At 45.0% G+C, this 71,631-nt stretch overlaps 4 protein-coding genes, 1 non-coding gene and 1 pseudogene across 5 annotated transcripts; 3 read left to right on the top strand and 3 right to left on the bottom strand.

Moving 5' to 3' along the window:
• The first annotated feature begins 9,511 nt into the window (after positions 1–9,511).
• LOC125533147 (phospholipase A1-II 6-like) lies at positions 9,512–11,212 on the top strand. The gene is made up of 2 exons (XM_048696905.2): positions 9,512–10,399; positions 10,489–11,212. The coding sequence occupies exons 1-2, from the start codon at positions 9,512–9,514 to the stop codon at positions 11,125–11,127; spliced, it is 1,527 nt and encodes a 508-aa protein (XP_048552862.1). The 3' UTR covers positions 11,128–11,212.
• A 5,217-nt stretch (positions 11,213–16,429) lies between these two features.
• On the top strand, positions 16,430–19,877 carry LOC125530074 (ketol-acid reductoisomerase). Its single transcript, XM_048694467.2, has 10 exons — positions 16,430–16,782; positions 16,889–16,981; positions 17,211–17,276; positions 17,571–17,711; positions 17,966–18,193; positions 18,291–18,408; positions 18,484–18,623; positions 18,697–18,864; positions 18,997–19,152; positions 19,332–19,877. The coding sequence occupies exons 1-10, from the start codon at positions 16,507–16,509 to the stop codon at positions 19,695–19,697; spliced, it is 1,752 nt and encodes a 583-aa protein (XP_048550424.2). The 5' UTR covers positions 16,430–16,506; the 3' UTR covers positions 19,698–19,877.
• A 4,661-nt stretch (positions 19,878–24,538) lies between these two features.
• TRNAP-AGG (transfer RNA proline (anticodon AGG)) lies at positions 24,539–24,610 on the top strand. Its single transcript has one exon. It is a non-coding gene; the product is annotated as a tRNA-Pro (tRNA).
• A 5,350-nt stretch (positions 24,611–29,960) lies between these two features.
• Positions 29,961–30,099, bottom strand: LOC125533297 (small nucleolar RNA Z247; annotated as a pseudogene).
• A 1,618-nt stretch (positions 30,100–31,717) lies between these two features.
• On the bottom strand, positions 31,718–32,251 carry LOC125530063 (uncharacterized). The gene has a single exon (XM_048694461.2). It carries the CDS (start codon positions 32,125–32,127, stop codon positions 31,885–31,887), a length of 243 nt encoding a protein of 80 aa, XP_048550418.1. The 5' UTR covers positions 32,128–32,251; the 3' UTR covers positions 31,718–31,884.
• Positions 32,252–33,342: 1,091 nt separating this feature from the next.
• On the bottom strand, positions 33,343–35,582 carry LOC125530085 (nuclear transcription factor Y subunit B-4). Its single transcript, XM_087531989.1, has 5 exons — positions 35,383–35,582; positions 35,085–35,280; positions 34,069–34,990; positions 33,897–33,974; positions 33,343–33,737 (listed from the first exon to the last, which is right to left on the bottom strand). The coding sequence occupies exons 2-3, from the start codon at positions 35,264–35,266 to the stop codon at positions 34,792–34,794; spliced, it is 381 nt and encodes a 126-aa protein (XP_087388115.1). The 5' UTR covers positions 35,267–35,280; positions 35,383–35,582; the 3' UTR covers positions 33,343–33,737; positions 33,897–33,974; positions 34,069–34,791.
• Between the last annotated feature and the right edge of the window lie 36,049 nt (positions 35,583–71,631).

Genomic DNA, 71,631 nt, shown 5'->3' with positions numbered 1-71,631 from the left:
GAACACAGAAGACCGAAAGGTCGAGCATGAGTCGTATGGTAGATACGATCAACATGAAGATGTTCACCGATGATGACTAGTCCGTCTCACGTGATGATCGGACACGGCCTAGTTGACTCGGATCATGTAATCACTTAGATGACTAGAGGGATGTCTATCTGAGTGGGAGTTCATAAGATGAACTTAATTATCCTGAACATAGTCAAAAGGTCTTCGCAAATTATGTCGTAGCTCGCGCTTCAGTTCTACTGTTTAGATATGTTCCTAGAGAAAATTTAGTTGAAAGTTGATAGTAGCAATTATGCGGACTAGGTCCGTAAACTGAGGATTGTCCTCATTGCTTCATAGAAGGCTTATGTCCTTAATGCATCGCTCAGTGTGCTGAACCTCGAACGTCGTCTGTGGATGTTGCGAACATCTAAAATACACATTTTGATAACTACGTGATAGTTCAGTTAAATGGTTTAGAGTTGAGGCACCAAAGACGTTTTGAAATGTCGTGAAACATATGAGATGTTTCGAGGGCTGAAATTGGGATTTCAGGCTCATGCCCACGTCAAGAGGTATAAGACCTCCGACGATTTTCTTAGCCTGCAAACTAAGGGAGAAAAGCTCAATTGTTGAACTTGTGCTCAGATTGTCTGAGTACAACAATCGCTTGAATCGAGTGGGAGTTGATCTTCCAGATGAAATAGTGATGGTTCTCCGAAGTCATTACCACCAAGCTGCTTGAGCTTCGTGATGAACTATCAGGGACATATATGATGATCCTTGAGATATTCGCAATGTTTGACACCACAAAAGTAGAAATCAAGAAGGAGCATCAATTGTTGATGGTTGGTGAAACCACTAGTTTCAAGAAGGGAAAGGGAAAGAAGGGATACTTCATGAAACGGCAATTCAGCTGCTGCTCTAGTGAAGAAACCCAAGGTTGAACCCAAACCCGAGACTAAGTGCTTCTGTAATAAGGGGAACAGCCACTAGAGCAGAATTACCCTAGATACTTGGTAGATGAGAAGGCTGGCAAGGTTGATAGAAGTATATTGGATATACATTGTGTTGATGTGTACTTTACTAGTACTCCTAGTAGCACCAGGGTATTAGATACCGGTTCGGTTGCTAAGTGTTAGTAACTCGAAATAAAAGCTACGGAATAAACGGAGACTAGCTAAAGGTGAGCTGACGATATGTGTTGGAAGTGTTTCCAATGTTGATATGATCAAGCATCGCACGCTCCCTCTACCATCAAGATTGGTGTTTGCGTTGAGCATAGACATGATTGGATTATGTCTATCGCAATACGGTTATTCATTTAAGGAGAATAACGGTTACTATGTTTATTTGAATAATACCTTCAATGGTCTTGCACCTGAAATGAATGGTTCATTGAATCTCGATCGTAGTGATACACATGTTCATGCCAACAGATAGTAATGATAGTACCACCTACTTGTGGCACTGCCACGTAAGTCATATCGGTATAAAACGCATGAAGAAGCTCCATGTTGATGGATCTTTGGACTCACTCATTTTTGAAAAGTTTGAGACATGCGAACCATGTCTATTGGTGTATATGCATGAAGAAACTCCATGCAAATGGATCGTTTGGACTCACTTGGTTTTGAATCACTTGAGACATGCAAATCATACCACATGGGCAAGATGACTGAAAGCCTCGGTTTCAGTAAAATGGAACTAGAAAGCAACTTGTTGGAAGTAATACATTTTGATGTATGCAGTCCAATGAGGGCTGAGGCATGTAGTGGATATCGTTATGTTCTTACTTCACAGATGATTTGAGTAGATGTTGAGTATATTTACTTGATGAATCACGAGTCTGAATTATTGAAAGGTTCAAGTAATTTCAGGGTGAAGTTGAAAGATCGTCGTGACAAGAGGATAAAAGATCTATGATATGATCATAGAGATGAATATCTGAATTACGAGTTTGGCACAGAATTAAGACATTGTGGAAATTGTTTCACAACTAATACAGCCTGGAACACCATAGTGTGATGGTGTGTTCGAACATCATAACTGCACCCTATTGGATATGATGCATACCATGATGTCTCTTATCGAATTACCACGATAGTTTATGGGTTAGGCATTAAAGACAACCACATTCACTTTAAATAGGGCACCACGTAATTCCGATGAGATGACACCGTATGAACTATGGTTTAGAGAAAACTAAGCTGTCATTTCTTAAAAGTTTGGGGCTGCGACGCTTATGTGAAAAAGTTTCAGGCTGATAAGCTCGAACCCAAAGCGGATAAATGCATCTTCATAGGACACCCAAAACAGTTGGGTATACCTCCTGTCTCAGATCCGAAAGCAATAAGGGATTGTTTCTGGAATCGGGTCCTTTCTCGAGGAAAAGTTTCTCTCGAAAGAATTGAGTGGGAGGATGGTGGAGACTTGATTAGGTTATTGAACCGTCTCTTCAACTAGTGTGTGGCAGAGCACAGGGAGTTGTTCCTGTGGCACCTACACCAATTGAAGTGGAAGCTTATGATAGTGATCATGAAACTTCAGATCAAGTCACTACCAAACCTCGTGGGATGACAAGGATGCGTACTACTTCAGAGTGGTACGTAATCCTGTCTTGGAAGTCATGTTGCTAGACAACAATGAACCTACGAGCTATGGAGAAGCGATGGTGGGCCGGATTCCGATAAATGGCTCGAGGCCATAAAATCCGAGAGAGGATCCATGTATGAAAACAAAGTGTGGACTTTGGCAGAACGGCTCGATGGTCGTAATGCTATTGAGTACAGATGGATTTTAAAAGGAAGACGGACAATGATGGTAAATGTCACCATTAAGAAAGCTCGACTTGTCGTTAAGAAGTTTCCGACAAGTTCAAAGGAGTTGACTACGATGAGACTTTCTCACCCGTAGCGATGCTAAGAGCCTGTTGGAATTATATTAGCGATTACTGCATTATTTATGAAATCTTGCAGATAGGATGTCAAAGCATTGTTTCCTCGACGTTTTTCTTGAGGAAAGGTTGTATGTGATACAACCGGAAGGTTTTTTCAATCCTGAAAGATGCTAATAAGTATGCAAAGCACCAGCAATCCTTCTAAGGACTGGAGTAAGCATCTCGGAGTTGGAATGTATGCTTTGATGAGATGATCAAAGTTTTTGGGTGTATACAAAGTTTATGAGAAACTTGTATTTCCAAAGAAGTGAGTGGGAGCACTATAGAATTTCTGATGAGTATATGTTGTTGACATATTGTTGATCAGAAATGACGTAGAATTTCTGGAAAGCATATAGGGTTATTTGGAAAGTGTTTTTTCAATGGAAAGCCTGGATTAAGCTATTTGAACATTGAGCATCAAGATCTATAAGGATAGATCAAAACGCTTAATGGTACTTTCAAATGAGCACATTCCTTGACATGATCTTGAAGGTGTTCAAGATGGATCAGTCAAAGAAGGAGTTCTTGCCTGAGTTGTAAGGTATGAAGTTAAGACTTAAAGCTCGACCACGGCAGAATAGAGAGAAAGGATGAAGGTCGTCCCCTATGCTTAAGACATAGGCTCTACATATGCTATGCTGTGTACCGCACCTGAAGTGTGCCTTGCCATGAGTCAGTCAAGGGGTACAAGAGTGATCCAAGAATGGATCACAGGACAGCGGTCAAAGTTATCCTTAGTAACTAGTGGACTAAGGAATTTTCTCGATTATGGAGGTGGTAAAAGAGTTCGTCGTAAAGGGTTACGTCGATGCAAGCTTAACACCTATCCGGATAGCTCTGAGTAGAGATACCGGATACGTATAATGGAGCAACAATTTAGAATAGCTCCAAGTAGAACAGTTATTTGGAATAGCTCCAAATAGAGCGTGGTAGCTGCATCTAGGAGATGACATAGAGATTTGTAAAGCACACACGGATCTGAAAGGTTCAGACCCGTTGACTATAACCTCTCTCACAAGCATAACATGATCAAACCCAGAACTCATTGAGTGCTAATCACATAGTGATGTGAACTAGATTATTGACTCTAGTAAACTCTTTGGATGTTGGTTACATGGCGATGTGACCTGTGAGTGTTAATCACATATCGATGTGAACTAGATTATTGACTCTAGTGCAAGTGGGAGACTGTTGGAAATATGCCCTAGAGGCAATAATAAATTGATTATTATTATATTTCCTTGTTCATGATAATCGTTTATTATCCATGCTAGAATTTTATTGATAGGAAACTCAGATACATGTGTGGATACATAGACAACACCATGTCCCTAGTAAGCCTCTAGTTGACTAGCTCGTTGATCAATAGATGGTTACGGTTTCCTGACCATGGACATTGGATGTCATTGATAACGGGATCACATCATTAGGAGAATGATGTGATGGACAAGACCCAATCCTAAGCATAGCACTAGATCGTGTAGTTCGTATGCTAAAGCTTTTCTAATGTCAAGTATCATTTCCTTAGACCATGAGATTGTGCAACTCCCGGATACCGTAGGAGTGCTTTGGGTGTGCCAAACGTCACAACGTAACTGGGTGACTATAAAGGTACGCTACGGGTATCTCTGAAAGTGTCTGTTGGGTTGGCACGAATCGAGACTGGGATTTGTCACTCCGTGTGACGGAGAGGTATCTCTGGGGCCCACTCGGTAGGACATCATCATAATGTGCACAATGTGATCAAGGAGTTGATCACGGGATGATGTGTTACGGAACGAGTAAAAAGACTTGCCGGTAACGAGATTGAACAAGGTATCGAGATACCGACGATCGAATCTCGGGCAAGTATCGTACCGATAGACAAAGGGAATTGTATACGGGATTGATTAAGTCCTTGACATCGTGGTTCATCCGATGAGATCATCGTGGAACATGTGGGAGCCAACATGGGTATCCAGATCCCGCTGTTGGTTATTGACCGGAGAACGTCTCGGTCATGTCTGCATGTCTCCCGAACCCGTAGGGTCTACACACTTAAGGTTCGATGACGCTAGGGTTATAAAGGAAGCTTGTATGTGGTTACCGAATGTTGTTCGGAGTCCCGGATGAGATCCCGGACGTCACGAGGAGTTCCGGAATGGTCCGGAGGTAAAGATTTATATATGGGAAGTCCTGTTTTGGTCACCGGACAAGTTTCGGGGTCACCGGTATTGTACCGGGACCACCGGAAGGGTCCCGGGGGTCCACCGGGTGGGTCCACCTGCCCCGGGGGGGCACATGGGCTGTAGGGGTGTGCACCTTGGCCTATATGGGCCAAGGGCACCAGCCCCAAGAGGCCCATGCGCCAAAGGATAAGGAAAGGAAGAGTCCTAAAGGGGGAAGGCACCTCCGAGGTGCCTTGGGGAGGAGGGACTCCTCCTAGCCGCACCCTTCCTTGAGGAAGGGCCAAGGCTGCTCCTCCCCCCCTCTCCCTTGCCCCTATATATATGTGGGGGTGGGAGGGCAGCCATACCAATGTTCTGGCGCAGCCCTCTCCCCTCTCCCAAGTCCTTCTCCTCTCCCGTGGTGCTTGGCGAAGCCCTGCTGGATCACCACGCTCCTCCATCACCACCACGCCGTTGTGCTGCTGCTGGATGGAGTCTTCCTCAACCTCTCCCTCTCTCCTTGCTGGATCAAGGCATGGGAGACGTCACCGGGCTGTACGTGTGTTGAACGCGGAGGTGCCGTCCGTTCGGCACTAGGATCATCGGTGATTTGGATCACGACGAGTACGACTCCATCAACCCCGTTCTCTTGAACGCTTCCGCTTAGCGATCTACAAGGGTATGTAGATGCACTCTCCTTCCCCTCGTTGCTGGTTTCTCCATAGATAGATCTTGGTGATACGAGGAAAATTTTGAATTTCTGCTACGTTCCCCAACACTACTTGGTGTCGCATGACAAGTTTCGTGTGATATTTTAGTAGGAAATTTTGAGAAGTTTTTAATCCTATTTTGTATATATTTATTATCCAAGATTTGCATGGTTGGATGCATGATGTCTTAGCTCATATATGTATTGCTATATAGAGTTTATTCTCATGCATACAACCTAGTTCATTGTATCTTGGTAATTGTCATGTGTGTTTATTTACCTTAGTTTATTACCTCTTGTTAATTATTCTAGGTGTTTTGTTTACCTAGGACAATAGCTATGCATGCTTAGTTGATTGCCATGCCATATTAGTGATTACTCAAAGTAGAATGCATGATTTGGTTGTATGCCTACTGCATGTTATATCATTGCTATTTTGTACTTTGTGTTCCGACATGTGGTTTGCCTTTGCTTAGTAGATACATGTTAGTAGTTTATGATTTCATATATTTTAATTAAGAAGGATCCCTTCTTAGTTTAGTTGATCAATACCATGCTACAATGTTGTGATTGTATAACTAGGTTGTATAGCATGTCTATAGCAATTCATATATTAGATCATGCCTAGTTATGTATATTATGTCTTTGCTACTACAGATTGTAACAAATAGAATTGCATGTCATTTTGTTACTCATGCTAGTATAGTACATTGCTTGATGTCATGATCTGGTTCTCTGACTTGCCTAGATGTCTAGTATGGTATGTCCATATGCTTATATGACATAACAAGTATGTAAGCTTGTGTGCTCTTACCATTCTTCATATTCATGTTAGTTGATATCAACTAAGTTATCTCATTGTTGTGAGTTGTATTCTATTGGTATAATACTTTGGCATATCGTGTGATGATCATTCATACTTAGCATTATACATTTATATCTAGTTGTTACATTGTTGTATATCTAGACATCATTAATGTAAGTTATATTTCATGTCTTATTATGTTTCATGTGCTATAATTTAGTACTTAGACCCTTGTGTTCCTTATATGTGTTTGACTTATCTCATGATAGCATTATGAGTGTTTGGCACATGTTGCATTAGCTCATCACATGATTAGGATAGTTTACCTTTCAATAGTTGAGTTGTGCCTTTCTCATATGCTTAGTGCACATAGTTTGCTTTGTTGTTAATCATGTTGTGGTAATCTTTTTGCTAGAGATCATTTGGATATTAGTTGTTTCCTTTATTATAAAGAGAATGTCCTAGTTTAGTATCTTCTCATGGTCACTCATATGTGTAATGCTTGTGTTATTATATAAGACCTCTTCACTATTCTGTACTCACATGCGCCCTGTATGATGTGTTTGATTATTTAATTGTCCAATTAGTTTTGTGATAGCATTGGTTTATCTTTTGTTATAGAAATGCTTGCTAATAGTTGTTATGATTGGTGTTTAGTCTTTGCTTATTGTTAACCATTATAAATATTTGGATACATCCAAATATTTACTTTTGGTTGATTATTAAACTTAATCATATCATGTCTGGATAGTAGTTCACTCTTTTGTTCCATGTCATGTATAGTTTCTTGTTAATTGTTTGACAAATGAATTGGTTTGATATAATAGACTTGATCCTATTTCTTTTAATAATGTTTTATGGCTAGACCTAGATCAATTAAATCCATGTTGTTAAATGGTATTTGATTGCTTAACTTATGGATTACTTGCTTTTGAATATAATAGATGATGTATAGGTTTGGATGCTATTGATGACCATTATAAATATTTAGATTATGTCTAATTATTTATTTGTGCTTGACTTTACCTTCGTCATGCCATGTTGTGATTATGTAGTTATAATGCATAGGATGGTTCCTTTTCATGTGTGTTGATGCCATTGTGTTTGTTATATAGTAGTTTCCTATATAGTTTGTCAAGATGTGTAGTGGGCACTACTAGTGTTTAATCGCATAATTCATATTAGAACTTTAGTCTTGATCACAAAGCCTTCCTTAGCTGTGTCAACCTAAACCCTGTCAATTCATTGAGTCCTCTACTTACCTTCCAATCGTGCTATCTCCTTTTGGAATCTCCATCTGATCAATATCTTGCTATCCATCCACTCTTAATTTGTTTTGGATGTTATTTGGATTTTCTATTGCTTTGGTATTTATTGTTTGTCTTTTGCTATCGTTACGACGAGTAGGGAGTGACGACGATGTTGGATATGGACAGAAACAGGTTACCGAAGAAGGACTCAACAACGAAGGCATGCCTCCTTCTTTGATCATACTTATCCTATGGTTTACAAAATTGTATTCTGTTTTATGGTTACTATATGCATGCTATTTTAATTCTTGTAGCTAGCATGTCGATTGACACATTACCTTGATCCGCTTGTCGCCTATTCAATTGACACCTGAGTAGAATTATAGTATTCTGGTAGAGTAGAAATGCTTAGCCATGCTTATTACCCTATAGGTGCATTGTTGAATGACCTTTGAGTCATTGACACTTGAAACTTACCGCTGAGCTAGGCTGATTGGCCCTTGTTGATCTCCTCTACTCTCTTCTACTCTGGGTGAAACTTACCATCTGAATACTGGCGCGGGCAACAGCTAAATCAATGATTGAAGGAGCGATTGGCTGCCCTTCACAGGTTGAAGGGGGCAATCAGTCGTCCGTGTCGCATGAGGCCTAATAAGTCTTGGATTTGAAGATTGTGATAACAGTATAGCCACATGCTATATGGGCACTGGCTTGGTCAAGTAAGCTAGTCAGCCTTAGGTGTCGATGTCGCCGTACCGCAGATGGGATAGCTGCCCTGCGGGGAGTATCCTCGGCACAGATGGGGGGACCGGTTTGAGGACGTACTCTCAGTTCTGTGCGCCAGACCCGGTGGGCATGTCACATCTTTGGGGGATCTAGTCCAAAGACCTCGTCACAATCTCCCTGCCGGTATACTAGATGGTGTACTACGCTAGCGACGGCTAGTGGCAACAAGTCGAGATTGTGTCGTGTGGGTAAAGTGTACAACCTCTGCAGAGTGTAAAACTATTCGAATAGCCGTGTCCACGGTCAAGGACAGCACATGAATCTTTCTTGACATACAGGACCTGTTTTGGTTATTCCCTCTTTACCCCTATTCTTGGAACCTATGAAGAGTGTGAGTTGATCGAGGATCTTCACTTTGATGAAAGTTATTCTGGAGATAAAACACATTCTCATCAAAAACTGCTTTTATCCAACTGCTTTATTTGTTAAACAAAATTAGCTTTATGCAAATGAGCCATACAGCCTTCCTTTGAAGCCACATGTAGCTATTAGGTTCTTCCCCGTGGGAGGCATGTTGAGTACATAATGTACTCATGGCAATAATTTTGTTGACAACAGAGTTACCTGGAGACGAAGATGATGACTACAACTACTATGGCGATCTGTAGAAGTGAGATCACGTGGACTACATCGACTGCCTGTGGTTGAGATGGAGTCGCTACGCATTGTACTTTCCGCAGTTTTTCTGAATGTAATAAATGTCATGAGACATTTCGTTAGGTATGTCTTGTGACAATATATATTACTTGTAATACTTTAATGTATTGTGCAATGATATCGTTTCACTGTATTGTCAACAATGATCCTGAGGTTGACAAATATATACAGGAGAATCTGGAAGCTAATTCCGGGTTCTCACACGAAATGTCCGTAACCGAATTCCCTATGGCCTGCGAAAGTGCGAATGCCACTGCCACCCCACTGATCATCGTCTCCGATTGGAGCATGCAATTGCGGACGAATCAATACGCGTTTGTGTCGTCGTGCCCCATATCGCAATGTCACGCCAATTTCACCTCCCCTTCGTCATCGCGCCAAGCGCACAAGCAAGCTCAGGAAAGCAGGAGCCGCCATTGCCGCCGCGTGTATAAAGGTCGAGCATGGGCAAGCCAGCTGCTGCACGTAGTAGTGCAGGTGTGGACGACGGCCGTGTTGGGCGAGCAATGGAGCCTCGTTGGACCGATCACGGCCACGGCGGCGGCGAGGTGGAAGGAGCTCCACGGCGAGCGGTCGTGGGAGGGGCTGCTGCGGCCGCTGGACCTGGAGCTCCGGCGCAAGGTGATCTGGTACGGTGAGATGGCGCAGGCCACGTACGACGCGTTCAACCACGAGAGGCACTCGCCGCACGCCGGGCTCTCGCGGTTCGGCAGGAAGCGCTTCTTCGAGCGCGTGATGCTGCCGGGCCACGCCGCCGCGTACCGGGTCACCAGGTTCCTGTACGCCACGTCCTCCGCCCACGCCGCGAAGGCCGTCGCGTTCGTGAAGGGCGGCCATCCGCGGAGCCGGTGCAGGGAGTCCAACTGGATCGGGTACGTCGCAGTGGCCACCGACGCGGGGAAGTCCGTGCTCGGGCGCCGGGACGTGGTCGTCGCGTGGCGCGGCACCATCCAGGCGCTGGAGTGGACCAACAACCTCGAGTTCGCCATGGTGCATCCCAGTGGCATCCTTGGCGACGCCACCGGCGCCGACGCCATGGTGCACCGCGGCTGGCTCTCCATCTACACCTCCACCGACCCGGCCTCCACCCACAACAAGGACAGCGCCAGAAGCCAGGTAATCTTGTGACTATATAAACGACAGCATTGTCACGTACAGTGTAGAGCTCACATGCAGCTTCATGCTCGTGAAACCATGAATGCCAGGTGCTGGCTGAGGTGCGGAAGCTGGTGGACACGTACAAGGACGAGGAGGTGAGCATCACGGTGACCGGGCACAGCCTCGGGGCTGCCCTGGCCACGCTAAGCGCGTTCGACATCGCCGAGAACGGCTACAACTGCACGGCCTCGGCGACGTTCCCGGTCACGGCGTTCGCGTTCGCCAGCCCGCGCGTGGGCGGCGCAAGCTTCAAGAAGCGGTTGGACACCGCGGCGGCCGCCGGCCTCCGTGTCCTGCGCGTCCGCAACGCCCGGGACATCGTGCCCGGGTACCCGGCGCTGCCGTACCACGACGTGGGCGCCGAGCTGGTCATCGACACCAGCGCGTCGCCGTACCTGAAGGCGCCCGGCGACGAGAACCTGTGGCACAACCTGGAATGCTACCTGCACGGGGTGGCGGGCGCGCCGACGGCCTCCGGACAGGGTTTCGAGCATGTGGTGGAGCGGGACGTGGCGCTGGTGAACAAGTCGTACGACGCACTCAAGGAGGAGCATGGGGTGCCGGCGGCGTGGTGGGTGCCGTGGAACAGGGGCATGGTGAAGGGGGGCGACGGGCGCTGGAGGCTGGTGGACTGCGAGGACGAGGACGACAGGGAGGACGCCGCCGTGCCGCCGGTGAACAAGTGAAGCCGACGTCTCCATCAATCCATCTCACGTTCGTGTCATGCTCATGCATGCATGTGCAAATAATTCGTTCACGTTCAGGGTCTATGATCTAGACTAGTATTTCACGTTGTTGTTTTCAAATATCCCAATGATTTGTAAACTGCAGTACTGCATCTACATTCTACCTTTTAATTGCGGGATTATATCCCAAATGATGTTTCCAGGAGCACATATGATGCTAATTATTCATAAATACAAGCCTATTTGCATGAAAGCCTCTCCATTCTCCAAATACTCCCTCGGTCACATAATACTAGATCGTTGGTGGTGTGCGTTGCCGCACCCGTCAATTTGACAATAGAATGATAGGAAAGTGTAATTATACGTGTCATTTGGCGATAACTTACCCATAAAGGTCACAAGTTAAACCTCAATGTATTCTAGTAGTCACTTTAACCGATCTATAGATCTCGACCAAGCTACGGGATATGCTCAGCTAGAATATTTGATTTACAATCAACAAAAAACGACCAACTGCTTGAAAAACATAAATTCTTCAAGCAGTGATGACAGTGGACGGCCTCTTCTTCAACCATTGCGTGTCGTGCAACAATCTAAAGCAGCAAGATAATTATAATGCAAGTTTCACCAATGCAAACATTCTATTTATCGAAAAGTGAACATGGCAGGGAGCCAGGGACCATTTACATAGATGTTCTAAAATTTACTTGGACTAAAAAAGAGTACACGAGGCCTCCAGAAACATTTGGAAATTAATTGATAAGAATATTTGGCTGCACATGAGGAACACAAATGAGACAATCACAATATATGTATATGATTGCAGTATCAAACATTGGGTTCAAAATAGATCCTAGCCGCTTATATTTTTTTACTTATCTCTGGTTTGGACTATTAACCACAGCCCGCAAAACATACTTTAGTTAATCTTAATCATGACACATAGGCATTAATGTAAATTAAAACTGCAGACTGAGGCTAGTCATAGTGGAAGTAACTTAGCTAGTAACATAGCGCACTCCAAGAAATTTTTGTTTATGTGACAAGTAATTAATGAGAGGTGGTAACATAATATGTTACTGTAACATAGCGCTTTCCAAGATAAGATGAGTCCACAAGCTAATAAATAAAGGCATCTAAGATACTAGTATTATGTTACTTTGCATTATGAAGGTAGTAACTTAGACTAGTGCACTTAGACTAGTGCACTTTCCCACTATGATCAGTCTGATGCACTTGATTTTCACCGAGCATAGAAAATACAGACATGATGGGATAAATGTAAATTGAAAGGACACCGGGCGGTGCTGCCAGAGGCTAGATCTAGCCCCATACGACATGATGCATTAGAAGATAATTTAAGAACATACCTAATACTTCAATTCAGCTTTATATATGCCTATCTTAGGTCACACCTATGAGGCATAAACATTCATAGGATCTAATACTATGCCTAGTTTTGTTGGACACCAATCCATTAGAGAAAAATACGAAGATCTTGCATGGCAATTTTATTTGGCTTCCAATACTATCTGGCAGTTAGCCATTGGAGATCGGTAACTCTAGGATTCCTGGAGCCAATCGAGCAAAACCAGTTATCAATCCGTGCACCAAGTTGACAAGGAAGAAAAAATAGTAGCAAGAACCTAGAATTAATAATTAGTTGAAAGAAGAAAGGTAGGAAGGTGAATCTACTGCAAGGGAGAACCAACCCTACGGAATGGAGTTCAGGCCTTCTGATTTAGCATTTTGTTTTTAAGAAATTCCATGGACAAACAGAGTAGAAAGCCCTCTTCTTCTACATTGATGATACTACTCTCTCGGCGGAGGTCGCTGGTCACCCACGGGAATACCACCACCGGCTGGCGGCGCTGGCTATCACAGCCATCGCAGCAAGCGTTGACCAGGATCGATGTCGTGCCAGTGCAGGGGATTGGGCCGCGAAGCAAAGGGCTGTGGCGGGAGGCGAGTTTGTGGAAGGAGGCAGGATTCCATTGGTGAAAGGGATGGGGATGAACAACGGGATCTGGCCACACAAAGTATCTCCATCATTAATCAGTTTAGGACACGAGTATCTCCATTGCCTTGGTAGGGCACTGGTCCTTACAGCCACATCCCAAGGCAACTTTAAATATATTGTCCACAACAAGCCCTGCGGCAAAAAGATGCTCTCTCCGTAAACTAATATAAGAGCATTTAGAAATTAGTAATCTGCAACCAAGAGATGATCTAGAGCACAAGATTTTAACATAAGCACCTCTGGAAGGTCTCGAAGTGTATCAAACGGTGGTCCCTCTGAGTCATCACAGATGTAGTCGGACATAACTCCACAGAACATAATGCGACGCATTTTAAACCGATCAGTCGCTGTGATTCCGTTGGCATGGTTTGCTCAACGGTTCAAACTAACGATCTGCTATTCTGCTGCTGCTGCTGCAGCGGAGTTTCCATGAATCCGGATGGCAATGATCCACCACTGTAGTTGCGAAGTCGATGATGTCCCCATCATCCTGAACTGCAATGGACATGCATAAACCCAATTAAACTTAATTACTCTAATAAATAGTACTCCTATCAAGATAGCAGAGCAACCGGAGTGGATCTTAACGTCCATGTATTTTAAGCGGAGTAACATGGAGAGGAATATACTCATACCTGGCCGGAATTGCGGACGGGGTTGGGCCAAGAGCAAAGTGACGAGGAACCACTATGGTGGGTGGCTGCCGCCAGACATGGAAGTCGTCGCCGGATTGGGAGCGACGGTGACCGGACCGTGCTGTGGCGGGAGGGGGTGAACGACGGGATCTGGCGGTGGTGGTCTGGTGGGGCGGCGCCGCAGCATGGTCTCTCGATTGTGTGAGAGAAGGGAGGGCCAGATGGATTGGGCTTACCCGACGCTAGACGGGTGCATATGGTCCAATCAACCAGAAAACTCAGATTTTTCTACTGGAGTAGCTGCCCTCTAGGACAGCCAGCCCGTTCGCAAGAAAACACGTGATTAGGCAGCAATTAATGGCCAAAAACCAATCTGGAGACTCAATCTCACGGCTATAAAGTGTGGATGCGTGAGAGGGCCCTAAATAAGATGTTAGTGTTTCAACCTGTCATGGGATGAAGGGAGTACTTTTAACATGATCTCAACATCATGACAATTAAAGCTTCACCTTATACCACAAGTTCATTTCTACCTTCATCAGGGGGTAGGAACATTATCGACGGAGTGTCTATACATGAGATTGTGCATGCAAAAAAATAAATAAATCAAGTTTGAAATACTTCTTTTTTGTGAGAAATCAAGTTTGGAATACTTCTTTTTTGCGAGAAATCGAGGTTTGAATACATTCAAAAAAAGTTTGGAATTATAGTATTTCTCACTGTTCTCTGAATTATTTGGGATAGTTCCATACCATGGTCGTTATCCACATCTATATAACTTAAGTTTTGTGCCTACGTATATTGTCGATCAAATTTTTTGTAACTCTTGCTTGCCTAAAATTGCCTGATATACTAAACTTAAAATCGCTATCAGACGAATATGTAATTCAAGAACAAAATCTTTCGGCGAATGAATACATGTATACATTTTGCAATAATAAATTGTTAAAAATAGAATTTTTCTTCTAATTCGAACACCGCATTGGGTACATGAATAGCTAAAGTTAAAATTTAGGTTTGTAAATGAACTCCGTTTGAAAGCCTTGATAACTAAGTCCAGAATAAACTATATCTTTTTATATTCTTATTAGTTGTACAAAGAATATGACTCTTTATACTTATGAAATATTATATAAAACTAAACTCAGTATTCTATTTCATATCTTAAGTGAAATAATTAAGTAGCTGATATCAATATATATATATATATATGGTGATGAAATAATTCATATTATATACACAAAATTCGAAATGAGAAATACATGAAAATTATCAATATTTGTTTTCGTATATAAATATGAAATCCATCTATAACCATAATCTTGAAAACTATTATGCAATTTTTTGGATTACCTTTCTTTGACAAAGAATATTCGCGAGAGAAGCAAAACCGCGGCGTCCTCAAAGGTATCGTCATGCATTTGGCTGGATCTACTCATGATAAATCGTATACCCCAAGCTTGATGTGTGTCAACGTAAAAACATTTTGATAGGACAACAAAGAGTGCACATGATTAGAATAGAGGCGAGCATAAGTATTCATGAAATGTTGTCATAGCTGATGTTCAAACTACTAAGTGAGGCCGAGAAGAAGCAAGCAATATATGCATGTACAAATAACGCATAGAGCATGAGTAAGAAAAAAAAAATGTCATGTGTGCAAGTGAGTATCATATGACAAATGAATACCACGTTGTTACAATAGCAAAAAAACATAGAAGATAAAGATAATGCTGACTATGTAATTGATCATTTATGTCGTTCTAAGTATTATAGTTTTATGTGAATAACATTCACATGGATGGAGAAAATAGAAAGGATGATGAATAGAGTGGGGGAGAGTGCTTAGAAATGTTAGTTTTGTTATCAAGGATTTTGCAATATATGTAAAAGAAAAGTATATACAAATTCTAGCCGCGCAAATGCACAGGCCACGCTGCTAGTTCCTGTAAATTAAAGGAGGCCTAGAGGGAAAACCGATGCGGCCGTGTTCATGTGTCCCGCGCGCAAGTGAGGCATAGTAAACTATGCTCTTTTTTATGTGCGAGATAGTAAAGCATGATTTTGATTTGCTCAACTGAAAGAAATGCTACTCCCTCTCATCCGTATCAATGATTTACTCGATTTTTAGACCACAGAAGCACTTCGTCGGGGAAAGTGTAATCCATGAGCCTTTCCCCGGGCGTGGTTTTCAGAGCGGATCCTCCGTGTGTCCCACAGGATACGTCCCGAGATGCCGCCGGACGGCGACCTGTGACGCCGACGCCCGCCGTGCGCCCACAGACCCACCGCCGGCGCTGTGGCATCCAGTTGTCCACCGTTGGCAGCGACACGGCCAGCCACCGCGGGATCTGCCGTGCGCTGCGTTCACGGCGGGCGCACCACGCCGATGCCGCCCTCGCTCTGCCCTCCGACGAGGCCGAGAGCGCCGCGCGTGCGGCCAAAGGTGCCGTTGAGCCGTGCGTGCGTAGGCCAAAGACAAAGAGAGCGCGCGCATCTCCATGCGCGCAACGTGCGAGCCACCCCCAGAATGATATTGTACCGGCGCGGCCGTTCACGTGAGTGCGTCCCCGTGGGCGGGTCGCATCGCGGCCGTCGATGGGATCGGACGGCCGGGCGAGGCGTATAAATCTATCCAGGTCACCCCGACCCCAAACCCCTCACCAACCACCGGCAGAAGAGAGAGCCGCCCTTCGCTCCCCCCAGAGGCCAGAGACGGACACGATGGCGGCGCCCACCTCCTCCGCGGCATCCACCCTCGCCCCCTTCTCCCACCCCAAAACCCTAGCCGCCGCCACCGCCGCCGGAGGCTCATCCTCTGTCGCCTTCTCTCCGGCCGCCTCCCACCCCGCATGCGCCCTATCAGTCTCGGGCGCCCGCCGCCGCGCGGTCGCCGCCATGGTCGCGGCCCCGGCCAAGGTCGGCGCCGCCATGCCGTCGCTCGACTTCGACACCGCCGTCTTCAACAAGGAGAAGGTCTCCCTCGCCGGCCACGAGGAGGTACGTACGCGCCCCCGCCCCCACTCCATCTCTCGCTCCTCACTCCCACCTCCGGGCTTGCTTTTTTGCTCTGGATTCTTACGATTTGTTCCGTGTGCGGCTGCAGTACATCGTGAGGGGCGGGCGCAACCTCTTCCCGCTGCTCCCGGAGGCCTTCAAGGGCGTCAAGCAGATCGGGGTCATCGGATGGGGCTCCCAGGTCCAGTCTCCAGCTCTGCTTTCCTCCCCTCTATGCGCAGTTTCTTTCCTCACTCGAGAGATTTACATGTCTGTCTACTCGAGACACTGCTTGGATGTACACATCAGTCGGTGCGGTCAAACGGAGTGGCTGATTTCACAGATTTGCTCTGTTCTGCCACTTGGTAGGTTCAGAGTTTGCAGGTCTGTCTGCTGGCTCTAACAGATTTTTCTCTATGGTGCTTTTGCAGGGTCCGGCGCAGGCCCAGAACCTGAGGGATTCCTTGGTGGAAGCCAAGTCTGACATCGTCGTCAAGGTTAGCTGTTCTCATGTACAAGTATCCAGCTTTAGACATGGGATTGAGTTTTCACTATGTGTTTAAGTGAAAAGCTCTGACTGAAGCTTCGGCTTGCAGCCCTGAGTGGAAAGAAAACCCACAGCTAATGCTTATTGTTTTCTTTAGCTTTCTAGTAATTTATCAGTCGTTTACCTTTGATGTTATACAACTTGGAATATGCAGATTGTGTGCCAGTTTATATTCTGTCTCATTTGGTACGTACTTTGGCGCTACCATGTCAGTTGTTCAATAAGCTGTCTTTTTTGCTTTCAGATTGGCCTCAGGAAAGGTTCCAAGTCTTTTGAGGAAGCACGTGGTGCTGGATTCACCGAGGAGAACGGAACCTTGGGAGACATATGGGAGACGGTCTCTGGCAGTGATCTTGTGCTGCTGTTGATCTCAGATTCTGCCCAGGTGTGCTTCACTTACGCTCAATAGCTTTCTGCATGATTTTAAGCTTTCCTTTGTTAATTGTTTGTTTAGATCAGGCTCAGCTTCAGGATGATGTTTCTTTGCATCCTGTTGGTTTAATTAATTAATTAATTTAACTTGCATGTTCTGCCTGGAGCATACGTACTATCTATCATTCACTGCATGATACATTTGTCTGAGTCCCACCATCACTTTATTCTATCCTTGTAATTAAAGTTCTCATTTACTTTCTGCAGGCAGACAACTATGAGAAGATCTTCTCTCACATGAAACCAAACAGCATTCTTGGTTTATCTCACGGTTTTCTCCTTGGACATCTGCAATCACATGGCCTTGATTTCCCTAAGAACATCAGCGTGGTTGCTGTATGCCCCAAGGGAATGGGTCCATCAGTTCGGAGACTGTATGTTCAGGGCAAGGAAGTAAATGGTGCTGGCATCAACGCTAGCTTTGCTGTTCACCAGGTATGGTATTTTGCTGACTTCTCAACTATCAATTTGGTCTGAAGGCATGCAGCTATGCACTGAGCACCCGTGTGTGTTTGCTCTTTTTGATGTATAGGATGTTGATGGAAGGGCCACTGATGTTGCTCTTGGGTGGTCGGTTGCACTAGGATCCCCGTTCACCTTTGCTACCACTCTAGAACAGGAGTACAAGAGTGATATCTTTGGGGAGCGAGGTGAATCTCCTTTTCTTCTTTGTGACTTTATGTTGCCTGTTATGATTGTGCTGTTGCTAACCAGTTTTTGTCCAGGAATTTTGCTGGGTGCTGTTCATGGCATCGTGGAGGCTCTGTTTAGGAGATACACAGAGCAAGGAATGGACGAGGAGCTGGCATACAAAAGCACTGTGGAGGGCATCACTGGAATTATCTCCAAGACCATCTCAAAGAAGGTATGCCTTGATTGAACTTTTTGTAACCACCTTTAATCTTTGCTTATCAGTCCAATTTGCCCCTTCTTACCAGGGGATGCTTGAAGTATACAACTCCTTGAGCGAGGAAGGCAAAAAGGAGTTCAACAAGGCATACAGTGCATCATTTTACCCTTGCATGGACATACTCTACGAATGCTACGAAGATGTTGCCTCTGGAAGTGAAATCCGGAGTGTTGTGTTGGCTGGTCGGAGGTTCTATGTAAGTTCTTCTGCTGTTAAAACTGCAACCTTCCAATCCGATTCTGTTCATGATTAGGTTTGGGGTGTGGACACCAAATAAGACAGGGTGATTATTGATTCACACCATCTCATTTTCTTTATGCTTGCACAGGACAAGGAAGGCCTTCCTGCTTTCCCTATGGGCAAAATCGACCAAACTCGGATGTGGAAGGTTGGCGAAAAGGTGCGCTCGACCCGGCCAGATGGTGACCTTGGCCCTCTCCACCCCTTCACGGCTGGAGTTTATGTTGCACTTATGATGGCCCAGGTCAGGCTCCTCTCCACTCAGTTACATATTATACCAGTACACTAGAATACGATGGCTTGACATCTTATTCAAGTCGATGATGATGTGTAAGCTGTAGATTACACTTCCTGAATGATTGATTACTCTACATGAAACGAAAGCAATTACTGATCTTTCCTGTTTCCCTTTCTAAACTGCAGATTGAGGTGCTGAGGAAGAAGGGGCACTCCTACTCTGAGATCATCAACGAGAGTGTGATCGAGTCGGTGGACTCACTGAACCCCTTCATGCACGCGCGCGGGGTGGCCTTCATGGTGGACAACTGCTCGACGACGGCGCGTCTGGGGTCGAGGAAGTGGGCGCCCCGTTTCGACTACATCCTGACCCAGCAGGCGTTTGTGACGGTGGACAAGGACGAGCCCATCAACCAGGACCTCATCAGCAACTTCATGTCGGACCCTGTCCACGGCGCCATCGAGGTGTGTGCCGAGCTGAGGCCCACCGTCGACATCTCGGTGACGGCCGACGCCGACTTTGTGCGCCCAGAGCTTCGGCAGTCTGCCTAGATTTGGGGCTGAAGAGTTGTTTTTTGATGGGTGGACAATTCATGGACTGTACTGTATGTGTGCGACTAGCTGTTTGAACCTGTGAACTGCTGTCAGGTAGAGAGAGAGAGACCCCTGTTGGTGGTGGACTGAGTGAGTCGTCTTCGTTTCCAGAATAATAAAAGTTGGTTCGTCCGGTTAGATGTTGCTGTTTGTGTAGCTTTTGCCGCATTTCTCTCGAAATTCACATACAGCAAGCGTGGTGGTAGAGCTCGCCGGCGTCGTCGGTGGCAGTAACAGCAGACGCTGCCCCGGCCTAGCTTATGGTTTATGGGCTGTCATGGCGTTTTTTGTAATTGAAAGATGGGCCTCTCCTATCAACAATTTTTTTTAATCTAATAAAGGAACAGTAACATGCTGATGTCTGTGTGACGTTGTAACTGAAAACCGGTCAAAACAACCCAGAAAACAAAGGAGGTTTGATATTTGTCTGGTTATCAAAGTTTGGGAACCATATGGTTCAACCCTAGAACAAACTAAAAATATGGTTTTAGCAAAATCCAGACTCCTAACGCTTTATACAACCCGGATGACAAAGGATCACACGGCGCAAAGCACAAACCTGCCCGAAGCGCAAGCAGCAAAAAAGCACAACGAACCAAGACTAAGAATATCCAACCATAGATAACCAATCCCTCTATAAACTTTTATAAACTATTATAAAAGCAGCAAAAAAGCACAACGAACCAAGATCTAAACGCTCTTATATTACTTTACAGAGGGAGTACCAGCTAAGCAAATAAAAGGAAAAACAAGAAAGGAACTGAAGCAGGGCTAAGAAGAGACTCCAACTTGCATCCAACTATATCAACTATACCAGCTAAGCGAAGGAAAAGCAAGAAACGAACTGAAGCATGTCAGAGAAGATCACGAGTAGCTAATTCATGAAGACTTTCAGGGGGGAGCAACTGAAGGATCAACCACCAATCCCAAGGACGCCTGGTCGCCAACCTTGTGAGGAGCGGTACACCTCATTTGCTACTTGCTCAATGGCGCCGCCTTTCGATTTCTCTCATTTATCTGCAATATAGACCAGCCAGAAATTCAATAGCATATCAGCCTCACTAAGACCATAGGATCACTAATAATTTTCTTCTCAAAGATAACATCATTCCTGCAACCCGACTGAGTCCAAAAAAATAGCAGAAATCCCAACTCGCACCAACATTTTCTTATGATGCTTTGGAAAGCTTTTAATCCAACTTCGAAAACATTCATTTAGGTTATTATGAGTGGAACTTACATCAAAAGCACATCTCAACAAACTCCAAATGAGTCCAGCAACGGAGCATCGAAAGAAAAGGTGATCAATGCTTTCATATTCCCCACAATAACACACACATTTTGTTACCAAGCCATCTCCTTCTAAGGAGATTATCTTCAGTAAGAATGCTCTTTTTCACCATTAGCCAAAGAAACACTTTAATCCTAGCAGGTATTTCATTTTTTCACAGAATTTCTTAGGGAAATTTCATTCAGGTTCCACCAATTTCTTATAAAGAGATCTCACAATGAACTTTCTATCTGCAGTAAGCATTCATTCAATTTTGTCTTTACCCTTTCCCATTTTAACTTCTTCACATCTCTGTTTCAAACTCTCCCACAATTCCAGAGACTCCCCATAAAGAGTTTTCCTAAAGGCAAATCCATTCCAGCCTTGCACCAAAGCATCAACTATAGTGATATTATGATCAAAACTAAGGTCATAAATCTAGGGTAAAGCATGTTTGAGTAGGCTTTTCTTACAATATTTGATATAAAAGTCTTCAACTTTCAAGAGGCTTGTCCAAAATTGAGAATCTCCCACTTTGGACTCGACCCTAGATAGGCATTTGTTAGGGGCATATTTGTTTGACAACACGGTTTTCCATAAACCAGACTCAGTTTCCAACTTCCAGAACCACTTGGCCAGCAAGGCCTTATTCATAAGCTCCAGATTTAAAATTCCCAAACCACCCCGATCTTTGGGTTTACAACAGGTATTCCAATTAACAATATATCTTCATCACCTTGCCAAACCATGCTAGCTCTAAAGAAAGCAACCCTTTTCTTACAATAGGAATAGGGTAAAAGGACATTATAAACAAAGGTATATTAGTGAGACAAGCCTGCACCCGAGTAACTCTACCAACAATAGTTCCTATCAATTTTCCTTGCAAACATCCACACCTCGTCTCAGTTTTATCCTCAACCCCTTTCCAATGTTTATTCTAATTCTAACATTGGACAGAGGCATACCCAGATATTTTAGAGGTAGACCTTCTAACTGACAAGAAAAAATCTCTTGGTAGAGAGCAGTTTTGTTTTTAGCATCTCTGAACAAGAATAATTCACTTTAATGAAAAGTCATAATCAAGATTTAATTTTTCCTGTGAATTCCAAAACGACTCACCGCCTCACATGTTCAAAATCGTTTGGCCTCGTTTGGTTGATATTTGGACCAAAGTGAGTACATATGATGATTTTTTTTTACTGATTGACAATTTGCAAGTTCATGGATACCAAGTGCGCTGGAGATGTTACAATAACTACACTGGTGGTTTTCTAATTTGACTTACCCCGCAAAAAAAAAATCGACATGCATGTCTTTCCACGAATATGGACATATATTGTGAAATGCACGGAACATGGGGAGTAGTCATTCTGGTGGAAACTCTGGGAATTCACTTGTGATCTTCAATGTATACTGCCTCGGTTTTCAAATACATGTTGGTAAACGGCATTACGGATTAGTACCGTGGAAGTAATATTTCTTTTAAATGGCGGCAAACGATTTGCCTCATCCATTAATTAAGAAGAGAAAATAGAGTTTGTTTGAATTACAACCGACCCATAAAACCCCAGATGGTGATTACTCTCATGCTACAATTGCCCCTAGTTTCTTAGCTCCCGCAATGCTCCAAAGCTTGGCCTCTCCTAGAGTGTTGAGTAGAATCAGCAGCGGTGCACTTTTGTTATGGAAGACATGGGAGTTTCTTTCATTCCAAATTGTCCAAGAAACAAGCATGATGAGGGAGGCCACGACCTTCCAGTTGGGTACGGTCAACCCGGTCCTATGATCCCAACAAGACTTGACGGAGTCCTCCAAGTGCCATGAAGAGATGTCCATATAGTGTAGACCAAGCTTCTCGATTACCAAATTCCATAGCCTAATTGTGAACGACACTTGAAGAAGAGATGCACTCCCGTTTTTTGCTCCCTCTTGCATAGAGGGCAAATGCCACAATTTGGCCACCCTCGTTTGGCCAATCTATCGGCGGTCCAAATTCGGTTTTGAATGGCTAACCATGCGAAGAACTTGACCTTGGACGGGATCCAAACTTTCCAAATCATTTGGTCCATGGGGGAGAGAGTCATTCCCAAGAATTGTGCCTTGTAGGCGGAAGCCACCGAGTAGTGCCCATCCGTAGTGTGCCTCCACACAATGTCGTCTTCGGCATGCTCATCAAGGTGGAAATCAAGTAGAAGCATCCATAGCGTGAAGAACTCCCTTATGTGGGTGACGGAAACCACGGTGGATGGGTTGATCTTTAATATCCATGCACTAATAACATGTTGAACCATTTTTTCTAATTCTCCACATCACACCAGATTCTACAACAGTTGTCCTCATTTGAATCTGGTTTAACTTGAAAGTTTTTTGGATTTTTCGCTGCTAACTGGTGTGCGATGTTATGATACTTCAAGTTCTTGTTTAACCTGGCATTTAAAAGAAAACGACCAAATGTGGGCTATACTTTAAAATTAATGCAAAGAGTCAACATGGAGTTATCTCGCACGCCCATGATACCATTTTTTGCAAGCCGGTAAGACGACCTAAGGCGAACACCAATTGCCAGGACGCCTAAGCGCCTAAAGCGGCAATTGCAAGGTGCTGCGAGGGCGCCTTGCTGCATGTTACGACAAAATTTGGCAGCTTTACCTTAGTCAATGCACATAGTATGTAATGTCATACCTATTCGTTCATATTATTTTCCACATCGTCTTGTCTACTGACAAATGAAGAAAAAAAATGTTGACTGAGCTGACATGAGTTATTTCCTTAGTGGTTTGTGCCCATGTTGGGGACTATAATTTTGTTAGTTTAGTCATTTTAATGCCTTTGTATACGTCATCTTATAAGGACACATCCTGCAATGTGTATTCATTATGATCACAGTGATGTGTGAGTGAAATCTTGAACCAGAAATAGCAGCTAAGTATCCTGGTGGTGGACAGGGGAGCATGAATCACATTGGACTTGTACGTATAAAACACTGGTGCTTGCGCCATTTTTCAGTATTTGTTCAGAGCTAGCAATACTACTGTACGTCTTAAAGCTGCCTCTTCCCCAGTGAATAGTGCTCCAGTCACCTGTAATGCTACCTGAGTTCTAAACTGCTGTTAATACTTGAGAGATGTAAGTTATGCTTTCGAGCTATAGTTAGCTAGAACTATATTGTACTTGTCTTCTAACACTTCCTCTTATAAATAAAGTCTAATTATGCTGATATATTCCGCAATAGAGCATCAGAGGATTGAAATTCTATAAACTTGGTACGATGCCACAACCACGACGATCGAGGACTCTGCATCCTGAAATAAGAACAAACATGACAATTAAATATGCATGATCTGTTGGCAATTAAATATGCACTTTTGATACATGAGCACTATGACGAAGTCATCCATTGACTACAGACAGGTTGAGCATTCAGCACGCTTTAACCTGAAAGCAGATAGTGAGATCCTGTAAATTTGGCAGCTAGTTGTTCTTGCCTGAAACTCTTCAGTTGAAGGTGATGCAGTGGTACAGCATAGATGGGGATTTAGTCTAGTGGTAGGATATTTGCTTAGGGAGCAAAAGGTCCCGAGTTCAATTCTCGGAATCCCCATGTTGAAAACCCTTTTGCAATGCCATTTTGTGCTTTTGGTGCTCCGAGGATAAGGTTTTGGACCACAGGTTTGATGAGGTCCATAGCCTCACTATGCATGGCCATAAGGCCATTCCTCTTCTGTTTTGTGGCTGTGGTTCAACTGAAGAATTTTCCGGTTCTATCTGCATGCTGTTGTAATTTGACTGCAGACTGTCATCAACACATGCAAACGGTACAATAAACAGAAAAATTATAATAATTTCGTGAATTCTCGGAACACCTCTTCCTTTTGGTATTTTCTAATTTCATGAAGTTTGCCTTTCTTCTACAGCTGCTTGAGAGTAACACAGCCGGATTTCTTTTCTGAACCCTTGGAAGTGACCTCCTGCTCCTGACCCCAAATTTTATAGGATATCAGGACCTAGGGTTTACAAGATCCTATTCGGTTAGTATCGGTGGAGGAGTCCTCCTAGACGTTGACTTCCTTGTCGTGTACTCCAAGTCTTCCGGGTCCTTCTCTTTATTGGGCCCTTAGACCGTGAGGTTGGTCCAGGGCATAAACCGACCTAGGGGGCCACGAGTCGTCCTACTTGGGCCGGCTTCTGACATGATGAGGTACCCTTGGGCCGTAACATCATCAACCTGGAAAAAACACGGAGATATCAAACCAAAAAGGTGGCTCCTTTCTATGAAGATTGAACTACCTCGGAAGTACTGGAGAAAACCGAAGTCTCAGAAGTTCTAGAGGATGACAAAGCATTTCTGAGTGAAAAATCGCAGAAATGCTGAAGTCATAGCTCACATGTTCCAAAAATATTTGCTTGGGAGTACCTATACTGAGACTCTTGTGTTGAAGCAACTGAGGGGGGCTCGTAAGTTTCAGATCAAATTTCTCTCAAATAAACTTGGTAAACAGTCAGTCCTCTCAATTGATTTTGCCATTAATCATCAAAACCCAATAGGAGTACCCAAGAGATGCACTTTCAATGTTTTTTTGTGTGCAGCGCATTGCATATGGAGTGCAAATACACCCGCTCATCATGCTTATAAGTCAAGTAAACTAGATGAAAAAGTTGATGTGATGTTTGGTGGGTCCAATTGATGCCTAGATCTCTGATCCCTTTGCCTTGCTCGAAGAACTTCTAATGACGCACTACATATTGAAAGAACTAGGATTGGAAGCGTGTGCTCTCAGCAGGGACGCATACGTGTTTATATAGGCAATAGATTACATGATACGGCTAGGTTGTTTGTAGATTTGATCCATACTCCAAGGCTATACAAGAGAGGATCTATCTACCCTAACAACCTGCCTAGATACAACAAACTCAACGTACAAACACGCACACATATTGTCACGTTACAACTTAAGCCTATAACTTAACATCCTCCCTCAATCTAAACACGTCAAGGTTGAGATTGTTCTTGAAGGCTTGAAGTTGTCGAGCTTGAAGAGGCTTCCTGAAGCCATCGGCAACTTGATCTCCTGTTGGAATGAACCTGATGTCCAAGAGCTTCTTAGCAACTCTTTCACGAACAAAGTGAAAATCAATTTCAATATGCTTTGTTCTTGCATGGAACACAAGATTCGCAGAGAGGTAAGTTGCACCCAAATTATCACACCACAAACAGGAGACACGTGGCCTTGCAATTCCCAATTCATCAAGCAAGGTTTCCACCCACATTACCTCAGCTGTTGCGTTTGCTAGTGATTTGTATTCTGCTTCAGTGCTGGAACGTGAAACTGTAGCTTGCTTCTTTGCATTCCAAGATACAAGGTTAGAGCCAAAGAAGACAGCAAATCCACCAGTAGACCTCCTGTCATCAAGACATCCTGCCCAATCTGCATCAGAGAAGGCACTCACTATTGTTGAAGGTGACTTACATATTTTAAGACCAGTTCCAGCACTTCCTTGGATATATCTGAGTATCCTCTTAACAGCTGTCCAATGCAGAGATGTAGGAGAATGCAAAAACTGACAAACCTTATTAACAGAAAAAGCTATATCAGGTCTTGTCAATGTTAAGTACTGTAGTGCCCCAACTACACTTCTGTATTTTGTTCCTTCCTCTGGACTTAGCAATTCTCCTTCATGCAATGACAACTGTTCAGTAGTAGACAGAGGTGTACTGGAGGGTTTACAATCCTTCATCCCTACACGTTTAAGTATCCCTGTTGCATATTTTTCTTGGGTTAGCAGAATACCATCATGTATCTTTTTTACTTTGATGCCTAGGAAATAATGCAACTCGCCCAAGTCCTTTAAGGCAAACTCATTTTTCAAATTCTTAAGCAAAGCTAAGGTAGCCTCTTGAGAGGAACTAGCAACAATTATGTCATCTACATAAATGAGCATAAAAATGATCACCTTCCCTTTCCTGAAATAGAACAAGGAAGTGTCTCCCTTGGAGGGCCGAAAACCAAGTTGTTGAAGCTTTGAGTTCAACCTTGAATACCACGCCCTGGGTGCGTGTTTCAATCCATATAAGGCCTTGTCCAACCTACACACATGTTGTGGTTTGGTTTTATCCACAAAACCAGGTGGTTGTCTCATATAAACCTCTTCCTCGAGAACGCCATGTAAGAAAGCATTCTGAACATCCAATTGGCGAAGGCTCCATCCCCTAGACACAGCAATAGACAAAACCAATCTGATAGTAGCTACTTTAACAACCGGACTAAAAGTATCCTCATAATTAATACCATAGCGTTGCTTAAAGCCTTTAGCCACTAGTCTAGCCTTATATCTATCTATAGTGCCATCAGATTTTCTTTTGATTTTATACACCCATTTACAGTCTATAATATTTCTACCTAGTCTAGGTGGAACTAGATGCCAGATTCTATTTTTCATGAGTGCATCATATTCTACTTCCATAGCATTTTTCCAGTTTTTATCTTGCAAAGCTTCTACTGGATTACAAGGTTCTTGAGTGGCAGCAAAATTTGCAACTTTGAAATTTTTGTCATACCTGACAGTTCCATCACTAGGAACTTTGGGCTTAAATATACCTTTTTTAGCCCATGTGTTCGGGCGTGTAGCCACAGGAGATCCGGCGGTTGGCGTAGAGGATCCGCCACCTCATACCAGCAGAGAATCCTCCTCGGCTGTCGCGCGGTCGGGCATGGGATCGCGTGCCCGTGCGCCAGAGGCTGGGTCCACCGAATCCAGCGTGGGATCACGCACCCGCGCGCCAGGAGATGGGTCCAGCGAATCCCGCAGCGCAGGCGACAAGCGTGTCGGGGGCGCACCATCATTGCCCGTGGTGGAGGGACCCGCGGAGGGACCCGCGGTGGAAAACGACCCGGACCCAACCGATTGTCGCCAATTGTCGGAGGAGGGCCCCGCTGCATTGAGGCTGCCGCCCCGCACGGGAGACCGGCGCTGCGTGTCGCGCGTTGGCTGGCTGCCCGTTGGCCCAGCGCCTGGTGGTGTCGGAGGAGCGCCTGCATCAGGTTCTGCGCCAGGGTCTGCGCTGCCGCCAGATCTCTCGGGATCCGGCGCAGCAGTGGGATCCACCTCAGGTCTGGTGTCGGACCTGTTTGGACTCATCTGCTGCATAAAATGACGTTTCTGAGTGCTGTTTTTTCACTATTTTCATCAGCACAGCCTCCGTTAGTGGCAGTATTAAGGTTATTAAACACATGATCATCAGTACATTCACCCCCATGATCAGACGGATTTAATAACTTCGGACAAAGTAATAGAATTTCGGCATGAAGACGGGTGCCGGCGTTGGGATGAAGACTAGCAAAAGGAAATATATTTTCATCAAAGATAACATCTCTGGAAATATAAACTCGTCCAGTGGATATGTCAAGACATTTAAACCCTTTGTGAAGATTGCTGTACCCAAGAAAAGCACATTGCTTAGAGAGGAATTGAAGTTTATGATTATTGTAGGGTCTTAGGTTCGGCCAGCAAGCACACCCAAAGATTCTAAGAATGGAATAATTGGGTTTTTCATGGAAGAGTTTTTCAAAGGGTGTCTCAAACTTGATGATTTTGCTAGGAATTCGGTTGATCAAGTAGGTTGCCGCAATGAAGGCCTCATCCCAGAATTTTAAGGGCATAGAGGCTTGAGCAAGAAGGGATAAACCAACTTCGACAATGTGTCGATGTTTCCTCTCAGCTGACCCGTTCTGTTGGTGAGCGTGAGGACACGAAACGTGGTGAGATATGCCTATCTTGGTGAAGAAGGAGTTCAACTTTTCATACCCCCTCCCCAATCTGTTTGTAGAGCGAGAATCTTACGATCAAATTGACGCTCTACTAGGTTTTGAAAGTCATGAAACTTCTGAAATACTTCGGACTTGTGTTTGATCAAGTATATCCATGTGAATTTACTGAAATCGTCAATGAAACTCACATAGTATTTCTTTCTTCCTACTGTTTCAACAGCAGGACCCCAAACATCAGAAAACACAAGTTCTAAAGGAAATTTTGATTCACTTATTGACTTTGGATAAGGCAACTGGTGACTTTTGCCTTTTTGACAGGCGTCACAAACATAATCTTTATTGAAAAAGGTTGCACACGGGAGATTATTCTTGCTAATGATCTTGCTAACAATAAGAGGAGATGGATGGCCTAGACGCCGGTGCCACCTATCCGAGGATAGTTTGGTGACACTGAGCATGTGCTTCTTGGCGTCGGATCCCGTGTGCCTAACTGGGTAGAGTCCTCTTCTACCCCTGCCGCGAAGGAGCACCTTCTTCGTTCCCCATTCCTTAACAAGAAAAGAATAGGGATGAATTTCAACAAAAGTATCATTATCAACAGCAAGGCGGCTAGCGAAGATTAGACTTTTGTTGGCTTGAGGTACATGAAGAATGTTGTTTAGGAGATCTCGATCAGGAGTATGAATAGCTGAATGACCAATGTGCTTGATAACCATACCTGAACCACTGGCAGTATGAATCTGCTCGTTTCCACCGTAGCGATCACGTACGATCATCTTCTCCAAGTCTCCTGTGATGTGATCAGTGGCACCACTGTCCAGGTACCAGTTCGTGTCCACCCCGTACTGCGGTGCAGCGAGGTTGGTCGACTTCTCCTCCACGCCTTGATAGGATTCGTCGTAGCGCTTCCAGCACTTCCAGGCTGGGTGGCTCATCTTGCCACAGATCTGGCACTGGACCCTGGGGGCGGGGGCATGGTTGTTGTTGTAGTTGCCCCCACCGCAGTTGTTGCCGCCATGTCCGCCTCCGCGTCTCCAGACTTGGAGTAGCTGCCGCGCCCGCCGCGGTCACCACCATTGCCGCCTTGTCTGCGGCCGCGATCACCACCGCCACCACCGTTCCTACGGCCTCGGGTAGCGGCGTTGGCAGAGGATTGAGAACCCCCGCCGCGAAGGTTGAGCCTCGTCTCGAAGCTCAGCAGCTGCGAGAACAGCTCAGCCACGGTCACCGGCTCCACCCCGGAACACATGGCCGACACCACCGGGTCAAAATCTTCATCTAGCCCGGCCAGGATGTGGGAGACGATGTCGTCGTCGTCCACCCTCTTCCCTGCAGCGATCAGCTCATCGCAGAGGGACTTGATCTTCCCGACGTAGTCGGTGATGGAGGAGTTGCCCTTCTGCAAGTTTGCGAGGGCGATCCGAACATTGGTGGTCTGGGAACGAGTGTGGGATGCAAGCATCCCTTCCATCGTGTTCCAGAGCTCAGCAGAGGTGTGACATGAGGCGACCTGGATAGCTATCTCGCGAGGAAGAGTCGTCAGGAGATAGGAGAAGACTTGTTGATCTTGTGCATACCAGGTTTGGAAATCAGGGTTCGGCGCTTTTGCCGTCGTCTTGCCATCGGAGGAGGTCACATCGATCTGCATGGGAGGTGGCGACTGCTCGACGTCAAGGTACTTGGCCATCTGCGCTCCACGGATGGCCGAGGGCACCGTCGCGCGCCATAGGGCTTGGTTGCCCTTCGTCAGCTTCTCGGTGGCGGCGTGTACGAATGGCGAGGACGGGAAGGAGTTTGAAGACGACGCTGCCATGGATGCGTTCGAGGATGGCTCTGATTACCATGAAAGAAGTAGGATTGGAAGCGTGTGCTCTCAGCAGGGACGCGTACGTGTTTATATAGGCAATAGATTACATGATACGGCTAGGTTGTTTGTAGACTTGATCCATACTCCAAGGCTATACAAGAGAGGATCTATCTATCCTAACAACCTGCCTAGATACAACAAACTCAACGTACAAGCATGCACACATATTGTCACGTTACAACTTAAGCCTATAACTTAACACATATATCTGTTGAATCTTTGAAGAGCTTTGGGGATGCACTATAGAACTTTGTAAACGAGATAAGGTGCTTATCTTATTTCACCATTTGGAAACCATTTTTGCCATTTAAACATACCAAACATCACTTAGGAGTGTTCATTGGCGGAACCAAGATTTCTTAGTTGGGTGTACATAGATTAAAATTTAGTGTTCTCTACTAACTTGTTATAAGATTAGTATTGGTTTTAAGCTGTTGTTCCAAAAAAAATGGATGTACATCTATACACCCATGAACTTAACTAGCTCCACCCATGGGCATGCTGTAGGCTTGAATAGTGACTGTTTGAGATAATTAGCAAGCTGGGCGAGGGTGGCTTTCTATAAAACAGACAGTTGAGCTTTTCTCTTCTTTGAGAGAGTTTTAGAGTAGGAAGAGAAGAGAGGTTATTGGATCCACAAATCTATCCAAATATGAGTGATAAAATTCAGGATTTGAAGTCTCCTTTGTTGGCTTCCACCTTGTACCTGATTCATCTTTATAGTGGAAGATTGTTCGCCGTCGTCCGTGGTTTTTCCCTGCAAGGGGTTTCCACTTGGTGTTCCTCTTGTCCTAATTGTTGCTGCTCAAGTTTTTGCCTTATATTTGTACCCATTGCTCAAGTTTGGTATAGTTTGATTTTGTTGACATTGTAGACATATGACATACATCGTTCTTTGATATGACGATGATTATGTTGGGGTATCTATTGTTGTGTGTTGTATAAACTTCTCTTGCAAGTATATTATTGTGCTAAACATTGGAAAATTTGATGCTTGTGGATTTCATGGTTCTTTGAGAGAGATTTCTTACATTAACAAAGGAGTTAATTAAGGAACTGATAGACACATCAAACAAAAGAAGAAGATGAATGCATGTATGAGTCTGATTAACAACTCCCTGTTACAACAAAGGAACCCAACAGAGAAAGATCAAAGCAACAGGGCAGAGATGAAAACGAAAGCTATCGCTTACAGTTACTGCAGGCTGAGCCAATGATCATTTTATCCACGCAGCGTCGATCTCAGCTGCCCCGCTTTGCGTCGGAGGCGCCACCCCCTCTCGCCGCCCCAGCCCTCCGGTCAGCACCCTGCGGAGTCGTCCGGTCTTGCTCTGGTAGGGCTGAGGCGCCAGAGTCCCTGCCGGTGAGCCGCTGCACGACGGACTTGAAGTCGGCGGCCGTGCCGGCCTCGACGTACAGCGTCTCGATGATCCTCACCGTCGCCGGCGGCTTATTCGCGCCCTGCTGCTCCTCCCTCGTCGACATCGGCCAAGTCACCTAAGGTTAGCTGAAGAGAATGGACGTACAGGTCCAGAGGTAGAAGAAGAGTACAACTGGGAGGGGGATAAGTAGCCGACGAGCCGTCACTGGCAGGAATTTGACCGTGCTCGGTCAAGAAGACGAGGGAGACGTGTGATCTTCAAATGGCCCGGCAGGCGGTAATGGCTTTGAAGAGGCAACACGATCATGGACCCCTTCCTTCTTTTGGGCTCTTAGAGCATCTCCAATAGCATGTGTATATTTGGATGATATTCATATAGACAATGGTCTAAAAAGACTTCCTCATATACACGTTCAGTTTTGCATCAGAATGTTTATATACAGGGACCATGACAGGTGGGCCGTCGCTGAGGAGAGCAAAAAATCATGGCTGCAGCAGAGTTTAGACGACGTCTTCACATTGTCCAAGCATGGACATTGTCGAGGTCGATTTAGAGAATTTATATATTTGGACGACCATATAGACAAGCTGTTGGACGCCTGTTTTGGGCTCACGTCGTGAAAAACTAGTATAGACATCCAATATAGACAAGCTATTGAAGATGCTCTTAGATAGTAGAACCATATACTATCTCAGTATAAAATATTAGTAGTATAATCGGGTGAGTCAAACATTTTACAGTTTGACTGATCATATGAAAAGACTATTACCAGCAGCTACTCCCTCTTTCCCAAAATATAAGCAAATCAAATTATTTTGCACGGCAAATATGACAATACCGGTATCGTACATTGGGTACAAAGCTAAGTGTGACATACATTATGGGAAAGAGAGAGTACATCACAAAATGGTATTATTACTTGTTTTATATAGTCAAGTAATATGTCTATAAAAACGCAAGTTTCTATCAGAAGAAAACTGACGGTCAAAATGTAAATCAACAGAACGTGTCAAATTTCACTGGAACCACAAATGTTGGGAAGTAAATCGTGCATGTAATGGCAATGACCTGCGGTGCTGTGATGAATACCAAGTCTGAATCAGTCATAGGGAGCAGCTGGGAAACTCAAGCTACTAGCTCTGCCCCGCAACCCCATCGGTGATAGCATTTCCTTCAGTTTCCTCTGCACGACAACACATAACAAGACAGCCGCGACACCCGCACGTGTGGTGCTTTGGTGGAGAAACAACATGTTGTCTCAGCCAAGGCAATATATGACAAGTTACCACAGTCTAAACAATACGATGACAAGTTATCGTGGTCAAAAGCATACATCAGCAGCTGCATTATCTTCTTCAGTCAATACCTTACACGAGCGAAAGACTGCGGTTTTTCAAACCTGTTCATCATCTTATTACAGTCACTAACCCCTAAAAGTTGACGCGGAAAAGGCGTATCTCTGAATTTACCATAAGGTTAGACAGACCCATACAACACACGGACTGAACTAGAGAGAGGGAAAGAACAGCTAACATCTACAGAAGACATAGCATGGTATTTCAAGTATCCCGCATGCACAGAACTAAGCAGAGTGCTGGGGACTTTCCCCGGCCACAAAGGCGCAGTACTGCTAGGATCACACTGCCAACGAATTGTATGTGTATGTTTGTCATACGCCGATCAGTATCATCCTCCACCCTACATGCCGTTGAACTGTCGAAAACATAAATATTACAGTGAGATTTCCATCGTTATGCCCATGAGCATAAGCATAGCCAGATTACGCAAAGCAAAAAGCCTAATAGCTGGAGTCAGGCATGCGGTAATGGAATACATTTTGATATCAACTTGAGAGAAGGAAGTGCATATTACCGATGATCCAGGCTGCCCATTCAGTGCACCCACTTTCTTTGCAGCCTGCTCAGATTTCGAACCCTTTGACGTGTCACCCTAGAAGACAATCAATGAAGAGTAGATTCAGGAAACTTGAACCTAAGATAATAGATCGCCGAAACATGGAAGACCAGTAAGGCAATGAATATACCTCCATCTTCAGAGCCAAGGGTCATCATCATTCATGAAAGAAGAGTAAAAAAAACTCATCAGCACAAAAGTTATTTTGTGTAAAATATAATACTGTAATTCTATTGGTAAGGAGGAGTTTGCAGAACCATGTATACTAGAGAAAAAAATCCTGAGTTTGGTCTAAATATAAAACTAAAAAGGTAACATCGTGCGTACGCAGTTCTGGCTGCACATTCCTTTTCAGTTGAATAAGCTTGTAACACATTTTGTTGGTAAATCTAACAATAACGATTTGACATTAACCGTCAGAGACTGATAGCTTAATGAAGGCAAAACTGAGGGACAATCATCATCCTTTCAGTCACAAAATTAGGAAAATTTCTATGAAGTTGGTTCGTCTTATTCATCATTAATAATAAGTAAAGGGGAAATTCCACCCAAATGATGCGTACTTCGTACTCTTAGGACGTTTAGTTTGCAGAAAATCTTCAACTACCCTGCTGTTGACAACTCCTTCAGGCATTCATCGACACGGCGAGGAGCAAACCCATGTGAGTGACATCCTAACTAAAGTCAATGCCTTGATGAGCACAGCGACAGCAGACGCGATTCAGGGGCATCCTCTTGCCTGCCTATCATGAGTCTAGGAACCATATCACTGCAGCTAAACATGGCAAATACAGGGCCCCTTGAAGAAATTCAGAATTCCCAACAACAATACTGTACCCACCCAACCTTCCAATCACACCAATTCAGAATTCCTCGTAGCACAAGCAGCACAACAAGAGGGGAATGAATGAATGAATATCACCTCCCGGTAGAGCTTGAGATAGAGCTTGAGGGGCTCGACGTAGTCCTCGAAGCCGAGCGTGCCCATGGACCAGATCAGGTCGTCGCCGTTGATGGTCTTGCGCTTCTCCTTCATGCACTTGTCGCTCGCCCTGCGGCGCCCGGGATCACAGATGAGTGAGCTCGTACTAAGAAAGCTGGAGCGGATCAGAGGGGGAGAGAGGGAGGCGAGGGGCGGAGGCTGACTCGCTGGTGATGAAGCTGATGAACTCGGAGACGCACTCCTGGATGGACTCCTTAGCGTCCTTGGCGATCTTGCCGTTCTCCGGCACGCCGCGCCGCATGATGCGCCCGATGTTGGCGATCGGCAGGAACCGCTCCTGCTCCTTCGCCCCGCTGCTCTCCGGCGTGCCCACCGCCTCCGACATCGCTAGGCCTGCGCCTGCACGGCGGCGCCATGGTAGGGAGTGAGAGGCCGGCGGCGAGGTGGCGAAAAGGGAAAGCTTTTGTGTTTCGGGGGGAGAAGAGAAGCAGCGGCGCTTACCTAATTAGGAGGGAGATGGACGGAGATGGCGGAGGGGATCAGCGCCGTTGGTTGGTGCGGGAGGAGGGCGCGGCCGGCCGCCGGATCTGGAGCTGAAGTTGGTGGAGGGCGGGCGTTGTGCTCCGCGCGAGACGGGAACAGAGGAGGGGAAGCCTCCGGAGCCTTGTCGTCTGATCTACCAACAAGGGCCTGTCGCTAACCGTCCGATTTCTTTCTTAGCTTTAAACAAATCGCATTTGTTTGTTGTGGCTTTCTAGAATCTTTGATTAAACAAGGTTGGTAACCACAGTATCTTTGAATTGAAAAGCAATATCATTGTTTTTTTACAAGAAAACTTCCAATCTATTCAACTTCGATTATGATAGCACAACGAACACTACAAATAATAAAAATTACATCCAAATCCGTAGATCACCTAGCGACGACTACAAAGACTTAAGTGAGCCGAAGGTACGCCACTGTCATTGCCTGTCCCTTACCGGAGCCGGGCAAAACTTGTTGTAGTAGACAGTCGGAAAGTCATCGTGCTAAGGCCTCATAGGACCAACACAACAAAACAATAACAGCTGTCGAGTAGCGTAGATCAAAAGGATCCAATCTGAAGATAGTCGAACGTACATGAATGCCGACCAAATCCGAGCAAATACATCAAAGACAGATTCGTCGAAGATACATCTCCATACGCCCACCAATGATACTAGATGCACCACCGAAACGGGGGCTAGGCAGGGAGAATCTTATTCCATCTTCAAGGAGCCGCCGCCATCTCACCTTCCTAAGCAGGGCACAAACCCTAACAAAACTCGAAAAGATGTGTAAAAACGGAGCCCTCCCACCAGCAAAGGTCGGGACCCACTCCGCTCCCATGGCCCTAAAGTCACCGGAGGCGAGGCGGATCGACGGCTACCCCGGCGGGAGGTAGAGAAACCCTAGCTTTGTTTCTTAAAAGGAAATTCCATCCTATACTCGCAACAAACTTGTTTCATTGTTGGTAAATATGACCCCTCAAGAAAAAACTTGTTGGTAAATAATTGAGAAGAGCATTAAATAAACAAGTGGAATGAAATGGAGGCTTGAGTAAGGCCTTCTTCTTCGACCGTTTTGAAGCGACTCAATGTCGTAGTCATCACATAGCCGACAAACCAAGCAACCGATAGTTCAAATGATTGCAGTAAGATGGCTAGCTTGATGGGGGTTCAGCAAAAGATCTACATCTGCAAACAGTCTCGTGAGATCTATAGCTTCAGATCCACGAGACCACACCTTTGATGCGTGCTACTGACATTACATACCATCATCGTCAACATCGTCAAAACCGAAGCAATGAGCAACAACAAAACCAACGAATGGAGACCAAACTATCCAACGAGCAGGTGAGGATATGTTGTCCTCCCCCCTCTCGACACCGAGAAGAACATCAAAGTCGACGGGGCTCTCATGAAATGACCTTGGTTGCATCCTTGTGCTTCTCATTTGTTTCCCTTAAAATTAACCCTCTCCACAAGAATGGAGATGAAGTGGTGACTTTATGTGTCAAACATGGGTATATTAGTGTGCTTGATAGAAAAAGTGAAGCTCCGGGTTGTCATGACACTTGAAGATTTCCTTGGTCTCGATGCATGCTTAGTTCGCATCATTTTAAAAGCACAAAAAACAGAAGAAAAAAAAACATAAATACACACACACACAAATCTGAGAGGTGGGCTATTTATCAAACATGGCATAGAGACAAAAGAAAAGCAATGAGTGCGAAATCAGTAGAATTTTTTCTTCGAGAATTACATGCAAAGTAGTTCACTCTCAAAATTTCCTATGGTTTTCAACCTACAGACCAAGGAAGCTCGACAAAAGGAGTGTAAGAGTTAAAAGCCATATGATTGAATTAAAACAAACAGTAAGGGCTTCTTTGAAACAACATGTGAAATTTAAAGAACAATGGAGGATTGCAAGTAAGATGGGGAAATGCATACCCTATCATTTAGATCATAGAGTTGCATTTTTTAGGAAGTCGTGAATGCTCTCTGACCTGGTGGATCCATTTTTTAAAGGAAAATTATCTTCTACTCCGTGCCTATATCCTTTTCCCCTTAAACCATTTGACTAATAACCTTAAAATCACCAAACTATTCACTAACGGCTCCTTCTCATCAACTACTCCTTGGGATATCGACAATCCCTATGGGGACCACGGATCAAACCCATCCCGTCCATTCCCCATTGCCCCATGCCCATCCCCATTTACATGACTAGGGATTAAATTTCCGCATACCTGCCCCCACTGGGAAGCGAGCTACGCAGCAAAAAAAATATGTTACACAATTACACCCAGGATCGCTATGAAGATGGCGGTAACAATCAAACTCACCGGCGGTGCAGAGTAGCGAAAGCAGTGATGAGTCAGTGCAGCTTAACAATCCCATCGATTCCCGCAGCTAGGTTACACCTCCCAGCCGTGAGAAGAGTTCACCGAGTCGAGAGTCGAAGTAGACGACCCCTCCGAAGTATCCACGCGTTCCATGGTAGTACTCCGACAAAGCTTCGACGTCCAGGAAGAAGAATTGCGAGAAAATTAGAGATCAAGAAAGCCTAGCGGCTCTTCTTGTCTAATTAGGAGTCTAATTCACGTAGACCAATTAGACCGAGATTAGAGCCCGTTCAGAGGGGAAGATGTATTATAGTGTTTTATTGGTCCAGTAGTTGTTGATCTAGATCGTTCTAATTTATTATTCTGGTATAGTATTGTTTTTTCAATGGATATGCTATTTTGTAGAATTTTTTGGGATGGTTTTAGGATTTATTTTTTACGACTACGTGACATGTTGGATGGTCTTTAGATGATCGATCATCACCTTTTTGCGCACCTTAGCAGATGACACCCCTCTTCTATCTTTTTCAGTTGTCATTGTTGTTGGGCAAGTTTGTGTTGTTGCCCTAGCAGGTTTATTTTGCATCTTCTTTGTACTTAGATAAATTTTTGTATGTATTTGGTGGTGTTTTATCTATAAAGTAGGGTGAAAGCCTAATTTGAAAAAGGAATATTCGTGTCTTTTAAATTTTTGTATGATCTGAACAAAAGAGCTCACATTTCCGCCTAGGCCTAAAACTTTGGGTTTAGTCAATGGGCTGACTGGCGAACGAGCAGGCATCGGAACTAGTCCATCACACGCTTACTATAGCCCCACAAATGCTAAGGGCCTCTTTGATTCGTAAGATTTTGAAAACGTAGGAATAGGAAAAGTGTAGGGTTGGAGTGGCATGCCCATTTGAATCCTATAAAATTAGCAATGATTGTTTGATGCCACGGGAAAAACAAAGGAATTGTAAAAAGAGGTTGGAGTGGATGTTAAATTTCCTATGAAATGTAGTATAAAAGATTCCATAGGAAAAATTCCTATGAGATCCAATCCTATAAATTAAAGGATCAACATAGGAAAAAATCCTAAAGATTTCAATCCTCCATAAATCCTATAAAATTTCTTTGAATCAAAGAAGCCCTATAACTAGCCTACTGCGAGTCCTACATCGAGCTAGCCTTCGGGTGTGTTTGGTTCTACTAGAACCAAGTGAAATGTCATGGAACCGTTCAATTCCAAAGGAATGGAATGATTTCATCTTGGTGTTCGGCTAGAACGAAACGACGTAGGATGGAATGGTTCTTAGGAGAGGAACGGCATGCCACCTCGCCTCCCCATCCGCCAGCGTGGTGCCTTCGACTCCCAAGCATGGTGACACAGTGAAGGAAGGAACGGGAGGAGGAGATGTAGATGAGGCGGCGATGGCGCACGCAGACGCGACGAAGAATGCAGTCTAGGCCACAACGGTGCACGCAGACGAGCTGCAGCGGCGACACATGCAGACACGGCAACGCGCGCAGTCGAGGCGGGAGCGGTGCACGCATACGAGCGGCGGCGGCACTCGCAGACACGACGGCGCACAGAGACGAGGCGGCCGGCAGCGGCGCACGTAGACGAGCAGCGGCGGCGCACACCGACGAGCTGTTGGCCGGGCCGCTCCGTCAAGAGGGAAGGGAAGGAAAGAACGGGAGGTTTCGCGCAAGCGGGGTAGCGCGAGAGAAGGGGAAAAAGGAAAGAACCAGCTGGTTCCGTGTGGTCCGCTCGATTTCAAGAGACCGCGCGGGACGGCATATGCAGGGAATATGTCGTTCCCTGGAATCGACTGATTCCGGTTCCTCTGTCGATCTAAACATGTGAATGGGCCTTCAGACGGAACCGACCTGTGCCGTTCCACTTGGTTCCGGAAACTAAACACACCCTTACAGCACCGCTGTTGTGGGCGGGCTCAATATGGATCGAGAGGAGACAGCTGAGCGGGCGATAGATTTTGTTTTTGATGTTGTGCTCCATGGTATTTTATGGTTTTCTCTTTTCCTGTCAGTTTTGTTGGGTTTCGATCCTTCTCTTTTCCTTTTTGGCCCTTTTTCTTTTCATTTTCCCTTTTCATTTTTGTTATTTCCTCTATTTTGAAGGGGAGCCTTGGCGCATTGGGAAAGTTGTTGCCTTGTGCCCATGAGGTCACGGGATGAGTCATGGAAATATCCTCTTGCGGAAATGTAGGGAAAGATTGCATACAATAGACCCAAGGTGGGTACTACATGCACCAGACAGCCACTGGTTCTAGATGATCGTGTTGAAGGGGCGCCGGAGAAGTGGATGGTGGCGGGGAATGTTCTCAGTCGCTATATTCTGCACATCCAAACCATCACCAGTGCCCTTCGGCTCGCTTGGGGAAACCCTAAGGGGATGAGCTTCCACAGTGTAGGAGAAAACACTTTCGTTGCGGAGTTTGCTTCGCAGCGGGATCGAGATCGCGTGTGGAATGGATCGCCCTGGCATATCAATAAACACGCCGTGATTCTTTCTGAATTTGACGAATGTATGTGCCCATCAGAGCTCAAATTTGATAAACTGCAAGTCTGGGCACGGGTAGTAAATCTCCCATTCAACCTACGAGGTAAGGAGTGGAGTAGGGCTATAGCCAAGTAGATTGATAAACAGGTTACTTCTATCCACTCCGATCATGGTGGTGGCTATTTACGCGCCAGAGTCACACTGGATGTGGCCAAGCCGTTGAGGAGATGGATCCTTATTGAATCAGCAAGGAGGGGAAGCACTGATCCGTATGACATCCAATATGAAAATATTCCCCACTTTTGCCTTTCCTATGGCCATGTGGGCCACTCTGATCTTCACTGTCCGTGTCCCGGCACCAGGGATGAGCATGGCGATCTACCCTTTGGCAAGGGGCTGAGGCCACCGGAAGAGAAGAAGCGGGTGACGTCCAGCGAGAGTTCCACTAAGACACAACAAACCAAATCTAGCAAGACAGAGACGAAGAATTCTAGCGCGGCAGCAAGAGATGCAGAGGTGACCTCACCAATGAAACATAACACTGCACCTAAAAGGAAGGGAGGTCCTCCTGTACAAGTGTACCGCAGGGTTGAGCTACCGATGCTAACGAACCAGGCTCATGGCTCGGATGGGGCCATGTTGGCTGATACTACCCTTGCTGGTAAGGCCATTGAGGACGAGGATGATGGTACACTAAGAGAACCAAAGAAGAAGAAGCCAACTCCACCCAGTTCTGAATCATCGGCAGCGGCTGCAGGTCAGCCCTGCCCGTCCCAATGATTGCCATAAGCTGGAACTGCCGGGGGCTTGGGAACCCCGAGGCAGTTCGCGAGCTTCGCAGTGTTGTGAAGCAAGAAGGTCCTGTTCTCCTCTTTGTCACCGAGACGAAGATTGGAGGGAAACGTGTTGAGAAGTTGAAAGAAATCTTGGGTTTTGTTGGAAGCTTTGCGGTAGACAGTGTGGGCCTAAGCGGTGGGATAGGCTTGTTCTGGTCCAAAGATGTTGTAGTTGAACTAAAAAGCTACAATACCGGCCACATTGATGTTGTGGTTCGGAAGGATTCCCCGAATTCGGTGGAGTGGAGATTTACTGGTTTTTATGGAGCATCAAGGGCACAAGAAAGACATCACAGTTGGCGTTTTCTTCGGACGCTACATGATATACCACATTCGGCCTGTGTAGGATCGAAAGTATGTCTAGAGGGGGCTGATTAGACTACTTAACCAAATAAAAGCTTAACCTTTTCCCAATTTTAGTTCTTGGCAGATTTTAGCTATTTTGGGACAAGTCAAGCAATCATCACATAATTCAAGCAAGCATGCAAAGAGTATATTGGCAGCGGAAAGCAAAGCATGCAACTTGCAAGAATGTAAAGGGAAGGGTTTGGAGAATTCAAACGCAATATGAGACACGGATGTTTTTCCCGTGGTTCGGATAGGTGGTGCTATCCTACATCCACGTTGATGGAGATTTCAACCCACAAAGGGTAACGGTTGCGAGAGTCCACACAGGGCTCCACCCACAAAGGGTAATGGTTGCGCGAGTCCACACAGGGCTCCACCCACGAAGGGTCCACGAAGAAGCAACCACCAACGAAGGGTCCACGAAGAAGCAACCACCCACAAAGGGTCCACGAAGAAGCAACCTTGTCTATCCCACCATGGCCATCGCCCACACAGGACTTGCCTCACTAGCGGTAGATCTTCACGAAGTAGGCGATCTCCTTGCCCTTACAAACTTCTTGGTTCAACTCCACAATCTTGTCGGAGGCTCCCAAGTGACACCTAGCCAATCTAGGAGACACCACTCTCCAAGAAGTAACAAATGGTGTGTAGGTAATGAACTCCTTGCTCTTGTGCTTCAAATGATAGTCTAACACTCAACTCTCTCTCATAGAATTTGGATTTGGTGGAAAGAAGATTTGAGTGGAAAGCAACTTGGGAAGGCTAGAGATCAAGATTCATATGGTAGGAATGGAATATCTTGGTCTCAACACATGAGTAGGTGGTTCTCTCTCAGAACATACGAGTTGGAATGGTGTATGTGTTCTGATGGCTCTCTCCACGAATGAAGAGGAGGTGGAGGGGTATATATAGCCTCCACACAAAATCCAACCGTTACACACAATTTTCCAATCTCGATGGGACCGAATCAACAAACTCGGTCGGACCGAAAATGTAAACCTAGTGACCGTTAGAGATTTTCGGTGGGACTGACATGCAACTCGGTAGGACCGATATGGTTAGGGTTTGGGCATAACGTAATCTCGGTGAGACCGATTACACAAACTCGGTGAGACCGAATTTGGTAATTAGCTAACCAGAGAGTTGGTCAGGCAAACTCGGTGAGACCAATTTGCTCTTTCGGTGAGACCGGAAAGTTACAAAGGGGAAACACTGAATTTACATTGCAATCTCGGTGGGACCGATTCGCTCTTTCGGTGAGACCGAAAAGTTACGAAAGGGAAACAGAGAGTTTGCAATCCCATCTCGGTGAGACCGAGATCCCTATCGGTAGAACCGAATTGCTAGGGTTTGGCAGTGGCTAATGACAAGTGAAACTCGGTGGCGCCGGATAGGAAGAATCGGTAGGACCGAGTTTGGCTTAGGGTTTAGGTCAAATGTGGATATGGAAAAGTAGTTGAGGGTTTTTGGAGCATATCACTAAGCACATGAAGCAAGAGGCTCATTAAGCAACACCTCATCCCTCCTTGATAGTATTGGCTTTACCTAAAGACTCAATGTGATCTTGGATCACTAAAATATAAAATGAAGAGTCTTGAGCTTTTGAGCTTGAGCCAATCCTTTTTCCTTAGCATTTTGAGGGTTCCACTTTCACATCCATGCCATGCCAATCATTGAGCTTTCCTGAAATAATCACCTTGGAATAGCATTAGCTCAATGAGCTATATGTTGTTATGAATTACCAAAACCACCTAGGGATAGTTGCACTTTCAATCTCCCCCTTTTTGGTAATTGATGACAACATATAGATCAAAGCTTCGACAAATGATAATAAGCATGAAATATATCGTCGCTTTGAGAAGTATGTGATAAGTAAGAGCTCCCCCTAAATTTGTGCATATTTAAAATTTGCTTTGGACTGCAAATGCACAAGGAGTTAGAGTCATGGGTTACTCTTCCATGTCACATACATCTTGGTGGAGCGCTTAAAATGATAAGAATGAAATACATGCACTCATCACCAAGAATAGTGAAAGATCACATAAGATAGATAAGATAATAGCATTAAGCAAGCATTAAGTGTAGCTTATGATCAAGCATATGATCATCAATGTCTCACAAATAATGACGTAGTATCTCAAGCACTCAAAAGCAAACAAGTTTGAAAAACCACCAAATAAAGCAAGAGAGAAAAGCAACACTCTCTCTCTCGAAGCCTATGATCTATACATTTTTCTCCCCCTTTGGCAACAAGTTACCAAAAAGTTCCTAGAAAATGCATAGTACTAGATCGACGCTCAGGCTTGATCTTCTGGTGGTGGTGGAGTCCGGATCACTCCAAGGACGAAGGCTTCTATAGACGCTGAAGTAGACGCTGGAGTTGGAGCTGAAGTAGATGCTGGAGCTGGTGGAACTGAGGCTGTAGCTGGTGCTGAGGTGGTGGCTCTTGTGTCAGCAACTGGCATGGCAGACGACCTCGGACCTCGTGGCACTCTAGCAAAGGCATGAGTGGTAGTCCTGCCTCTCCTCTCCTGCATATCATCTTGGAGCTGCTCCACTGCAGTCTGAATCTCCGTTACCTTGACATCCAAGTCATAGAACTTTTGTTCCATGATTCTCTCTAGGCTTGCCTGGTTTTGAGTTAGGGTGGCTAGTCCTTGCTCAATCCGCAGGGTGGATGCAATCAGGTAACCAAGCTGCTCTTGTTTGGTCTTCAAGAAATACTCAGATGCCTCCTCTTGAGTTGGCATCTTGGCAGCTTTCTCCTTCCTTGCCTTCTCCTTCTCTGCGTATGCTTGAGCAGATGATGGCTCGTTCTCAGTCATGACAACTTGATTGTTCTCAAAATCTGGATGGATGGGCAGGTGTTCCTTGTCCAATAAATATATGCACGTGCCCATCTTGGAGTTAATGAGCTCCTGGATCTGAGGGGCATATCCGCAACTCCTCTTCTGATCTGCTGCAGTCCTTTTGATAGTTTCCACTATGAGGCTCATCACCTTGAACTTCTGAGGTACATCAAATACATGTAGCAAGTTGATAGCATGGCTTCTGATCATCTTGTGATCTCCAGACTTGGGCAATATGGTGTGCCTCAAGATCCAATTGATAGTTGGCAGCCCTGACAGAAGGTAATGCACAGACCCAAATTTGAAGGTGTCAAGAGCTTCATTGGGAATTTCCTTGTACATATTGGACATAGAGTTATGGTTCATCTTCTTCTTGGCATATATGTCCAAGTCATCATCATGCTCCTCTGGGGCATTAATGATCTGTGCCCACTCAGCAACTGTGGATTGGTACCTTGTACCCTCAGACATCCATGTGATCCTCCCATCTGAATAAAAATGTGCTATGGAGTAGAACTGCATTATAAGCTCCTCATTCCACTTTGTGAGCTTCTGCCCAACAAAGTCAGCTACTCCACAAGCTATGAAGCTGTCTTGCACTCCAGGATAGTGCTCCTCATTGTCCTTGATGTACTGCCAGTCAACCCATCTCATATCACAGACTATTGGCTTCTTATCAAGCAGCACTGTCTCATAGAAGTCCTGCTGTTCCTTAGTGTGGAATCTGTAGTCAACAACAGTCCTCCTCCTTGAAGCATACGGGTATGCTTCTCTCCACTTCCTCAGCCCTGAATCTCTCCTGAGCTTCATGTCCTCAGCCATAGGATGCGCATTGTTGTGGTCTGGGATCTTGGGCTTGAGCTTTCTCAGAACTTGCTCTTCATCCTCTTCTTCAGCAACAGTCTCAGGCACTGGGGCCTTATTCTTCTCAGCTGCAGGAATGCTCCTTGTATTCCTCTTGGTTTTGGCTTGGAGGCAGCTTTGGGCTTAGATGCAGTAGCCCCTGATCTTATGGCATCACCCATCAGCTTGGGTGCCTTGGGTGCTGGTGCAGCTACCTCTTCTTCCTCTTCCTCTTCCATGATGGAAGCCTTTCCTAGCACTCTGGCTACGGTCTTCTTGACCCTTTCCTTTCTTTTCTTTCCCTCAGCAGCAACTGGCTCTTTGGGTGCAGGCTTCTCAGTTGAAGCTCTTGCCTTTGACATGGGCTGCCTGCCTGCTGGCCTTTTGATTTTCAGCCCTGGCTTTGTGCCTTGAGCTGGCTCAACTCTCTTTGATGTAGCCTCTTCCTCTGCCACATAATCTTCATCTTCGGAATTAGAAGTTCTCTTCTTCCTCTGTCTGGTGGCAGCTTTTGGCAAGTTGCTAGGGGTGCTCCTGCTGCCCTCATCTGAAGAGCTGGAGGGACTAGTGCCCTCACTCATGTGCACGTGCTGCTCTGACATGTTTTGGCTGTCACTTTGATCAGACATGCTGCAAACTCTGACTGCTGACCCTGTGAACAGTTCATAGATGAGGTAGAAAAGATGAGCATCACAAAATGCAGAGATTTTTGCAAAAGAATGATCCAAAAACTTAGTTTTAGTTTCCCACTGAAATCATCTCGGATCTACCGATTTTCAAACTCGGTGATACCGAAACAGTTTTGGAACCTAAACTAGTGAACTCGGTAGGACCGAGTCATAGTTCGGTGGCACCGAGACTGCTAGGGTTTCACAGAGTTCCAAAATCGGTCACACCGATAAGTAATTCTCGGTCAGACCGAGTCCCACTTGTGCAATGGCATAAGCCAAATCGGTGGGACCGAGTTTTTCAACTCGGTGGGTCCGAGATGGTTTCGGCGGGAACCTAACCCTAAAATTTTCGAATCAAAACTAATCTACGGGCGTATTGACTGGATAGGAGTGTTTCAATCGTGGCAAGAATCATGAAGAACACAATGTGCTAGGAATCGGACGGGGAATAGCACTGTGATCGAGTCCAGACCCTAGTTCGGCGGAGACTCGCTACGGCGGCAACGGCGGGGCAGAATTCCCGTTGACGGTGACGGAGACTAGCGACTGGAGGCGGCTCTCGGCGAGAAGACGATCCGGAGACCACGTTGGCAGAGCAGGCTATCGCGCAGGCAAAGGGGTTGGGAGAAATTTCCAAATTTTTCCTGTGACTATATATAGCCCGACCCTGTCGGTGTGACCGAGTGGAACAACTCGGTGGCACCGAGATTCATAACTGCAGGCAGTTACTGAAACTCGGTGTGACCGAAATGTTCAAATCGGTTGCACCGAGATCGAAAACCTAGATCAACTTAATGATCTCGGTAGGACCGAAAGTGGGTATCGGTCAGACCGAGAATCATAAAGAGGTTTTGGAAGTTTAAGTCTATGACGAATCGGGGACTCCGAGTGCTCCTCACACAGAGTGGTTCGAATCTGACTTGATCAAATTTTGTGATGCAGCATGAATAGAGTTTGAGACGAGAAAAGCATAGATAGCTAGAGGAGGTACTTAGGCATTCTTGTCCATCCACTTGGCAAAAGAAAATAAAACCAAACAATCAAAACAACAAGTGGATGTCCTCGAATGAGCAAAATATGCAACCAGCATGCTCACACAATAAGATGGCAAATGAAATATGTGGCAAGGCATGCACAACCAATTCTAGCATCTATCAAGCAATTTGCGATGACAAGGTCATCTATATATGAGTATATTGACTTAGGAGTCAAGTGAGAGCACTTGATCATAGGTCATACTCATCGTTTAAGCTCAAGTGGGGTTACCACTTTTACATAAAGCCTTGTTGTGTTCACATCTTTAGAGTTGCTTTAGCTCAAGTCTTAGAGTAAAGCTCCCCCTAGATGTGATATCCCCCCTAAGAGGGATGAACTAACCTTGGGTTTTGTCGATGATGACTTCATGTAGATGTTGAAGATGTGGATGCTCAATGTTGATGTAGATCACTTGGAGCTATCCATTTGAGTGAATTGCACTTTCAATACCTACATGGGTTAGTCCCACAAGGAACAAACAAGGATATCCATAGACATAGAGTGATGCACACAAAAGATGATGTCCATGAAAACTTTTAGGTTACCTTGTCCCTTGTCTTACCAACAAGAGGGTTTGTGACTCCTTGAACTAGTGCAAGATGTGGAAGTTGATTGCACTTGTTCTTGCCAAAATGATAAGAGTGAAGAATGTTGGCGGAGTCACCCTCAAGAACTCTCTAGTTCTTCTTCTTTTGGATCCACATCATCTTGATGGGAATCCTTGGAGTTGTAGTCGTACTTGATGAAGTGGAACTTGAAGTAGTCTTGGGAATCCACTTGACTAAGGTCTTAGGAGCTTCTTCAAATGCGTCAATTTCCTCTTGAAGCTTGTCGTTGCCTTTTTGCTTGCAGTCTTGTGGTGGAAGATCATCTTGAGCTTGTGTCCCCTTGAAAGAAGTATACTTCTCTTGTTGAGGAACAAACTTTGTCTTGGGGTATTGATCTTCTTCCCACTCAACTCCATTGGCATTGAACTTTCGTTCAAAACCAACACCTTGATTCTTCCGGTGCATTCCTTGCTTGCGCACAATTTCCTCGAATTGCTTACTCCCGGCAAGGCTTTTGTACACTCCTTTCTCTATAATTCCCTTCAATAAACTATTTTCTTGCTTAAGTGTAACTTGGCTAAGAGAATCATTAGTGGAATCAAGAGAACTACTAGAAGCAACAATATTGGATTTAGCATGATCATTGTTACTGCTAGAGGAAGAATCTTTCTCGTTCTTGTTACTAGACTTGACTTGAGGCATGTAAGTGGATAAGAGTAAACGCTTGGCAATGTAAGAAGAGCTTTTCTTGCGGATATCATCATTGATTGCTTTTAAGAACTCATGCTCTTGCTCAAGATTGAGCTTTTCAAAGCGTAATTTCTCATGAGCTCTTAAAAGTTCTCGATGATCTTCGAAGAAAGTTTCATGAGCTAACTTAAGAGTGTTTAGTTCTTTAGTTAGAGCCTCAATATTCTCCTTATCATTGTCATTCGTTTTATCTTGATTAGCATGTTTAATTGATGTTTCATCATAGTATTCATCACTAGAGTTGTCAACAAGCAAATCATCATCTAACAAGTCATCTTCATCACTATTGAAATCAACATACTCGGGGTGTGTTACCTTAGGACGTTTGGCCATGAAGCATCTTCCAATTCCTTCATTTGGTGGGTCAAATATGTCGTAGGAGTTGGTTGACACAAGTGCTAGACCGGCAACACCTTCATCTTGAGTATCTTCGGAGTCGGAGTGATAACTTCTCTCGGAGTGGCTGTCGGAGTCGGAGCCGGATACCCATTCACCAACATGAGCTTGATGTCTTCGTCTTGTGTAGCTCCTTGATGATTTTTCCTTCCTTTCCGAATCCTTGCTTCTCCGTGAGTATCTTCGTTCATAACGATCATCTCTACTCCTCCTCTCTCTTGGTGGTTATTCTTTGCTTCTTCTTTTTGGAGAATCTTCTCTTCTCTTGTAGGGAGCCGTACACTCATTGGAATAGTGTCCGGGTCTTCCACAACTGTAGCAGTTTCGCACTCGACTAGAAGATCTTTTGTCATTGTAGGACCTTGACTTGAAGCTTCTATCTTTGCTTATACTCTTGTAGAACTTGTTGAAGTTCTTCACCATTAAGCTCAATTCTTCATTGAAGTCTTGTTTCTCACTTGATGATGTAGGGGATTCACATGAGGCTTTATAGGCACCACTTGATTTGTTGTGAAGTTCCTCTTTATCCTTAAGTGACATCTCATGAGCAACAATTCTTCCAATCACCTCCGTTGGCTTGAGATCTTTGTAATTGGGCATCATTTGGATCAATGTGCACACGGTATCATATTTTCCATCCAAGGCTCTTAGAATCTTCTTGATGATGAATCTGTCGGTCATCTCTTCACTTCCTAAGCCGGCAATCTCATTTGTGATGAGAGCAAGCCTAGAGTACATTTCAGCGACACCTTCACCATCCTTCATCTTGAACTTGTAAAGTTGGCTTTGAAGCACATCCAACTTAGATTCCTTGACGGAGTCGGTACCTTCGTGCATATCAATCAAAGTGTCCCAAATTTCCTTCGCATTCTCAAGACGGCTGATTTTGTTGAATTCTTCGAGGCATAATCCGTTGAAGAGAATATCACAAGCTTGAGCATTGTATTGCAACATCCTCAACTCATCCGCGGTAGCTTCACGGTTTGGTTCTCTCCCATCAAAGAAGTCACCTTGCAAACCAACACACACAATAACCCAAACGGCGGGGTTATGTCCAAGAATATGCATTTTCATTTTATGCTTCCAACTAGCAAAATTAGTACCATCAAAGTAGGGACCTCTACGGTGGTACTTTCCCTCACTAGACGCCATACTCTCCTAGGTTGTGAAACCAAGGCTATGACCACCAAAGCTATGGAGATCAAAGCAAGTGGGGACCAAAGCTCTGATACCACTTGTAGGATCGAAAGTATGTCTAGAGGGGGGTGATTAGACTACTTGACCAAATAAAAGCTTAACCTTTTTCCCAATTTTAGTTCTTGGCAGATTTTAGCTATTTTGGGACAAGTCAAGCAATCATCACATAATTCAAGCAAGCATGCAAAGAGTATATTGGCAGCGGAAATTAAAGCATGCAACTTGCAAGAATGTAAAGGGAAGGGTTTGGAGAATTCAAACGCAATATGAGACACGGATGTTTTTCCCGTGGTTCGGATAGGTGGTGCTATCCTACATCCACGTTGATGGAGACTTCAACCCATAAAGGGTAACGGTTGCGAGAGTCCACACAGGGCTCCACCCACAAAGGGTAATGGTTGCGCGAGTCCACACAGGGCTCCACCCACGAAGGGTCCACGAAGAAGCAACCACCCACAAAGGGTCCACGAAGAAGCAACCTTGTCTATCCCACCATGGCCATCGCCCACACAGGACTTGCCTCACTAGCGGTAGATCTTCACGAAGTAGGCGATCTCCTTGCCCTTACAAACTTCTTGGTTCAACTCCACAATCTTGTCGGAGGCTCCCAAGTGACACCTAGCCAATCTAGGAGACACCACTCTCCAAGAAGTAACAAATGGTGTGTAGGTAATGAACTCCTTGCTCTTGTGCTTCAAATGATAGTCTCCCCAACACTCAACTCTCTCTCATAGGATTTGGATTTGGTGGAAAGAAGATTTGAGTGGAAAGCAACTTGGGAAGGCTAGAGATCAAGATTCATATGGTAGGAATGGAATATCTTGGTCTCAACACATGAGTAGGTGGTTCTCTCTCAGAACATACGAGTTGGAATGGTGTATGTGTTCTGATGGCTCTCTCCACGAATGAAGAGGAGGTGGAGGGGTATATATAGCCTCCACACAAAATCCAACCGTTACACACAGTTTTCCAATCTCGGTGGGACCGAATCAACAAACTCGGTCGGACCGAAAATGTAAACCTAGTGACCGTTAGAGATTTTCGGTGGGACTGACATGCAACTCGGTAGGACCGATATGGTTAGGGTTTGGGCATAACGTAATCTCGGTGAGACCGATTACACAAACTCGGTGAGACCGAATTTGGTAATTAGCTAACCAGAGAGTTGGTCAGGCAAACTCGGTGGGACCGATTTGCTCTTTCGGTGAGACCGAAAAGTTACAAAGGGGAAACACTGAATTTACATTGCAATCTCGGTGGGACCGATTCGCTCTTTCGGTGAGACCGAAAAGTTACGAAAGGGAAACAGAGAGTTTGCAATCCCATCTCGGTGAGACCGAGATCCCTATCGGTAGAACCGAATTGCTAGGGTTTGGCAGTGGCTAATGACAAGTGAAACTCGGTGGCGCCGGATAGGAAGAATCGGTAGGACCGAGTTTGGCTTAGGGTTTAGGTCAAATGTGGATATGGGAAAGTAGTTGAGGGTTTTTGGAGCATATCACTAAGCACATGAAGCAAGAGGCTCATTAAGCAACACCTCATCCCTCCTTGATAGTATTGGCTTTACCTAAAGACTCAATGTGATCTTGGATCACTAAAATATAAAATGAAGAGTCTTGAGCTTTTGAGCTTGAGCCAATCCTTTTTCCTTAGCATTTTGAGGGTTCCACTTTCACATCCATGCCATGCCAATCATTGAGCTTTCCTGAAATAATCATCTTGGAATAGCATTAGCTCAATGAGCTATATGTTGTTATGAATTACCCAAACAACCTAGGGATAGTTGCACTTTCAGCCTGGCTCTGTATGGGTGACTTCAATGAAACATTGTATGCTGAGGAACACTTTAGTCGGGCGGCACGACCGAAGTGGCAGATGAGGGCATTTCGAGAAGTCATAGATGATTGTGCTCTTTAGGACTTGGGTTGGACCGGCGTCCCCTACACTTGGGATAACCGATAGTCCGGAGATGCAAATGTGAAAGCTCGTATTGATCGAGCATTTGCCAATGAAGAATTCAGACAAATGTATGAGTACACCAGAGTGCGGCATGTTTGTGCGACGGAGTCTGATCATTGCTTTGTGGTTGCTGAATTTCGCCATCATGCACTGGGGAACAATTCTTCTGTACCAAAACCCTTCCGTTATGAGAATGTATGGCAATCTCATAGCGACTACGAGCAGCTGGTAACGGATACTTGGCGTAATCAAGCCCGGACGCCAGGCTTGCATGGTATACTGGACTCCGTAAGTGCGTTACAACGTCAACTTACGCCTTGGGGGGCAAGGGAATTTGGCTGCCTTTCTAGGACAGTTAGACAGTTGAAGAAATGTCTATCTAGGCTGAGGGAGCAGTCCATTGGTCGGGGTCTGTCTGAGGAAGAGAAAAGAACTATGGATAAACTTCGAGAGGCACTCCTACTGGAAGAGATATCGATGAAGCAACAATCTCGCGTTCCCTGGCTAAGGGAAGGGGATCGCAATACGGCCTATTTCCAAGCACAAGCAAAGCAACGGAAAAGCATCAACAGAATTGCTAATCTGCAAAGACCTGATGGTTCCACTTGTGCAAATGGTTATGAGGACAAAGACGAGGTACATGCGTTTTACCAAGCCCTTTATACTTCCCAAGGTCACAACAACATGGAGGAGCTGTTATGGCATGTAACAGTCCGGGTTACTCCAGAGATGAGTCAGCTCCTAGAGATGTCGTTTGAGGCTGCCGAGATCCACAAGGCCTTATTTCAAATGGCACCTTCTAAAGCGCCGGGAGTCGACGGGTTTACAGCAGGATTTTTTCAGCGCCACTGGAAGCTACTTCAACATGAGGTCGTTCCGGCGGTGCTTGAATTTCTGAATGGTGGCAAGCTACTAGAGGGACTAAACGACACTTTGATAACTCTTATTTCCAAGGTATGCCATCCACAAAATATCACACGATATCGTCCTATTGCACTATGTCAGGTGCTTTATAAACTTGCTGTCAAGGCTTTTACAAATCGTTTGAGACCTTGCATGGATGCTATAATCAGTGAAGAACAGAGTGCCTTTGTTCCGGGTCGTTTGATCACAGATAACGTATTAGTTGCTTTCGAAAGTGTTCACACAATGAAAAGAAGGAAGAAAGGAAATAATTTCTCTTGTGCAATCAAGTTGGACATGATGAAAGCATATGATCGGGTAGAATGGCATTTCTTGGAGGCTATGTTGCTGAAACTGGGTTTCGGTGCTACCTTGGTCAGACTAATTATGAAGTGTGTAACTTCTGTTCGCTACTCTATTCGAGTGAATGGAGAGTTGCTTCCATATTTCTGTTGGAAATATGCCCTAGAGGCAATAATAAATTGATTATTATTATATTTCCTTGTTCATGATAATCGTTTATTATCCATGCTAGAATTGTATTGATAGGAAACTCAGATACATGTGTGGATACATAGACAACACCATGTCCCTAGTAAGCCTCTAGTTGACTAGCTCGTTGATCAATAGATGGTTACGGTTTCCTGACCATGGACATTGGATGTCGTTGATAACGGGATCACATCATTAGGAGAATGATGTGATGGACAAGACCCAATCCTAAGCCTAGCACAAAGATCATGTAGTTCGTATGCTAAAGCTTTTCTAATGTCAAGTATCATTTCCTTAGACCATGAGATTGTGCAACTCCCAGATATCGTTGGAATGCTTTGGGTGTATCAAACGTCACAACGTAGCTGGGTGACTATAAAGGTGCACTACAGGTATCTCCGAAAGTGTCTGTTGGGTTGGCACGAATCGAGACTGGGATTTGTCACTCCGTGTAAACGGAGAGGTATCTCTGGGCCCACTGGGTAGGACATCATCATATGCGCAATGTGACCAAGGAGTTGATCATGGGATAATGTGTTACGTAACGAGTAAAGAGACTTGCCGGTAACGAGATTGAACAAGGTATCGGTATACCGACGATCGAATCTCGGGCAAGTACAATACCGCTAGACAAAGGGAATTGAATACGGGATTGATTAAGTCCTTGACATCGTGGTTCATCCGATGAGATCATCGTGGAACATGTGGGAGCCAACATGGGTATCCAGATCCCGCTGTTGGTTATTGACCGGAGAACGTCTCGGTCATGTCTGCATGTCTCCCGAACCCGTAGGGTCTACACACTTAAGGTTCGATGACGCTAGGGTTATAAAGGAAGTTTGTATGTGGTTACCGAATGTTGTTCGGAGTCCCGGATGAGATCCCGGACGTCACGAGGAGTTCCGGAATGGTCTGGAGGTAAAGATTTATATACGGGAAGTCCTGTTTTGGACACCGGAAGAGTTTCGGGGTTTATCGGTAATGTACCGGGACCACCGGGAGGGTCCCGGGGGTCCACCAAGTGGGGCCACCAACCCCGGAGGCTTGCATGGGCCAAGAGTGGTGAGGGACCAGCCCCTTAGTGGGCTAGTGCGCCTCCCACAAGGGCCCATGGCGCCTAAGAGGTGGGAAAGGGGCAAACCCTAAAGGGGATGGGCCTTAGGGCCCATCTAGCTGCGCCTCCCTCCCCTCTCCCCTCTTGGCCGCCACCCCCTTTGCCATCTAGGGCTGCCGCCCCCCTATGGGTGGGAACCCTAGATGGGGGCGCACCCTCCTCCCTCTCCCCTATATATAGTGAGGCATAGGGCTGCCCATAACACGCGATCTGATCTCTGCCTCTTGGTGCAGCCCTCCCTCTCTCTTCCTCCTCTTCTGCGGAGCTTGGCGAAGCCCTACAGGATTGCCACGCTCCTCCATCACCACCACGCCATTGTGCTGCTGCTGGATGGAGTCTTCCTCAACCTCTCCCTCTCTCCTTGCTGGATCAAGGCATGGGAGACGTCTTCGGGCTGTACGTGTGTTGAACGCGGAGGTGCCGTCCGTTCTGCACTTGGTCATCGGTGATTTGAATCACGACGAGTACGACTCCATCAACCCCGTTCACTTGAACGCTTCCGCTTAGCGATCTACAAGGGTATGTAGATGCACCCTCCTTCCCCTTGTTGCTAGTCTCTCCATAGATAGATCTTGGTGACACGTAGGAAAATTTTGAATTTGTGCTACGTTCCCCAACAGTGGCATCATGAGCTAGGTCTATTGCGTAGATTCTATGCACGAGTAGAACACAAAGTAGTTGTGGGCGTTGATTTTGTTCAATATGCTTACCGTTACTAGTCTTATCTTGATTCGGCGGCATCGTGGGATGAAGCGGCCCGGACCAACCTTACACGTACTCTTACGTGAGGCCGGTTCCACCGACAAACATGCACTAGTTGCATAAGGTGGCTGGCGGGTGTCTGTCTCTCCCACTTTAGTCGGATCGGATTCGATGAACAGGGTCCTTATGAAGGGTAAATAGCAATTGGCATATCACGTTGTGGTCTTTGCGTAGGTAAGAAACGTTCTTGCTAGAAACCCATAGCAGCCACGTAAAACATGCAAACAACAATTAGAGGATGTCTAACTTGTTTTTGCAGGGTATGCTATGTGATGTGATATGGCCAAAGGATGTGATGAATGATATATGTGATGTATGAGATTGATCATGTTCTTGTAATAGGAATCACGACTTGCATGTCGATGAGTATGACAACCGGCAGGAGCCATAGGAGTTGTCTTTATTTATTTATGACCTGCGTGTCAACTTAAACGTCATGTAATTACTTTACTTTATTGCTAACCGTTAGCTGTAGTAGTAGAAGTAATAGATGACGTGACAACTTCAAGAAGACATGATGATGGAGATCATGATGATGGAGATCATGGTGTCATGCCGGTGACAAGATGATCATGGAGCCCCAAGATGGAGATCAAAGGAGCTATATGATATTGGCCATATCATGTCACTATTTGATTGCATGTGATGTTTATCATGTTTATACATCTTATTTTCTTAGAACGACGGTAGTAAATAAGATGATCCCTCATTAAAATTTCAAGAAGTGTTCTCCCCTAACTATGCACCGTTGCTACAGTTCGTCGTTTCGAAGCACGCCGTGATGATCGGGTGTGATAGATCCTTACGTTCACATACAACGGGTGTAAGACAGTTTTACACATGCAAAACACTTAGGGTTAACTTGACGAGCCTAGCATGTATAGACATGGCCTCGGAACACAGAAGACCGAAAGGTCGAGCATGAGTCGTATAGAAGATACGATCAACATGAAGATGTTCACCGATGTTGACTAGTCCGTCTCACGTGATGATCGGACACGGCCTAGTTGACTCGGATCATGTAATCACTTAGATGACTAGAGGGATGTCTATCTAAGTGGGAGTTCATAAGATGAACTTAATTATCCTGAACATAGTCAAAAGATCTTTGCAAATTATGTCGTAGCTCGCGCTTCAGTTCTACTGTTTAGTTATGTTCCTAGAGAAAAATTAGTTGAAAGTTGATAGTAGCAATTGTGCGGACTAGGTTCATAAACTGAGGATTGTCCTCATTGCTTCATAGAAGGCTTATGTCCTTAATGCACCGCTTAGTGTGCTGAACCTCGAACGTCGTCTATGGATGTTGCGAACATCTGACATACGCATTTAATTTTGATAACTACGTGATAGTTCAGTTAAACGGTTTAGAATTGAGGCACCGAAGACGTTTTGAAACGTCGCGAAACATATGAGATGTTTTGAGGGCTGAAATTGGGATTTCAGGCTCGTGCCCACGTCAAGAGGTATAAGACCTCCGACGATTTTCTTAGCCTGCAAACTAAGGGAGAAAAGCTCAATTGTTGAGCTTGTGCTCAGATTGTCTGAGTACAACAATCATTTGAATCAAGTGGGAGTTGATCTTCCAGATAAGATAGTGATGTTTCTCCGAAGTCATTACCACCAAGCTGCTAGAGCTTCGTGATGAACTATAATGTATCAGGGACATATATGATGATCCTTGAGATATTCGCGATGTTTGACACCGCGAAAGTAGAAATCAAGAAGGAGCATCAATTGTTGATGGTTAGTGAAACCACTAGTTTCAAGAAGGGCAAGGGCAAGAAGGGATACTTCATGACACGGCAATTCAGCTGCTGCTCTAGTGAAGAAACCCAAGGTTGAACCCAAACCTGAGACTAAGTGCTTCTGTAATAAGGGGAACAACCACTGGAGCAGAATTACCCTAGATACTTGGTAGATTAGAAGGCTGGCAAGGTCGATAGAAGTATATTGGATATACATTGTGTTGATGTGTACTTTACTAGTACTCCTAGTAGCACCATGGTATTAGATACCGGTTCGGTTGCTAAGTGTTAGTAACTCGAAATAAAAGCTACGGAATAAACGGAGACTAGCTAAAGGTGAGCTGATGATATGTGTTGGAAGTGTTTCCAATGTTGATATAATCAAATATCGTACGCTCCTTCTACCATCGAGATTGGTGTTTGTGTTGAGCATAGACATGATTGGATTATGTCTATCGCAATACGGTTATTCATTTAAGGAGAATAATGGTTACTCTGTTTATTTGAATAATACCTTCAATGGTCTTACACCTAAAATGAATGGTTTATTGAATCTCGATCGTAGTGATACACATGTTCATGCCAAAAGATAGTACCACCTACTTGTGGCACAGCCACGTAAGTCATATCGGTATAAAACGCATGAAGAAGCTCCATGTTGATGGATCTTTGGACTCACTCATTTTGAAAAGTTTGAGACATGTGAACCATGTCTATTGGTGTGTATGCATGAAGAAACTCCATGCAAATGGACCGTTTGGACTCACTTGATTTTGAATCACTTGAGGCATGCAAATCATACCACATGGGCAAGATGACTGAAAGCCTCGGTTTCAGTAAAATGGAACTAGAAAGCAAATTGTTGGAAGTAATACATTTTGATGTGTGCAGTCCAATGAGTGCTGAGGCATGTAGTGGATACGTTATGTTCTTTCTTCACAGATGATTTGAGTAGATGTTGAGTACATTTACTTGATGAATCACGAGTCTGAATTATTGAAAGGTTCAAGTAATTTCAGTGTGAAGTTGAAAGATCATCGTGACAAGAGGATAAAAGATCTATGATATGATCATAGAGATGAATATCTGAATTACGAGTTTGGCACAAAATTAAGACATTGTGGAAATTGTTTCACAACTAATACAGCCTGGAACACCATAGTGTGATGGTGTGTCCGAACATCATAACTGCACCCTATTGGATATGATGCATACCATGATGTCTCTTACCGAATTACCACAATAGTTTATGGGTTAAGCATTAGAGACAACCACATTCACTTTAAATAGGGCACCGCGTAATTCCGATGAGATGACACCGTATGAACTATGGTTTAGAGAAACCTAAGCTGTCATTTCTTAAAAGTTTGGGGCTGTGACGCTTATGTGGAAAAGTTTCAGGCCGATAAGCTCGAACCCAAAGCGGATAAATGCATCTTCATAGGACAACCCAAAAACAGTTGGGTATACCTCCTGTCTCAGTTCCGAAAGCAATAAAGGATTGTTTCTAGAATCGGGTCCTTTCTCGAGGAAAAGTTTCTCTCGAAAGAATTGAGTGGGAGGATGGTGGAGACTTGATGAGGTTATTGAACCGTCACTCCAACTAGTGTATAGCAGGGCACAAAGAGTTGTTCCTGTGGCACCTACACCAATTGAAGTGGAAGCTTATGATATTGATCATGAGACTTCGGATCAAGTCACTCCCAAACCTCGTGGGATGACAAGGATGCGTACTACTTCAGAGTGGTACGTAATCCTGTCTTGGAAGTCATGTTGCTAGACAACAATGAACCTACGAGCTATGGAGAAGCGATGGTGGGCCTGGATTCCGATAAATGGCTTGAGGCCATATAATCCGAGAGAGGATCCATGTATGAAAACAAAGTGTAGACTTTGGAAGAACTACTTGATGGTCGTAAGGCTGTTGAGTGTAGATGGATTTTAAAAGGAAGACGGACAATGATGGTAAATGTCACCATTAAGAAAGCTCGACTTGTCGTTAAGATGTTTTCTGACAAGTTCAAGGAGTTGACTACGGTGAGATTTTCTCACTCGTAGCGATGCTAAGAGTCTGTTGGAATTATATTAGCAGTCACTGCATTATTTATGAAATCTTGCAGATAGGATGTCAAAACATTGTTTCCTCGACGATTTTCTTGAGGAAAGGTTGTATGTGATACAACCGAAAGGTTTTGTCAATCCTGAAAAGATGCTAATAAGGATGCAAAGCTACAGCAATCCTTCTAAGGACTGGAGTGAGCATCTCGGAGTTGGAATGTATGCTTTGATGATGATCAAAGATTTTGGGTGTATACGAAGTTTATGAGAAACTTGTATTTCCAAAGAAGTGAGTGGGATCACTATAGAATTTCTGATATATGTTGTTGACATATTGTTGATCAGAAATGACATAGAATTTCTGGAAAGCATATAGGGTTATTTGGAAAGTGTTTTTCAATGGAAAGCCTGGATTAAGCTACTTGAACATTGAGCATCAAGATCTATAAGGATAGATCAAAACGCTTAATAGTACTTTCAAAATGAGCACATACCATGACATGATCTTGAAGGTGTTCAAGATGGATCAGTCAAAGAAGGAGTTCTTGCCTGAGTTGTAAGGTATGAAGTTAAGACTTAAAGCTCGACCACGGCAGAATAGAGAGAAAGGACGAAGGTCGTCCCCTATGCTTAAGACATAGGCTCTACAGTATGCTATGCTGTGTACCGCACCTGAAGTGTGCCTTGCCATGAGTCAGTCAAGGGGTACAAGAGTGATCCATGAATGGATCACAAGACAGCGGTCATAGTTATCCTTAGTAACTAGTGGACTAAGGAATTTTCTCGATTATGGAGGTGGTAAAAGAGTTCGTCGTAAAGGTTACGTCGATGCAAGCTTAACACCTATCCGGATAGCTCTGAGTAGAGATACCGGATACGTATAATGGAGCAACAATTTAGAATAGCTCCAAGTAGAACAGTTATTTGGAATAGCTCCAAATAGAACGTGGCAGCTACATCTAGGAGATGACATAGAGATTTGTAAAGCACACACGGATCTGAAAGGTTCAGACCCGTTGACTAAAAACCTCTCTCACAAGCAACATGATCAAACCTAGAACTCATTGAGTGTTAATCACATAGTGATGTGAACTAGACTACTGACTCTAGTAAACTCTTGGGTGTTAGTCACATAGGGATGTGACCTTGAGTGTTAATCACATATCGATGTGAACTAGATTATTGACTCTAGTGCAAGTGGGAGACTGTTGGAAATATGCCCTAGAGGCAATAATAAATTGATTATTATTATATTTCCTTGTTCATGATAATCGTTTATTATCCATGCTAGAATTGTATTGATAGGAAACTCAGATACATGTGTGGATACATAGACAACACCATGTCCCTAGTAAGCCTCTAGTTGACTAGCTCGTTGATCAATAGATGGTTACGGTTTCCTGACCATGGACATTGGATGTCGTTGATAACGGGATCACATCATTAGGAGAATGATGTGATGGACAAGACCCAATCCTAAGCCTAGCACAAAGATCGTGTAGTTCGTATGCTAAAGCTTTTCTAATGTCAAGTATCATTTCCTTAGACCATGAGATTGTGCAACTCCCGGATATCGTTGGAATGCTTTGGGTGTATCAAACGTCACAACGTAACTGGGTGACTATAAAGGTGCACTACAGGTATCTCCGAAAGTGTCTGTTGGGTTGGCACGAATCGAGACTGGGATTTGTCACTCCGTGTAAACGGAGAGGTATCTCTGGGCCCACTCGGTAGGACATCATCATATGCGCAATGTGACCAAGGAGTTGATCATGGGATGATGTGTTACGGAACGAGTAAAGAGACTTGCCGGTAACGAGATTGAACAAGGTATCGGTATACCGACGATCGAATCTCGGGCAAGTACAATACCGCTAGACAAAGGGAATTGAATACGGGATTGATTAAGTCCTTGACATCGTGGTTCATCCGATGAGATCATCATGGAACATGTGGGAGCCAACATGGGTATCCAGATCCCGCTGTTGGTTATTGACCGGAGAACGTCTCGGTCATGTCTGCATGTCTCCCGAACCCGTAGGGTCTACACACTTAAGGTTCGATGACGCTAGGGTTATAAAGGAAGTTTGTATGTGGTTACCGAATGTTGTTCGGAGTCCCGGATGAGATCCCGGACGTCACGAGGAGTTCCGGAATGGTCCGGAGGTAAAGATTTATATATGGGAAGTCCTGTTTTGGACACCGGAAGAGTTTCGGGGTTTATCGATAATGTACCGGGACCACCGGGAGGGTCCCGGGGGTCCACCAAGTGGGGCCACCAACCCCGGAGGCTTTCATGGGCCAAGAGTGGTGAGGGACCAGCCCCTTAGTGGGCTGGTGCGCCTCCCACAAGGGCCCATGGCGCCTAAGAGGTGGGAAAGGGGCAAACCCTAAAGGGGATGGGCCTTAGGGCCCATCTAGCTGCGCCTCCCTCCCCTCTCCCCTCTTGGCCGCCACCCCCTTTGCCATCTAGGGCTGCCGCCCCCTAGGGGTGGGAACCCTAGATGGGGGCGCACCCTCCTCCCTCTCCCCTATATATAGTGAGGCATAGGGCTGCCCATAACACGCGATCTGATCTCTGCCTCTTGGTGCAGCCCTCCCTCTCTCTTCCTCCTCTTCTGTGGAGCTTGGCGAAGCCGTAAAGGATTGCCACGCTCCTCCATCACCACCACGCCGTTGTGCTGCTGCTGGATGGAGTCTTCCTTAACCTCTCCCTCTCTCCTTGCTGGATCAAGGCATGGGAGACGTCTTCGGGCTGTACGTGTGTTGAACGCGGAGGTGCCGTCCGTTCTGCACTTGGTCATCGGTGATTGGAATCACGACGAGTACGACTCCATCAACCCCGTTCACTTGAACGCTTCCGCTTAGCGATCTACAAGGGTATGTAGATGCACCCTCCTTCCCCTCGTTGCTAGTCTCTCCATAGATAGATCTTGGTGACACGTAGGAAAATTTTGAATTTCTGCTACGTTCCCCAACAATTTCACCCCTTCTAGAGGCTTTTGGCAAGGTGATCCAGTGTCACCCTACCTTTTTCTATTATGTGCCGAATGTTTTTCTTCTCTCTTGAAGTATTATGGCAATGTTAATCGTGGAGTTTGTGCTAACTTCAGAGCCCCGTGGGTGAATCATCTTCTTTTTGCCGATGACAGCCTCATTTTCATCAATGCGGATACAGACAGTGCTAGTAGATTGAATGAAATTCTTCGGATCTATGGCGAGGCCTCAGGCCAGTGTGTGAACAAAAGCAAAAGTTCCATATATTTTTTGCCTAACACACCTGCGGCACTCAGGAAACATCTGAAACAGCTTATAGATGTGCATGTTGAAGCATTTTCAGAGCGTTATCTTGGCCTCCCCACAGCTGTTGGTCGGATTACTAGCGGCACCTTCGATCACATTGGGGAAAGAGCCAGAGGTCATATGAGTGGATGGTCAGAGAGACTATTTGCATGTGTAGGTCGAGAAACTCTTCTAAAGTCTATTGTGCAAGCCATTCGGGCTTTTAGTATGAGCTGCTTCCTCCTGACAAAGAAAGTGTGCAAAAACTTAACCTCAAGCATGGCCAAATTCTGGTGGGGGAGCTCACTGGATAGAAAGTCTCTTCATTGGATTGCTTGGGACAAGCTAGCTACACCAAAAATTAAGGGCGGGATGGGATTCCGTGACCTAAGACAGTTCAACTTGGCGCTCCTGGGGAAGCATGGGTGGAGATTGCTAACAGATCCTAACTCCTTGTGCGCCAGAGTTCTGAAAAGCAGATATTTTCATGATACAGACTTCATGCATGCTACTATTCTGAAGTCTGCTTCAGCCACATGGAGAGCAATCATTGCAGGTCGCGAAGCACTCAATGTGGGCTTGGTGAAAAGAGTTGGTGATGGAGCATCCATCTCAGTTTGGGAGGACAAATGGATACCATCTACAATAACAATGGCGCCGATATACAAACCGGCTCATACACATGTTCAGAGAGTCAGTGACTTGATAGACACAGAAAGTTGGACTTGGAATCGGGACCTTGTGCGAGACACCTTCATTGCACTAGATGCCGAAGCTATATTGAACATTCTAGTCCGACGGGGAGGAGGTGAGGATTTTCTTGCTTGGGCGCATGAGACCTCGGGAACATACTGATAACCCACAAGTATAAGGGATCGCAATAGTTTTCGAGGGTAGAGTATTCAACCCAAATTTATTGATTCGACACAAGGGGAGCCAAAGAATATTCTCAAGTATTAGCAGCTGAGTTGTCAATTCAACCACAACTGGATAACTTAATATCTGTAGCAAGGTATTTAGTAGCAAAGTAATATAATACTAGTGGTAACGGTGGCAAAAGGTAACAGTAGCAAAAGTAACATTTTTGGTGTTTTATAGTGATTGTAACAATAGCAACAAAAAAGTAAATAAATGAAGAACAATATGTGAAAAGCTCGTAGGCATTGGATCGGTGATGGAGAATTATGCCGGATGCGGTTCATCATGTAACAATCATAACATAGGGTGACACAGAACTAGCTCCAATTCATCAATGTAATGCAGGCATGTATTCCGAATATAGTCATACGTGCTTATGGAAAAGAACTTGCATGCCATCTTTTGTCCTACCCTCCCGTGGCAGCGGGATCCTAGCGGAAACTAAGGGATATTAAGGCCTCCTTTTAATAGAGTACAGACCAAAGCATTAACACATGGTGAATACATGAACTCCTCAAACTATGGTCATCACCGGGAGTGGTCCCGATTATTGTCATGTCGGGGTTGCCGGATCATAACACATAGTAGGTGACTATAGACTTGCAAGATAGGATCAAGAACTCACATATATTCATGAAAACATAATAGGTTCAGATCTGAAATCATGGCACTCGGGCCCCAATGACAAGCATTAAGCATAGCAAAGTGATAGCAACATCAATCTCAGAACATAGTGGATACTAGGGATCAAAACCTAACAAAACTAACTCGATTACATGATAAATATCATCGAACCCATCACCGTCCAGCAAGCCTGTGATGGAATTACTCACGCACGGCGGTGAGCATCATGAAATTGGTGATGGAGGATGGTTGATGATGACGACGGCGACGGATTCCCCTCTCCGGAGCCCCGAACGGACTCCAGATCAACCCTCCCGAGAGAGTTTAGGGCTTGGTGGAGGCTCCGTATCGTAAAATGCGATGAATCCTTCTCCCTGATTTTTTTCTCCCCGGACACGAATATATGGAGTTGGAGTTGAGTTCGGTAGAGCACCAGGGGGCCCACGAGGCAGGGGGCGCGCCCCCACCCTCATGGCTAGGGTGTGGCCCCCTGGCCTTGATTCTTTCGCCAATATTTTTATTATTTCCAAAAATAATCTCCGTGGAGTTTCAGGTCATTCAGAGAACTTTTGTTTCTGCACATAAATAACACCATGGCAATTCTGCTGAAAACAGCGTCAGTCCGGGTTAGTTCCATTCAAATCATGCAAGTTAGAGTCCAAAACAAGGGCAAAAGTGTTTGGAAAAATATATACGACGGAGACGTATCAATTCCCCCAAGCTTAAACCTTTGCTTGTCCTCAAGAAATTTAGTTGATAAACTGAAAGTGATAAAGAAAAACTTTCACAAACTCTGTTTGCTCTTGTTGTTGTAAATATGTAAAGCCAGCATTCATGTTTTCAGCAAAGATTATGAACTAACCATATTCACAATAACTCTTAGGTCTCATGTTTACTCATATCAATGGCATAATCAACTAGCGATCAATAGTAATAAATCCCGGATGACAACACTTTCTCAAAACAATCATAATATGATATAACAAGATGGTATCTCACTAGCCCTTTCTGAGACCGCAAAACATAAATGCAGAGCACCTTTAAAGATCAAGGACTGACTAGACATTGTAATTCATGGTAAAAGAGATCCAACCATAGTCATACCTGTCGTGGTTTTGTCACGTCACATGTCCTTGTGAAAGGACTTAGTCGTGGAGCCATCGCTACGGGTTAGCTTAAAGGGGTTAAAGCGGACAAGGGACGCGAGAGTTTATACTGGTTCGGCCCCTTACGATGAAGGTAAAAGCCTACTCCAGTTGTGATGGAATTGCTAGGGTTTCGATGACCAGGGAGCGAATCCGCTTTGCCTAGCTCTCGAGTTGTTGTGTGTTGTCCCTAAACTGCCATCGGGTCATCCCTTTATATACATAGGTCGACGCCTGTCGGTTTACAGAGTCCCGAGGCCAGATTATCAACGTGTCCAACTCGGTCTCTATTCCTCCCATCTTACAATACAAGTTTACATGATAATGTCGGTTTATGTCTACATGCCTTAACTCGCCTTTGGGCCTTGGGTCTTCATAAAGCGCCAACATCCTTTGTCTTCCTGGGCTTCTAATCTTCATAGAGTTAATCCGGCCACTCCTGGCCGGTTTACGTCCAGTAGTAATATCCCCAACATTAGGCCCCAGATTGATTTGAACTTGTCCATGTCAATCCTCAATACTTAGAAAAATCCCTACCCTTGCATCTTCGCATAAATCTTGTAAACCGCCCTGACGTCATCCTCCAGATTTGCAGTAAACCGCCATGACATCACCTTCTTATTTAAAGCTGAAGATACCCCTTCTATTAATAAGCATCTGACAATCGAGGCAACAATCTCATTATCTATCCATTTTTTGGGCTCCTCGATTCCTGCGTTTGTCACTTATCTCTTTGTCCTTACAAATAGGGAGGAGGATCCCCTCCTTTTCCTTCCGTTGCCCTTTCCTCTCTTCTTCCTCCTCGCGACACCTCTGCACCTGAGCGCTGCCGCCGTCGTCGAGCTTCGTCTCTGCCTCATCCCTGGCCGCTGCATCGACCTGAATGCTCCAGAGAGACGCGGCACACCTCCGCTACTTCCACAGCTTCGGTAAGTCTTCCCCCTTTCCTTCGTAGATCAACTTAGGGTTTCAGTGTTCATCGGAGTTCGTCGAAGCTCCGGTGTTGTTCTTCTCTTTCCTTCCCAGTAGCATCAAAAACTAGTTAGATCTGCTAGCTCTTTGTGCGACTGTAGCCATAATCTCACCTTTATTTATCTGACCATCCCCTTCATATAGGAAAAAACTCATCTGAACCTGATGAACTGGTATCTATAATTTAGGTCTTGAATATATTCTTGTTTTCTGTCAGATCACAGATCTGAAATCATCATATAACTCTTGTGAAACTTGTTTTCCTTCACTTAGGCATTTGTAGATTTGTACTCGTCATACCAATATAGGTGGTTTAACTCTTTGGAAGCATGATAATCTGGCATATACCATTAGTCCCCTCCTAAACCGCCGATTCATTTATTCTGTCACTTCTTCCATCGCTAAACTCCGGTTAACAATGTGCATATACCTCTGCTTCTGCTTATTGCTTTACCATTTATAAATGCATCAGCCTCTAATTTAACCATATTATCTGCTTAAATTCCTTTCTCCTCAACCTATTGTGCCATACGCTTTGTCATTAATGAATCATAAACCGGCATTATTTTCTTTCCAGCTCTTCACTTGCAATGCCAAATAGTTCTATTCCTATAATTGGGTCCCTTCCCAGGTTACAGAGGAGCAACTGAACGGAATGGTCAATATTGGTACCTTATCGAAGAAAAATGAAATCCGGTGGCGAGTTCCTGGGTCGGAAAATCCTCCTACCCTCAGACAGGGTGAAGTAGTGGTGTTTGTTGATCATATAGGTCGTGGCTTTAAACCGCCCAGATCTAAGTTTTTCTGAGATGTACTTGCCATCTTTCAGATCCACCCTCAAGATATTGGACCCAACTTGGTATCCAATATTTGCAACTTTCAGGTTTTTTGTGAAGCGTATCTACAAGAAGAACCAACTGTCGAGCTGTTCCGGGATTTCTTCCATTTAAACCGTCGCACTAAATTCGTAGATGGGCCCAATACTGAACTTGGTGGCGTCTCCATTCAGAAAAGGAAGGATGTTAGTTTTCCTCACGCCAAACTTCACAGTCACCCAAAAGAGTGGAATCAAACTTGGTTCTACTGTAAGGACACCTCTCCTGAAGATGAGAACCCTCTGCCGGGTTACTGTGCTCACCTGCTCACCAATACTCATCCGCTTCCGCAATGACTAAGTGTTGGGTTTCGTAGTAATTTCAACAATTTTCCTACGCACACGCAAGATCATGGTGATGCATAGCAACGAGAGGGGGAGTATGATCTACGTACCTAGTAGATCGACAACGGAAGCGTTTGGTTGATGTAGTCGTACGTCTTCACGATCCGACCGATCAAGCACTGAAACTACGGCACCTCCGAGTTTTAGCACACGTTCAGCTCGATGACGATCCCCGGACTCCGATCCAGCAAAGTGTCGGGGAAGAGTTCCGTCAGCACGACGGCGTGGTGATGATCTTGATGTACTACTGCTGCAGGGCTTCGCCTAAGCACCGCTACAATATTATCGAGGACTATGGTGGCTGGGGGCGCCGCACACGGCTAAGGAAAAGATCACATGGATCAACTTGTGTGTTCCAGGGTGCCTCTGCCTCAGTATATAAAGGACTAAAAGGGGGGGGGAGGCTGGCCGGCCAAGGAGGGCGTGCCAGGAGAGTCCTACTCCCTCTGGGAGTAGGATTCCCCCCCCCCCCCCAATCCTAGTTGGAATAGGATTCGCGGAGGGGGGAAAAGAGAGAGAGGGGCCGGCCCCCTCTCCTTGTCCTATTCGGACCAAGGGAGGGGAGGGGCGCGCGGCCCATGTAGGGCTGCCTCTTCTCTTTTCCACTAAGGCCCATCATGGCCCATTTAGCTCCCGGGGGGTTCCGGTAACCTCCCGGTACTCCGGTAAAATCCCGATTTCACCCGGAACACTTCCGATATCCAAACATAGGCTTCCAATATATCAATCTTTATGTCTCGACCATTTCGAGACTCCTTGTCATGTCCGTGATCACATCCGGGACTCCGAACAACCTTCGGTACATCAAAATGCATAAACTCATAATATAACTGTCATCATAACCTTAAGCGTGCGGACCCTACGGGTTCGAGAACAATGTAGACATGACCGAGACATGTCTCCAGTCAATAACCAATAGCGGGACCTGGATGCCCATATTGGCTCCTACATATTCTACGAAGATCTTTATCGGTCAGACCGCATAACAACATACGTCGTTCCCTTTGTCATCGGTATGTTACTTGCCCGAGATTCGATCGTCGGTATTCCAATACCTAGTTCAATCTCGTTGCCGGCAGGTCTCTTTACTCGTTCTGTAATACATCATCCCGCAATTAACTCATTTAGTTGCAATGCTTGCAAGGCTTTAAGTGATGTGCATTACCGAGAGGGCCCAGAGATACCTCTCCGACAATCGGAGTGACAAAACCTAATCTCGAAATACGCCAACCCAACATGTACCTTTGGAGACACCTGTAGTACTCGTTTATAATCACCCAGTTATGTTGTGACGTTTGGTAGTACCCAAAGTGTTCCTCCGGTAAACGGGAGTTGCATAATCTCATAGTTATAGGAACATGTATAAGTCATGAAGAAAGCAATAGCAACATACTAAACGATCGGGTGCTAAGCTAATGGAATGGGTCATGTCAATCAGATCATTCTCTCAATGATGTGATCCCATTAATCAAATAACAACTCATTGTTCATGGTTAGGAAACATAACCATCTTTGATTAACGAGCTAGTCAAGTAGAGGCATACTAGTGACACTTTGTTTGTCTATGTATTCACACATGTATTATGTTTCCGGTTAATACAATTCTAGCATGAATAATAAACATTTATCATGATTATAAGGAAATAAATAATAACTTTATTATTGCCTCTAGGGCATATTTCCTTCACTAAGTGCCCAGGAACGGGCCTCGTACGCACCATAACTCGCCAAGCTTAGAGCCTTTATGGCCAATGGTTTAACAGGTGTGGACTTCGTCCGTTGCTGGATATCCTGGAGTATCTGCCATTAAGTCACCGCACCGGTTTAATGTGCGAGTACACTAGTGATGTAAAAGACTCCCAACGTCATATTGACATTCAACTAACAGATGAGGAAGTTACTGAGTCTGTCAAGAAAATGTTGAATGAACCAGAAGCTATCTGTAGCAAGATCGGGTTAAGCCCCCTTTACACGCAGAACAAACCGCCTGCTGTAAGTATTGTTTTTTTGCTTCCGCTTTACACCTGATATTCTTGAACTGTGCAACTTTGAATACCCTCTGTCCATTTTTAAACAGGGTGATGATCCGTTCTGGAAAAAGAAACCTCATGAGAAAGCAGTGAAGCCTTCTCGACCTAAAACAAAAGTTGTCAAGAAAACCACAAAGAGAAAGGCACATGAACCCATCGTTTTAGAGCTTGATGATGACCCTGATGAACCGGAAGCAGAGGTAGAACTTGATTCACTTGGTTCACTTTTCATGCACCTCATTGACAATGATATTTATCAGGAGGACACTGAGGGCAGCCAAGCTGGCGATGCAGAGGTAATTATCCTTTCCTCCAGTTCAGACCCTCTGCCGACACAAAAAATCCGTCAAGCAGTCCGGAAAGTAAGATTTTCTCACCCTCTTTCTCACTTGGATCCAAAATTTCTTTTGAAGAAGCAGCAGCACGAGGCTCGCCGCACAACCTAGCACAGCGGCCAAACGGTCACTTCGACCGGTTTACTGAACACCCAGTTCGAAAATGCCGACCTGAGGTCTCCCCCACTTTTGACACTTCTTATCCCAAGGCCGACTATTTCCGACAACCTCTTAATCCGTCCGATTCGAATTATCAGGTGACACCTTCTTCATCATCCGGCGAATCAACAGCCACACAACTCCCTCCTCTTAAGACCGTTGTTGGGTAAGTATTTCAACTCAATCTTTTTGATGTTTCACACTTTATATGCTATGCTAACCTTTGCATCTGTTCCTTTCAGAGCCAAAGCCAGACCCAGTAAGAAGGCTCGGGTGAATAATCCGTCTGAAGACCATGTGGTGACTGAACCGGAGCTGACTACTGAACTGGAAAGTCCAAAAACTGAGGCCACATTAGATGAACCGCCCCCTCAAGATCATAACATTGACGAACAAGCATAAGTTGATACTGCTGTGCAAGATGATAAACCGGCAAGTCCAGTCCGGACTGATGATGGACCTTCTAGTCCAGTGAAGGCTGCTGATATTCCATCAACTCCAGAAAAAGCTGCTGGTGACAAGGAAGATGAGGTTATCATTACTGGTATTGGCCACACCTCTCCTAGCCATCCTATTGTTTTGGCAAAACATAGTGCCAAGGAAGAGCGTGCTGTCATGGAAAAAGGCAAATGGAGCACCGATTTATCATGCTATGCCCACGTCAGTGCTCAAGAACTCCACTCTGGTTTTCTAAACCGTCTGCACTCAAACCGTTACTATGAAGCCGGTTTAGTGAATCTGATGGAGCGCTATGAGGTATTTTCATCACTTTTCCTTTCTTAAATCCAATTTGTAAGTACCAATGCTAGTAGCCCCCAAGGGCCGGTTTATAATGGCAATCATAATCGGGACTTTGTAATATCTTAACCCTTGCATGCTTATCTTTCACATGTCAAGTAGTCTTTAAGATAAACCGGTACTTTATCATTGTGTTCCTGTACTTTTCGCCTGTGCTGTCCCCAAGGGCCGGTTTATCTTGTCAAGGTAAACCGGGTCTTTAACCAGTGCTTCAATTTAAACAGATGTACATTAGTCCCCAAGTGTCAAGGATAATGCTTGCATCGTACTTAGGACTTGCAAAAATTTCTGATAACAGAGCAAATAGGCATTAGCCCCCAAGTACAAAGTGCATAACTTGTTATGTGCTTGGTACTTCAAATATACATAACCCATTGATGATATATCTTGTCTTTGTAGGCCGAGATGAGTAAAAAGGATGATCAAACCGCCGACCTTCAGGAGAACATTAAATCTCAGCAAGCGGAGGCATCCAAAGCCAAGGAAGAACTGACTAATGCTTTAGCAGCCATGGAGAAACTGAAGGAAAGCTTTAAGAAGGAGCGTGCAGATTGGGACACAGAGAAGACTGCTTTAGCAAAGAAGGCCGAAGACGCAGAAGCAGCCCTGAAACCGGTGGTTGAGGAACTCACCGGTTTAAAGCAGCAAATAAATGCTATGACTTCTGCTATGTTTGGTAAGCGTCCTCATCTGACGTTTTTCCAGGTCACCTTTTCCTTATCAGCTTCCGGTTTACTGATGCTTGCAATGTCATGATACGTCTCCAACATATCTATACTTTTTGATTGCTCCATGCTATATTATCTTCTGTTTTGGACATTACTGGGCTTTATTATACACGTTTATATTATTTTTGGGACTAACCTACTAACCGGAGGCCCAGCCCAGAATTACTTTTTTTTGCCTATTTTAGGGTTTCGAAGAAAAGGAATATCAAATGGAGTCCAAACAGAATGAAACCTTCAGGAACGTGATTTTTGGAATGAACAAGATCCAGGAGACTTGGACCCTATGTCAAGCAACCAACAGGGAAGCCACGAGGTAGGGGGCGCGCCTACCCCCCCAGGCGCGCCCTCCACCCTCGTGGGCCCCCTGTTGCTCCACCGACGTACTTCTTCCTCTTATATATACCTACGTACCCCCAAACGATCAGATACGGAGCCAAAACCCTAATTCCACCACTGTAACTTTCTGTATCCACGATATCCCATCTTGGGGCCTGTTCCGGAGCTCCGCCGGAGGGGGCATCGATCACGGAGGGCTTCTACATCAACACCATAGCCCTTCCGATGAATTGTAAGTAGTTTACCTCAGACCTTCGGGTCCGTAGTTATTAGCTAGATGGCTTCTTCTCTCTTTTTGGATCTCAATACAAAGTTCTCCCCCTCTCTTG

The sequence above is a fragment of the Triticum urartu genome, chromosome 1A (genome assembly GCF_056163025.1).
Source record: "Triticum urartu cultivar PI428250 chromosome 1A, HENAU_Tu73, whole genome shotgun sequence".
Lineage (NCBI taxonomy): Eukaryota > Viridiplantae > Streptophyta > Magnoliopsida > Poales > Poaceae > Triticum > Triticum urartu.
Note: the sequence above shows the minus strand (reverse complement) of the source record. Positions and strands in the feature narration are given on the sequence as shown.

What these genes read in the sequence shown, in the direction of transcription:
- LOC125533147 (XM_048696905.2), top strand. Translation starts at nt 9,512, where the DNA reads ATGGCCTGCGAAAGTGCGAATGCCACTGCCACCCCACTGATCATCGTC. An exon ending in AGGACAGCGCCAGAAGCCAG is followed by an intron (nt 10,400 to 10,488) that starts GTAATCTTGTGA and finishes CATGAATGCCAG; the next exon opens with GTGCTGGCTGAGGTGCGGAA.
- LOC125530074 (XM_048694467.2), top strand. Translation starts at nt 16,507, where the DNA reads ATGGCGGCGCCCACCTCCTCCGCGGCATCCACCCTCGCCCCCTTCTCC. An exon ending in TGATCTCAGATTCTGCCCAG is followed by an intron (nt 17,712 to 17,965) that starts GTGTGCTTCACT and finishes TACTTTCTGCAG; the next exon opens with GCAGACAACTATGAGAAGAT. An exon ending in CTAGCTTTGCTGTTCACCAG is followed by an intron (nt 18,194 to 18,290) that starts GTATGGTATTTT and finishes TTTGATGTATAG; the next exon opens with GATGTTGATGGAAGGGCCAC.
- LOC125530063 (XM_048694461.2), bottom strand. Translation starts at nt 32,127, where the DNA reads ATGTCGACGAGGGAGGAGCAGCAGGGCGCGAATAAGCCGCCGGCGACG.
- LOC125530085 (XM_087531989.1), bottom strand. Translation starts at nt 35,266, where the DNA reads ATGTCGGAGGCGGTGGGCACGCCGGAGAGCAGCGGGGCGAAGGAGCAG. An exon ending in ATCAGCTTCATCACCAGCGA is followed by an intron (nt 34,991 to 35,084) that starts GTCAGCCTCCGC and finishes CGGGCGCCGCAG; the next exon opens with GGCGAGCGACAAGTGCATGA.